Source organism: Pseudochaenichthys georgianus, unplaced genomic scaffold (genome assembly GCF_902827115.2).
Source record: "Pseudochaenichthys georgianus unplaced genomic scaffold, fPseGeo1.2 scaffold_424_arrow_ctg1, whole genome shotgun sequence".
Taxonomy (NCBI): domain Eukaryota; kingdom Metazoa; phylum Chordata; class Actinopteri; order Perciformes; family Channichthyidae; genus Pseudochaenichthys; species Pseudochaenichthys georgianus.
The window spans coordinates 120,026-192,114 of record NW_027262989.1 but is presented as its reverse complement, the minus strand read 5'-3'; the positions used below and the strand labels follow the sequence as shown (position 1 = coordinate 192,114).

The 72,089-nt window shown below is 44.1% G+C and overlaps 1 protein-coding gene across 1 annotated transcript; it reads right to left on the bottom strand.

Annotated features, from left to right (window-relative positions):
- Positions 1 to 44,375: 44,375 nt before the first annotated feature.
- On the bottom strand, positions 44,376 to 46,761 carry LOC117442395 (uncharacterized). Its single transcript, XM_034078398.2, has 4 exons — positions 46,077 to 46,761; positions 45,583 to 45,750; positions 45,241 to 45,336; positions 44,376 to 44,702 (listed from the first exon to the last, which is right to left on the bottom strand). The coding sequence occupies exons 1-4, from the start codon at positions 46,578 to 46,580 to the stop codon at positions 44,376 to 44,378; spliced, it is 1,095 nt and encodes a 364-aa protein (XP_033934289.1). The 5' UTR covers positions 46,581 to 46,761.
- Between the last annotated feature and the right edge of the window lie 25,328 nt (positions 46,762 to 72,089).

Here is a 72,089-nt window from a genome sequence, read left to right as displayed (position 1 = left end):
GGAAACTATGGAAACTACAGTTTTCTATACAGCGGACTACAACATGGATGTTTAATAAGAACGACGGACTCATCTAGAGACTCTGCACCGTGCTCTGATGCTGTTGCTTTGCTTTATGAACCTGGAGAACAGAGAAACATATTCTTCATGACCAAAGTTGGAATTGAAATAAAAAAGGAAAGTGAAACTTATCCTCGTTGTCACCCTCTCCCTCCGGTCCACATTAATACAAATGATCCCAATACGTATGATTGTATGAACTATGACAAGATCTTAAAATCAATACAAATGTATTTATTAAACGTTAGTCCTTAACACCTATCACTGTGTACATCACCATTCAAACATCTTTTAAAAGTTGAACAAACCCCACACAGCTCAGTGAAATGTTGACTTTATTTAATCATTTCAATAAAAACTAACGTTCATATTTCTCTTTTTGATTATAATACTGATGAACGTTCAAAACAAAGCACTTTGGCAACTTACCACATACATTTTAAAATGCTTAATAAGCACCGTAACTTTCATGATATAATATCTCCGTCATAATCGTTTGTTGCCGTGAACGGCCGACTGTTGTGTGACGCAAATGCTGCGGCTGCAAGGCATTGTGGGGCAGCATTTTCTCCTCTCCTTTCGGTTAGGGAGGTTATAAAGGAAGTTTGAAACCTCCTTTCCTATCATTCTAGAGAATTCGAACGGCAGTTATCATGGCTGCCACTGAGGGACTTCCGGGTAATTTCACTCCGTTAGGAAGGTTCCTAAGATAAATGGACTATTCGACTTCAGCCCAGGTACTTCCGTGGGAGAAAAAGGTTCCTATGTCTGATTGGCTGGGCGGAATGCAAACCACGCCGATGAGGAGGTGTCAGCGATTTACTCGGAAGGCTTCAGTTGAAGCTGCTTGGACTCCCAGCAGGTTCTACTGAAGCCAGTCCCCAACTCCGGGGACTTCTGGCCGGGTACTTCGGGTGGCAGTTGTTATGGAAATCTAGGACCCAACACTGCGTGAATTTTTGTGTGGCCTGCCAGTAAACCCAAAGCAGAAGAAGAAGGAGTGACGTCAGCGGCTTCATAATCATTTGCCTAATCCTTCCCCAGGGATTTATTCCGATGTTCATGAGAACTAAAGAGTTCTCATTAACTAAGTTCTCATGAACCTTTGTGGGAAAAGTACTGCCGTGTGAACGCGCCTTATGACTTTTAGTACAGAAATAAAGAATGTAAAACTATAATTCAGGGTTGATTCAACATTCCAAAAATCAATTAATTAGTGAAGATTAACCTTTACTAAGTCAGTGAAAATGTACCTTAAATTAAAACTCTGCATAAGTATGCTCACAGAGCTCCTAGTTTGGCTTCAATACTTTAGGCTGGACCAGTTTTTGTGTGAAGAGTTTTGTCATCAAATATACACAGTAGTGCTTTTATGTGTCAACTGGTTGATTCTCAAGCCCACAAAAAGTCCCCTGTCAGTTCCCGTTGTGCCTGTGAGGGCAGAACACCACACCCCCTACTGTAGGAATGGGTAGATTGGTAGAACACTTCCTCTAACCTGAGCAAAAGGTGTGGCGGTTGGTTTAGCAGGTTTTGCAGATGTCTACGTTGCCTTTTGAGCTGCCTATATTTATAGTGAGATGGGTCCCCTCTATTTGTATTGGCACAGTTTGGAGTATACAGAGGCTTTTATTATTTGTGTGTTACATAATACAAAAAAAACAAAAACACATTTATAGTAGACATACAAACTACTTTTTTGTTTATCCACCCAAGAGCATCAATATCACAATAGCTTATTCAACGTGTAAGACTAATTTCTAATTGTGTGACCGATTGGATGCATTTTGATGTGCATATTTTTATTAGCTTACAAGAAAAAAGGGAATTATTGACTACTCCTCTGGGTGAGTCATATACCTGGAATGCTCATCTGATAGACTTGTCTCCAGAATGTTGGAAAACCTGATTCATTGTCTGAGTGGTTTAAATTCCTGTACTTTTTTAAGCTAACTTACTACGGTCGTAAGTTTGTGTGGTGTGTCACAGCCATTCAGACTTAAAGGAGTCACATGGGGGTCTTTCATTCGATTATTTCCTATACTTCTTGTTAAACATTAAGCTGCCTTTGGCTCTTTTCTGCTGGAACAAATGTAAATTTCCCCTCTGCGGGACGAATAAAGGTATTCTGATTCTGATTCTGATAATATAACTTTGCACAATGTTTTCAGAACTGTCTTCAACATAGAAATGACCAAATTGATTGTTTCTTATTTTTGTTAAATGTGTGTGTTTAATTGTTTTGTTTGTTTTCTCTCTGAATACCCCTTGTTTTGTGTACTTATTTTTCTTTTTGTTTGTTCCAGATATAAACTTTGTGATCTAAGAAAATAGAGGTATGAGTTATTTTTTAACACTTCTAAAATATGTGAAATTAAACATGATTTAAAATCAAGAGGACCAACCTTTTCTGAGTTCCCATCAACGTGATGAGCTTATATATGTGTATAATACATTTACCACAATGCATGTCTTTACAGTAACACATGAAATAAAGTTGTACATATGTCAATTAGGTTCCTATATTGATCAAAATGATCTGTTAGTAAATATTTGATTCAAACAGATGTAATAAGACTTTGTTTACTTTTCTTTTTCATCTTTTTGCATTGAAACTATTTGCTTGGGTGTGTTTTGCTGTGATCATTTTTCTTTTTTTCAGCCTACCCAGTATATGAAACCTGTGATGGAAACTTATGTGCAGTAATGCAGAGCCAAGGCTCATGAAAGGATGGAAGCTGGAGCGGCTTTAGTCAAACACTGATATTTATTGAGAGTATGATACTTCCGGAGACATCACAAAGTATATCACACTTTCATGTGAGGCAACCAAGCAAACTCTGAAGACAAAGAGTGAAAACATGGATCTGTATATCTAAAAAGGAGGGACCTAACAACCCGCCTTTCATACCTTAATCATTACCAGACATTGGAACAAAGACCCGTTTGTGTTACAAACTCACATGATGCCAAACTTCTCCCCCACAGGAAGGCAGAGGACCTCTTGACCTATGTCCTCCTCAAGTTACAGGCAGGAGCATATGCGACTTAACGAAAATCATATCTTTGTATTTTAACAGTTTCTCAGAAAAGCTGAGAACCTCCAGACACAAAGAGATCGGATTCAAATATTCTCTGACAGTTCCATTCTTTTTATCAATTTATGATAACCAATTAACATTAGTCTAAGAATATTTCAGTCAATACTTAAATCATTAAGCATCTTCAGAGTTGTGTGAGCTCACATACATCAATTACATCAAAAGTAAAACAAGATTGAAAATATTTCAATCACCATGATTTGAACACAGTCAATCATAATAGAAAAAATCATCTCTCTTCAGTGTTTGGCATCATTTGTCAAAAGCTCAATAATAAACACCCATGAAATACAAAAATATAATAGCAAAATATATGTTTAAAAAAATAAGATATTTTATCATTCATCAAACACAAATTCAAAATCAGTTTACATCTCAAAGATTTACTTCAAGGCAATTACTTATTAAAACACAATTAGAATTTAGGATTATAAGAAATCCAATTGAGGTATAAAATCAGAATCATGAGAGATCCAGCTAAAATTCCCAGTTAAGGTATACATTCACAGTGATGAATCGATCAATCTGTAATCTGTAAAGATGCAGTGTCCTCAATCTTTAACATTACTTTACGTTTACTTCATTACGCTTTATTCAAGTGTAAGGCACTTAGTAGTACATATATTTCATTCAAATACATTTGTTCAAAATCTGAAAAGGAAGAATCAGACATTTATTGTATAACCTGAAAAGGAAAAATCAAAACATCTGTTCTTTATTCTGAGTGTCAACTGTAATCAATTTGTCAATCGCTGAATGGGGGTACCCATGGTGAAGAAACCGCAATGGAGACCCATGGATCTGGAAACACAATAATACAGTTGGATGAGTCACATATTGAAGTTGGGCAGTTAAAATAAATAGTCTCTGATTCATGATCAGGGAGGGAGACAATCCTCCTTATTTTCCCTCCTTTTCTCTCTCTTTGTGTCTCTCGTACCATACTGAATGTCTGTGTGGTGATCGGATACAACCTGTCCTTGTCGCTAGGCACTGATGTGCCCGTTGGTGTTGTTTTGCCCTCAGGGTCTGGGCCCTGAGTGGTCAAGTCGTCTGTGCTCTTAGATAAGAGCACCTTATTTTCTCCCTCAGAGGGGCGAGAGCCCTCGCCACCTGTCGTTGGGATTTTTACAGCTTCATCTAGCAGGGCGTCCTTGGCCAGGTATAGTAAACCCAGAATGATGATGATGATGACTGCCTTCACACGCCAGCATCCGGTAGAGGAGAGAGACGACATCTGGAGGCGTGAATCCACTCCGGTCTCCCTTGTACTCTTAGGGCTGTTCTGGTCACTATTAACACCTGGAAAGGACCTTTCCACCTGGGAGACAAAGCATCTTTTTCAAGAGATTTGATTAGTACATCATTACCAATCTGATAATGGTGGGTGGGCTCCTCTCTAGGCTGAGGGAGCCTGTCAGCCAACTGCCTGTGAAACTTTCTCAACATGTCAGTTAGATATTTGACATAGTTAGTCATGTAATCATCTGTCCACAAAAGAGTGAGTTTGTGGGGTGTTACTGGGGGGCTAGACCCTGTGAACATTACCCTCCCCATCAATACTTCGTGTGCGCTAAGCCCTGTCGTTGCATTTGGTGAGCTTCGGATGGAGCACAGAACTAGCGGCAGCGCGTCTACCCATTTTAGTCCTGTGGTCAACATTGTTTTAATGAGTTTCTCCTTTATAGTCAAGTTCATTCTCTCAACCTGGCCTGAGCTCTGTGGGTGATAGGGAACATGCAATTGCCATTTGAACCCTAACACTGTAGCTAGACTCTGGGTTATCTTAGAAATGAATGCTGGACCTCTGTCACTGTTAATCCCTGCTGGAACACCAAATCTAGGGATAACATCTTTGAGAAGACACTTTACAACTGTTCTAGCATCTTCTTTTCTGGTAGGGTAGGCCTCTACCCATTTGGAGAACTGGCACACTATTACCAAAAGATATTTGAATCCTTGGCATGGTGGCATATGCGAAAAGTCGATTTGCATATTTACAAAGGGCCCCGAGGGGGGCGGTAAGTGTTCATGCTGAACTGGACCACTTCTTCTTCTTGTATGCTGGCATATCATGCATCTATCTACAAGGGTCTGTGTAGCTAGTGTGATGCCTGGAGCAAACCATTGTGACTTTATAATCCCATTCATCCCTCCTTTTCCTACATTTTATTTTCCATGTGCAACATGGAACGAACGGAGACAAACCATCCGTCCATCTGGGTGGAGCCACAAGCTGGACTCAGCGTCAAGTGTACAACCTCGTCTTTGCCATACATCTTTCTCCCTAACATCAGCGCGGGCTTGCATGTCCGCGACATCATTAAAGGAAGGCAAACAAATGGCTTCTGCACATTTCCACGCGAAATAGGATCATCAGAATTTGTGTGAGCAGCACATTTTACTACAGATAGCTGTGCAGGGAGCAGGATAGCGTCTAATAGCTCAGCTACTAACGCATGATGTTGAATAGGCTTACCAGCCGATGTTAAGAAACCGTGCATTTTCCACAAGACACCAAAATCATGGCACACACCAAATGCATACCTGGAGTCTGTGAAAATGGTTGCAACTTTACCTTTAGCCAAAATACACGCCCTAAGCAGAGCATACAACTCTGCAGCCTGAGCCGACGTGCCATTTGGCAAGGCCCGGCTTTTTAAGACTTCCCAGTCGTTCACAACAGCATAGCCTGCTAAGTGTACTGTGTCAGACGGCCTGCTCGCAGACCCGTCTGTGTATAGAATCATATCTGAATTAGGGATAGGAGTTTGCAACATATCAGTTCTGGGGGAAGAAGACATGTCAATCGTTGTGACGCAGTCATGTGTTATTTCAACATCTGGAATTGGCACCAGCGTAGCTGGGTTTAGGGGGGGGGGGGAGCGTTTAAGAGTGATGTGTGGGCTTGAAAGAATTACCGCTTCATAACCAGATCGCCTTGCTGCCGTCATATTCTGAGTAGCAGAGGTGTTCAGAATATGCAAAACTGCATGTGGGACATGTACTACACAGTCACTGGCCAGTACAATAGGAGAGGATTGTTTGATAACAATTGCAACTGCGGCTACTGCACGCAGGCATGAAGGCATACCAAGTACCACAGGGGAGAGTCGAGATGAGTAGTATGCAACATGCCGGAAATTAGAGCCATGCTTCTGTACCAAGATGCCCGTTGCAAAGCCCCCCTTCTCATGCAGGTGCAGGTGAAACGGCTGATGATAGTCAGGTAGACCCAGGGCAGGAGCCGATGTGAGGGCTCAGTTTAAGTCCTGAAAAGCAGTATGCATGTCCTCAGACCATTGAACAATGTTAGGGATAGCCTGCAGAGTGGCAGCACGCAGGACAGAGTCCATCGCAGCATACTCAAAAATCCGGTGTCTGCAATAATTTGCCATACCCAGGAAAGAAAGCATTTCCTTCTTTGTGTGAGGTGGTGCCACTTTGTTCAAAAGGCAAATCCTTGCTGGCGAGAGGAGGCGGTGTCCATCCCTCAGAATGTGACCCAGATACGTGACCTCAGTCTGGCAGTACTGCAACTTAGCCAGGGATGCTCTGTGCCCGCATTCAGAAAGTCTTTTCATGAGCAGAATAGAGTCGATGCGACAGGCGTCCATGTTGGGAGAAGCAACACAACAGGTCATCTGCGTACTGAAGCAAGGTACTACCTCCTGTAAGGACCAAAGTGTCCAGATCTCTCTTAACAGCTGCTGCGTACACAGTAGGCGATTCAACAAACCCCTGTGGGAGGCGCCTGTATGTGATTTGTTTACCTTTAAAAGTAAATGCAAACAGATATTGGCTGTCTGGGTGCAGAGGAACAGAGAAAAATGCTGAACATAAGTTAATCACTGTGTAGTACTTAGAGTCTGGGGGCAAAGAAGCAAGGATCGAATTAGTGTCAGGCACTATAGGAGCTGTCGGAATGACAATAGCGTTAATAGCTTGCAAATCTTGGACAAAACGCCACTCATCAGGGCGATTGTGCTTAGGTATGGGTAGAATTGGAGTATTACACGGACTGGTCGTGTAGATTAATACGCCCTGATCGAGCAGAGATTGGATGACTCCTTCAATTCCCAAAATGGCTCTATGGGGTAAATTGTACTGTCTGATAGCTGGCAATCTGGCATTTGCTTTAAGTGTCACTCTGTGTGGAGGGGCTGAACTAACAAACCCTACATGATTCTTGTGCTTGGCCCATAATGTGGCTGGAACCTCTGACAAATCTGAAGGGGGGCCATACTCTGTGGGGGGTGGTTGTAATGTGAGGAATGTGCTTTGGGGGAGAGAAATGGGCTCAGAGAGACGCAGCATGTAATGCTCCTCTCCAAGGAGCATTACATGCTGCGTTAGGTGTGTGTGTGTGAGGGAGATAAGCTGTTGCAGCTCCCAGCCGAGCATGACAGTGGGCTGCCATAGCCCCCACCTCCTTGGGACTACTGCCTGGAGTGACAGCTAGTGTGACGTGAGGGATAGTTCTCATTCATAACACTCCGTTCGATGTCTCACGATGGGATGCGCCTCATTGCGGAGAAAACAGAAGCATCAATCTCATTACGCCAATCCTGATTGGCTGGTGATCTTGACGTCAGCGTCAGGGGAAATCACCCCCTATAAGTAGCTTGCGCCACAACGCATGCGTCATTCAAACACCTCTTTTCGCTTCAGAGCACATCCCACAGTAGCCGGGCAAGCTTCACTGTCCACAGACTGAACCCAAAATAGCTTTTCGGTCGACGGGCGCTAGCCGTCTACTCCTTCTGCTCCGCAGGAAGACGGTAGTACTAACGCCGTTAGTACTTAAAAATCGACCTCGCCCTTCTCTACGAGAAAGTAAGGTAGGTCCGATTTTTTCAAGCAAGCAGCACACCTGTTGCTAGCTCGCTCCCTCTCTACCGACACCACGGTAGCGAGGAAGTTTTTATTTTCTCTTCCCAACGGAGGGGAAAAGGATTAAAAAAGGAGCATACTGCCACACCAGTCAGTATTCTCCGGGAATAAAAGACCCACACCGTCCTTTTTCTCCGGATTAAGGACTCGGTGGTAATACCTTTTTTCCCATCCCACCTGTCGAGAGCGGGCCCTCTCCTCTCCTTGACTCTGCGGCTGCGGGTTGAAGATCTCGGGCACAGACACACACCAGGTCTGTTCGTCCTGCCTCGGGCTGGAACACGCCCGAGGCGCTATCGACAACCCCGGCTCATGTGGACATTGTGTCCGCTTCACAGTCAAGAGCCTCCGCCGACGGATAGCGAGACAAGCTAGCCTGTCGGAACAGGACCCCCCCCATGTCCATGGCCGGCCGGCAGTCAAGACACGGGGGCGTCCGCCACAGAGAGCAAACCCCTCTCCGTGTCGGTCTGGGGCTCATCATCAGCGATGGCCTCAGAACCGGAATCTCGCGCCCTGGCAGGCCGGGACCCGGTGACAACAAGACACGCGGGAACGAATTCCCGCGCTTTACAAAGCTGGGGCTCCCGGTTAGACCTCACCATGGTCTCACCCGCGGAGGATGTCCTCGAGTTTGATTATGAGGAGGACGATGAGGAGGACGCCCTAGCGTTCCTCCTGTCCGAGTCAGATGAACAAGAAGAGGACACCTTCATGTCATCGGCCCAGGCTGCAAAGCCTGGAGCGAGGGCTGCTCTCCCAGGCGACAGCACACCAGTTTCGCCCGGTCTGAGCATGGACCTGCAGGCCGTGTGCAAACGCGCTGCGGTCAGACTCAATGTTACGTGGCCTGAGATGGCCAAGGAGACCTCCAGGTCCCGCTACGAGGGACTCCTCCCGGTTTTTCCAGAAAGGTTGGATGAAGTGTCGCTCTCGTGGAGAGAGACCGGCCCTTCAGCAACAAGGTCCCAATCCAGGGTGCCTCCTCCCTGGACTGCGACGGAATGGAGAGGCTCGGCCTGCTCCGCATACCGCCCATGGAACCGCTGGTGGCGGCCCACCTTCTACCAAAGCTGGGCCCCTCACCGAGCAGGAACCCCACGCTGCCAGCAAAGGCGGACCGCTTTCAGTCCACAATGACAAGTCCTATAAAGCTGCAGCGCTGTCCGCCAGGGCCCTGAACGTGTCCTCGCTGCTATCCGCCTACCAAGCGGAGCTCTGCGAGGACCTGTCGGGTAGCCCGGGAGCAGCCACTCTGGACGAGATGGCAGCGGTCACGGACATTTGCCTCCGTGTCCAGCGCTGCGCCGTCCAGGCCACGGGCAAAGTAATGCGGATCATGGTGGTGCAGGAAAGAGCGAGATGGCTCAATCTCACCAACCTCTCTGACCGAGAAAGGGAAGATGTGCTGGATATGCCCATCGTTCCCGAGGGAATTTTCGGCTCCGCTCTCGCCTCCATGCAAAGGAGGTGTGAGATGAAGAAGAAGGAGGACGAGGCACTCCACCTCTGCCTCCCTCGAAGGGTCCAGCCGCTGCCTTCGCAGCAGCAGTCCTTCACCCAAGCGAACTCTGCCCGGTTTAAAGCACGGGACAAGCAGAGGTCGCAGCCCACCCCTAGTCCCCAGTCCAGGGCAAGTTGGCCGAGAAAATCTCCGGTTCCGGCTGCAGCTCAGGCTCAGCCAACCCAGAATTTCGGCCAGCAGTTGAGGAAGAAGAAGCAAGCGGCGTGACAGCCCCTCCTTCTCCCCTCCGTGAATGTGTTCCCGCCGCCTCGAGAGATGCCTAAACACCATCCTCAAGTCCGCACAAACACACGTCACACGTTGATTGATTCCTCTGTCATAAAACATTTGCCGCTGACGCATCCAGGCTTCAGGCCGAGGGCGCAGCTCAACAAAATTAAAAGAAAATCAATAAAACCAATAAACAGCCCGCCAATTCTTCCCCTTTTGAGAGCAGTTACGGCATCTCTCAAAAGGCGGATTATTGACGTGTCTGTGAAGGCACCACCGCCATGCGCATGCGCAGTGCCGGCTGGGGCTTTAAGGGCACCACCGTCACGCGCATGCGCAGTGCCGGCTGGGGCCGTAAGGGCTCCACCGTCACACGCATGCGCAATGCCGGCTGGAGCTGTGAAGGCACCACCGTCACGCGCATGCGCAGTGCCGGCTGGAGCCGTAAGCGTGGCATCTCAGCTGGCTCTAAGGAGCATACAGTAGGACAGTGGTTCCCAAACGGTGTGCCGTGAGGCAAGTCCGGGTGTGCCGTGGGATTTTGTGACAACCATACGTTATTATTGCAATATACAACTACACAAAAATAATAATTTTTTTATTTACTATATCAGTATTTTGTAGGTTTATATGTACGTAATCTGCGCGACTTGCGCGTCCACATCTCCACGTGCAGTGCTGCATAAACATGGCTGAGTCAGCGATAACTCTCGAGGGGTGGAGGTATGCCCATTATTTTGAGTTCATCCGAAGAATAGACAGGAATGTGACGGTGAGGTGCAAACTGTGTCCAGGCCAGAAGCTGTTATCCACTGCTGTAAACACCACGTCAAACCTCAACATGCACCTGCAAAGAACACATGCTAAGGTGGAGCTACCGCACAGCTATTTGTTGTTTGTTTATATCACAGTCTGTTCTTCTTCTCTGTCTTCCGGTTGTTGCCTGTTTTGAATGACGAATACACACTACCGCCGCCTGCTGGTAAGGAGAGTTATTGCCACTCACGCATGCGCAGTTCGTACGTGCTCGGCTGAAGTCTTTGCGGTGTCTGGTTCCAGTGCAACACATGGCCAACACGCAGGAGAACACGCCGACGCAACAGAGTGAGCAGAGATAGACTGCGCAAAATATACAGATAGCAGGAGACAGAGAACAGCCATGGTCAGATAGGAAAACATTCAGGATCTGGATCAGTCTTATGCGACAATGGAAACTGAACTAAAGAGAACATTTGAAACTTTAGCAGTTGCGTGATCTGCCTGCAGGGAGGGGCGGGCCGGCCCTGCGAGTAAAGTAACGAGTAAAGTAACGAGTTACTTTATGTAGTTGTAGAGAGTAACGAAGTAGTGTAATATATTACTTTTTTTTTGTTTAAAGTAATATGTAATATGTAATATATTACTTTTTTTTAGTAACGACCCCATCTCTGCTGAAATGTTACATTTATAATTTGTAGTTCAGGACCATGGACAATACAGCTTCCTTGCATTGACAGTTCTCTGTGCTGAATTTCCTTTGTCTCATTTTTAATGTTGTGACCTGTCTGGTTTAAATGAGTGTGTTGCTGCTTTGATGAAGCCTAATTTGATAACGTTTCAAATTAATTTCTGAAATATTTCGTTAATAAATATTGAGTAATATAGTTGTCTTTGTCACATTTTATTTGGCATTAGTAAATAATTATGCACATTTACAGATATTTTACATGATATGAGTGATAACACGTGTTATAAGGGCTATTTTGCACAATAGGTGTGCCTTGAGATTTTTACTTGTCCTTTGGAGTGCCTTGGGCACAAAAAGTTTGGGAACCACTGCAGTAGGAGATACTCACGACATCTGCCTGGGCTTCTCAAAATAGTTACACTTTTTCTGTTTTCACAAGCCCAGAGAGAGTCAACCCACATTCTGGAGAGAGAGGTTCTCTCTCTCCTAGAAAGAAGGGTTTTATCTATAATGCCCGCCGAGCAGAGTCAGATTACGCAGATAAATGTCCTCGTAAAGCACCTGCTCAACATGGGTCTCATCATAAAACTATACCCCGCGCGCCACGAAGTGCGGAGAGTATTGGTTATTATGTAATGCGCAGTGGCACTACACCCGACTTTTCTAGTGCGGGACGCGCCTACGGGTGCTGTCCTTTCACGGAAGGTGGTCACCACGGACGCACGTCAGACAGGCTGATAGGGTATTTACGAAGGTCACCCGGTGAGAGGTCTCTAGAGCAGAGACCTCCAGCCGGCGCACGTAAATCACCCGGAGCTCTTAGCGGTGTTCCCCACCCTAAAATGCTTCCTGCCTTCTCTCAGAGGACACCATGCCCTCGTGAGGACAGACAACACGATATCGTGTATGAACCGCTAAGGGAGGTTGCGTTGTCTCCAGTCACACACACTGGCACACAAACTGATCCCTTGGAGCGGCAGACGTCTCCTCTCTCTGAGAGCGACACAGGTACCGGGAGTGATGCACCTCGGGACAGAACTACTGTCCAGGGGTGCACCACTCTATGCAGACTGGACTCCACATCCAAGGATTGTGATTCCGCTGTGGGTGCGTTACGGCGGAGCCGCGTTAAATCTGTTCGCATAAAGAAAAAATGCTCAATGACAGCTGTTCTCTTTAATGCACGATTTAAACGCACTGTTAGGCGGGGACGCACTCGTACACAATTGACCTCCGGGTCCTCTGTACGCGTTCCCACCCCTGGCTCTGTTACCCCCAACTCTGGCCAGAGTGAAGGAGCAACGCCACACACTTACTCTGATGTTTCCGCCCTAGCCCGCAACGTACGGGCTGGCGGAGAAATATCAGCTGTTGTGTGGGCAGCCATGGCAGCCCCCACCACGCAGGGACAGATTGTCTCAGGCGGGGGGGGGGGGGGGGGGGGGGGGGGGGTGATCCTGGACACTATGGGCCTGACCTGTGAGTGGTACAATCTGAATACAGTGGGACTCCCTCAGAAGGTGATAAACACTATTCAGAGTGCGAGAGCTTCCTCCACCAGGTCTCTTTACGACTGTAAGTGGAGGGTGTTTGAGGAGTGGTGCCTTCAAGAAGGACACATCTCTTTTCAATGTCCTGTCGGGGTGATTTTATCATTTCTACAGGACTTGATCGATAAACACAGAGCTTTCTCCACGATCAAGGTGTACTTGGCTGCTATTGCTGCATGCCATGTGGGCTTTGAGGGTAAGACGGCTAGCCAACACCCTTTGGTTTGCCGTTTTATGAAGGGAGCTCGTAGGCTCCTCCCTGTCTCCAGGTCGCTGGTGCCCTTATGGGACCTGGCAGTGGTTTTAAATGGGCTCAGAATTACCCCATTTGAACCCCTGGAAGGAGCTGACATGAAACATCTGTCACACAGTGCTGTTAATGGCCCTGGCATCAGCCAAGTGGGTCAGCGATATTCATGCACTGTCTGTACATTCCTCATGAACTCAGTTTGCCCCAGGGCAAACTGAGAGTGTTGTTGAAGCCCAACCCTGCCTTTACACCAAAGGTGGTTGGTTCGTGTACCCCAATTGACATTGAGGCATTTCCTCCGCCGCTGGTTTCCTCCGGGAAGCAGCAGCAGTATCTGTTGTGTCCAGTCCGGGCTTTACACACATATATGGACAGATCAAAGGAGATTCGTCTTAATGACCAACTCTTCGTGTCCTGGGCTAACCCTCACAAGGGCAAGCCTGTTACTAAGCAACGGCTCTCCCACTGGATTGTGGAGGCAATTGCTTTGGCCTATACGAGTCAGAATTTGCAAGCACCTTCGGGTCTGCGGGCTCATTCGAGCTGGTCCTCGCCGCTCACTTTTGTCCGCTTTTACAGGCTTGACGTCTCCGCTCCAAGCGTGGCCCGAGCAGTGCTGGGCACCTTGTTGAGTCGGGACTCTACCTGTTAAATTCTGGTTGATCGGTGATTTTCGAGATAAGCTCGTCTGGCAATACGGGAGCTACAATATCCCATAGTGAGACATCGAACGGAGTGTTATGAATGAGAACTATAGGTTACTTACGTAACCCGAGGACTCAGAGTAACATGAAGTGAGATGTCTCACCAGACGGCCCTCCTTGCTATGGTGAAGCGAGAAGAGGTGCTTATTTTGAATGACGCATGCGTCGTGGCACAAGCTACTTATAGGGGGTGATTTCCCCTGACGCTGACGTCAAGATCACCAGCCAATCAGGATTGGCGTAATGAGATTGATGCTTCTGTTGGCTCCGCGATGAGGCGCATCCCATAGTGAGACATCTCACTTCATGTTACTCTTAGACTGGGGTTACGTAAGTAACCTACAGCTTCTACAGCTAGAAGAGCCTGCTGTGGGGGTGTGAGCCTAAGAGGCTACGCACATCCTTGTGGTCCTAAAAACAAAAACTGCTCGCATTCCAACTGATCTGAGCTGTTGCAAAAACCTCGTACTGATAGCGCATAGTCATCTGACGGGTTAAAAGCAGCTGTGCAGTGACAATTCAACACAGGCCGCATAAGAGACATTAAGGAAGCACACACAGGGGAAATGCTAGCAATTTTCTGAATCCCTGTTGTGGAAAAAACAGAAATCATGTTGAAATCTGGAAATGACCAACAATAAAGGTTCAGTCAGACAACTCACGTGTTCCTTTAACATGTTTATTAGAAGCAGCATATAGTTGAGTTTGGCGACTAGGCTCGGGCATCATCACTCCATAGATATACATAGCACGATGAGTGATGATTAAATAACTAACCCCCGAGCCTACAGGTGGAAGCTGGGGTCGTGGTGGTGGGGCAGGCAAGCAGCAGCGACGTAGCTGCAGCAATAGCAGCAGCAAGCAATGCATGGAGAGAGATCTGGCAGGTTAAATAGAGCGGCATATTAAGGAGACTCTGTTTGGTTGGTTGTAGAGCGGCAAGGGGGCGTTATGTATGAATGCAGCATAAGTGCTCGAGTTGACTGCCTGAACTAGCTCGCAGGCTTCGCCCCATTTCAGTCAGACAACTCACGTGTTCCTTTAACATGTTTATTAGAAGCAGCATATAGTTGAGTTTGGCGACTAGGCTCGGGCATCATCACTCCATAGATATACATAGCACGATGAGTGATGATTAAATAACTAACCCCCAAATCTGCGTGGAGATTTGATACTATCCCCCAAAACTGCGTAGCCCGAGCCTGACGCTGGTGATGTGAGACTGATAAGTAGAGGGCCTGGCGAGCTGCCATGTGGCCATTCCCCCTAAGCACAGCGGCTTTAAGGGGAATATACTACCTATATATGCTACCTAATGAAACTGCTATGTGAAGGCCCGGGAACAGCCCGAAAAGCCATCCCCCTTAAGCACCACGGCTTTGAGGGGAATATACTACCTAGTGACTGCTATGTTAAGGCCCGGGCATAGCCCGAAAAGCCATCCCCATTAAGCACCGCGGCTTTAAGGGGAATATACTAGTGACTGCTATGTGAAGGCCCGGGAACCGCCCGAAAAGCAATCCCCCTTAAGCACCGCGGCTTTAAGGGGAATATACTACCTAATGAAACTGCTATGTGAAGGCCCGGGAACAGCCCGAAAAGCCATCCCCCTTAAGCACCGCGGCTTTGAGGGGAATATACTACCTAGCGAGACTGCTATGTGTAGGCCTGGAAGTGACCAGTGCCAACCCCCCCCCCCCCCAGCACCGCGGCTTTGAGGGGAATATACTACCTATCAAGACTGCCGTGTCTAGGTCTTTGAGGCAGCGACAATGAGCTTTCCCCCCCAGGCATGCAGCTATGAGGGGAATATACTATAATGAAATAAATATAATCTAACCCAGCAACCACCTGGTATGCAATAACAGGATTCTACAGATATACATCTTTGAACGTTACTCATCATCGAGTAGTGCAAGAGCTCATGGTTGTTTGTGCTGCAAGGATCTCATTCATGTGAGGCATGATATAGCGCTGGTGGGCAGAAGATGACCGACGGCCCAGGATAGTCAGGGTTGAGGTGGGCGGATATAGAGCCGCGGTTGTGGCTGTGCAGATTCTTAAACAGTGGGAATAGCGATCTGGGGGCAGGTCGCAGCTTAGGCAGAGATCACGCAGCTTGGAGGAGAACCCTCGTCGTTGGGTTTGCAGCCATCGAATACACATGGGTGCCGACGCATGTGTCAGAGGGCAATGATGCGAGAAGTTCAGCATGGAAGATAAAGGACAAAGAAAACAGTGTTAGTTTTAGCAATGATTATTCGGGGTTCCTTGACTCCCCAATCAGAAATGTCAGACATTGAATTTTTCAAAAAAGTGTGCATATTTGATCTCCAAAGTTAATTCAGTATGGGAGCGATTATGCTGAGGATTAAAAGGTGAGAGGTCTGTGTATATTCGCCACCTGAGAAACCAATAGAAAGCTGTAACAACTTCATCTGACGTTTATCAATATATAGTGAAACCCCTTTGCCTGAATTTATACATTAACCTTTGCACGGGTGCAAAGTTAATAGGCAGTCTTTATTATTGCGTGGCCTTCTAAAGGCCCTTGAGGAGCAAATTAATGAACTCTAGCGTGGCTTAATACTTAGCACTTGAAGATTGCAGGATTCGAAAGAAAATACAATTAATGCATGAACAACTATTATATCTATTGCATAAGTACACAGAGGAGGTTGGGACAGAAGAAGATAAAGTACCAAGCTGAATTGTATGCTTTGAATCATGCTCTTGGTTGGAGGCATAATATGGGAAATCCTTGAGGGCTTGACGTGTAGATCCAGAGTCGTTTGGTTGAACGAGGGCATGGCAAGCTGGTGGGGCAAACCACTCATTGTGAAATCCCCCGAACCAGCAGAAGGCGCAGCATCTGTAAGTAACTAGAGAGGATCTGAGGACACCGCAAGGTCATTATAAAAGAATGAACATAACCTTCTACTCATCGCAGAGGGGCTAATACCAAAGATCTGAGCAATAGCCATCTCTAAGATTGCATTCATGCTGAATAGTCCGCGTCTTTACACCAGACGCAAGTGTATTACATCGTATCATTTGCAGAAGGTTGGGTTTGCGTTCACCCAGGCAACCTCAAACAGACTATGAACTGTACACTAAAGTCATTGTACGGAGATGCTTTTTCAACAATTGGCGGGACATTAAGCGGATAAAATGCAGATCCCAGCAATTCCTACAGTAGCCTGCATCATGGAGCATTGGCAGGTTATTTTCATACTGCTGTTAATCTGGAGAGTGCATCAACAGACTCTGCGGCCGGCGCATAGGATTATAAATCAGACAACGTGCATTAAAAACATTATAACCCATAATGAGACGTTATGCAGTGAGGAGGTTTCACCGATGACAGGTGGCTCCGATGAGATTGTACCACTGCCTTTTCTCTGTACACAGGGGACCAGTGAGGTAAGCAGTCACCAGAAAGAATGCATGACCCTATAGGTTACTGTATGTTCACAGCATAGATAGCAAAACAAGCGATGACGTGCAAATAGTTGTTTCCCATGTTTTGATGCGGACTACGTCACACCAGCAATGAACCTCTCCAGTGTTTACTAGCGAGCGACCCGAGACCACCTCTTTTAGGCGGAGCAGAGGTATCGGACTGCTTCCACACCAATCCAACGAACCGCATCAAGGGGTTAACGCTACAGGGACCGATTCAATAGTACTAACCAAGCAGGTGTGAACGTGACCCAAGACTATGGTGCCTTAAGGTCATCACGTCATTGGAGGCAGTCGCAATTTCTACAGGCTCGCACTACCCGTTAGCATCTGGCATCTGTTAGCATCTAGCTCTCCTGCTTACAAACTTTTAGCCATCCCTGCTTATACAAGTAGTAGTTTTAGTTGTCTGCGATCTGCCGAGGCCGGCTGTACTGAGGTGTTTTACCTCCGGAGACGGAGCGAAGAGACGGAGCGGCTCCACCTGTTGCTGCATGCGATCTGCGATTTACGGAGGCCTGCTCGTCGCGAAGAGACGGAACGGCTCCACCTGTTGCTGCCTGCGATCTGCGATCTACGGAGGCCTGCTCCCACCTGTAGAATACGGCTGTACTGGAGAGGTTTTTACCCCAGAGTCGTCGCGGAGAGACGGAGTGGATCCACGCTTCGGGCTTGGCCTGCTTCCACCCGGCGTGTGCTGCTGTACGGAGGAGGATTTTACCACCGCTGGGGCCTGCTTTCCACCTGTCCTGGTTCTGCTGTTGCAGAGCCTGCTTTCACCCCGGGGATACCACGGAGGGACCGGAGTGCTTCCACGCTGCTGTTTTCGCCTGTCCTTTGCTGCTGTGCTGATTTTGCTCCAGGAACATCGCGGATACTGTGTGCTGGTCTGGGAAAATGGCCCATATCGGGATTCTGCTGTGCCTGTTAACTGTTTTGGACTATGAGAAGATCTCTAGTCATTCTGAGAAGTCTACTGGATTCAGGTTTGTTCTGCCACCCGCAGTGGGCATCCCCTGCAAAGGTTCGGATGTGTTGCTCAAACAATTACCGGTTGCCTTGTCACAGACAATCTGCTCGACAAAATATGTTTGTCTTTTTTTTTTTTCCTGCGATGATGGTTCTTCAGGACTGCTTCTTAAGCTCAAATCACACTCTCGCGGACTTTTCCGGTGTTTCTAAATGAGATGACAATGTATATGTGTCGTAGAGAAACCAGCATAATGCTTCTGGTGTCAAAGAAACATGGGCTACTATGGCAACCAAATGCACATTTGATTGTAAAACCTTAAAATATATATGCTGCAGAAGGCATATGGGATGTCTGCTTTCCCTGCCATGTCATCTACAGAGCAAAGAAACGGGAACAATTTTAGTAGTTAATAGTCTTAACAGAATAATTGTGAGGAACTAACGGCTCAATAAAGAAACGTTGCTTGAATAATTCCTCCTAGCACTAGGCTAGGGGCCTGTTGTGTTTTTAAACGTTTAAATAGCAGCACGTGTAATACTCCTGGCTCCTTCAGTGCAAACTTCAGTCTTGAGTGCAGGTTTCAACAGACATGGGTCCCTGGGAGCCAGCATAACTTGCTAAGAAACCTTGATTTAAGCCTGTGATAAGGTCATTTGACGAACATCTGTGATTAGGAAGAGCTTGGAAACGATTTGCAGCATGAAGCCTCCTGAGGCACACCCAACGAGGGGCAGATATTGCAGGTAGAGCTTAATTCCTGTGAGGAAAAACTCTTCTTTGGTAGGTGATTAAATGTACATGGCCGTTTGGCAGGGAATGATTCATGGTATTCATAGAAAATACACTGTAGGAGATTGAAGTCTAAAATGATGGTCAAAAATGTATCGAGCTTCCCTTCATATTCACGTGATGGAAATTATTAATTTATTTCCGTTTTTAATTTCATTGATTTATAGTAGGCCTAGTATAAATACTTATATACAATCAACTTCTGTATAATTGCCTCAAATATGACTTACTGCAGGCCAAATATTTCCATAATAAAACATTGCTTATGCAGAATAGTATTATATACCTGTCAGGAAGCAAGAACTCGTGGCTGGATCTGGGACTCCAATTCCCAGACTCCCCTGGAGTGTGACGTCAGCGGCACAACGTGGTTGAACGCGGAAGTAGAAACATTTGTTTACATTGCAGGTAGAGGAAATCGAGTTTGTTCACGGGAATATATCGTGCAATTAAAGGCTTCAAGCGCTGATTTTACTTCCAGAAGGTAGGACAGGATGGCAGGTACTTTGGGAATGCAGGAGTCAGCTTGCTCCTGCCTTTTTTGGTGTTTAAATACCCACCGACCGAGAGACAGTGCGACTCTTAGCTGACACACAAGAGAAGGGTTGTTACCAGAGCTGGCGTAGAACTCGGGACTTCCTCTGGCCCAAAGGATATTAAAAGTTACTCCAGATGAGGACGGAAGGGACACCTGAATGTGTGTCGTGCGGGAGCTGTGGCTCGTTCCAGCGGCGTCTGAACCATGCTCTGAGCTAGCCTGTGTTTCGGGAATGAGGCATTTCTTAGGGCTTCTTGCGTATGATGATTCGGTTCCGGAGTCGGAGATTGCAATAGACATTTGCAAGGACAGCACCGGCAGGCAAGCAGCAGCAACATGAAACACAGCAGCACAAACATGAACGCAGCAATAGCAAATGAACGCAGGCAAGCAGCAGCGGCGTAGCTGCAGCAATAGCAGCAGCAAGCAATGCATGGAGAGAGATCTGGCAGGTTAAATAGAGCAGCATATTAAGGAGACTCTGTTTGGTTGGTTGTAGAGCGGCAAGGGGGCGTTATGTATGAATGCAGCATAAGTGCTCGAGTTGACTGCCTGAACTAGCTCGCAGGCTTCGCCCCATTTGTCTTGAGATGATTGAATGAATTGGACAGCTTGATAGACTTTGCTGTCAGGAATAGTCAAAAACAATCCATCTGGAGTGCAATGTATTGTTGCCTGTAACTTACAAAGTAAGTCTCTGCCCATTAAATTAATAGGACTTCCATCTGAAATAATGAAAGAGTGTTGCACATTTGACCCATCGATTGAAACATTAATACTCTCTGAAATGGGCTCGGACATAGGAATGCCAGAAACGCCCATTGTTGTAAAAAACGATTAGTTGCTTCACACACTTTCTCCTTAGTACGTACTGCAGACAATGTGGCTCCACTGTCAATCAAAATATCTACAGCTGTACCACTAAAATCAACGGGCATAATCGGATCTTCACGCGGGTTATTGGAAAGGCGAATTGTTGCTGCTTGAATGGGGAAATGCTGTGAATCTGATCCTATTTCTCCATGGTACCCCTATCTTCTATTAAATCCATTTTGCTTTTGCTGACCGTTTTGCCCATGTTGAGCCTGTCTGTCATAGTGTGGGGGTGGCAATAATGCGGGATGCCGGGGGGGCTGGGGGAGAGCAGGCAAGGATTGTGTGTTCTGCTGAGCTCCCCATCTCTTTTCGCACTGCCCCGCCCAGTGGTCCGTTGCACTGCAAACATGACATGGCATCAACTTTTTGGAATTTTTGTTCTGCTGCTGTCTGCTCTTGTTTTGATAACCCTGTGATGTTCCCTGATTTTGATACTGCTGTGTGCGGTTTTGTCCCTGAAATCGCTGGGAGTTATCCGCACCCTGATAAGCCTGTGTATTTTGAGGCAATTCTTGCAGCAGCTGGGCAATTCTGGGGGTCAGAAATATCTGGCTCCTATGCAGGGCACGCATTGTGGCTATCTTGAGTTTCCAGGTTTTCCTTGTTTCCTTGTAGCCTTTATTTAACCAGGTGAAAGCCCCTTTTTAACTTGCCAGTCAGGAGTCGCCATCATGTAGGCTTGAGCTGTCTCTTTAAGTTATGTAACACGCTCTGTATGGAGAACAAATCATTGCCCTCCCTTTTAATGCCCGCATTATTATCCCACACTGTCATGAAACGCTGGATAAATTCTGGGACAGTTTCTGTTGGGCTCTGTTTGCAAGCCATCACTTGGGAAAAATCTGTGTGAGTCTTAGCGCATGCTCTAATAGCCAAAGCAGCGACGTTCTGAATCCACATGTCGCACGTCTGTGTCAGAGGCCAATCACCTGCAGGCGTACACTTAGGAAATGTAAACTCGTCTCTGCACGTGGGCCAATCTGCCTTGTATGTTAGGATTATCAGCTGTTTAACATCATGAACCAAACAGTTATAAACTGAGCAGACATTAGTCAACCACGACAGATACTCATCTGGGCTTTTAGTGGGACTGGGAGCGTGATTAGTGACATCAATGACCTCAGCGGGTGTCCAAGGCTTAAAAACTGGAACCTCTCCTATCAGAATTTTCGAGGCGGTCACAGTCTCAGCAGAATTATTATTCTGAGATGTTTGCGTTCTCATGATCATTTTATGCTGGACAGTCTTTGGAAAACTGCTGCCGTACGGCGTCCCTGGGTAATCGTGTAAACGGAGTGGTGGAGGACGAGGAGAGGGGGTTCGTAACGGGCTGCTGTCTGAAGAATCCCCTTCACCCTCCGCTGCACTCTGCTCCTGCTGCCCCAAATCTAGTTTTCCATAATGTCCTGGCTGATATCTCAACCCATTGTCATTCATGATAGCTGCAGCTGTCATTAACAGATCATCATCAGAGTTTCTCGCAACAGGATTTGAGAGTTCTGTCGCGGGGATCATTTGTGTACAGAGAGACACAGCCTGCTTTTCAGCAGCCAAATGCAAATGAGCTGAGAGGGGCTGAGAGACTGTCCTTGTCTTTTCAACCAATCGTACATCACTGACTTAGCAATGGCTGCAACATCCTTTCTGTGTCTTTCCTTAATTCTGGACATGTTCTCTGATTTAACATCAAAAGCAGCCTCTAGGCTAAGTAAATGACAACTCGCCGCACATTTAGAAACCCTATCAATCAACGCTTTGAGCTCAATGGAGCCTCGCTCGGCGCCAACTGATTTTTCATTCTTTCGCTCATTATATCCTCTTTTTTCTGCAATAGACATCCAAGCTTTAACACATTCTTTCATGTATCCTATGTCCCAGGAAGAATTCGGATCATTTTCAACAAGTTGAAATGCCTGCCAAAACACGCCCATGTCAAAAGTACCGGTTAAAGGCCAATCAAATTCAATCTTCCCTTTCTGATTATTCTGTTGTGAGTGTTCACAAAGTAACGAGGTAAACGGCATAACTTTATAGCAATCCAAGCTTCTTCCGACAATTCCAGACGGCATATTAGGGGGAAACATATGAGTGAAGTGGCTGTCTGTAATTGGATTTTTAGAAGGTGTCTTGGTGCGTGAATTCGTTTTCCTCTTACCAACTGAATCGTTTGTGGAGACAGTATTACCCATGTTTAACGGTTAGTACATTAAAATAAACACTGCAATTAGACAAACAAACATGAACTCGTCACAAACATCAGCGTGACAGCAAAGCTCATCCAACTTAATTTAATCCGAATAGAGAGGTTTCAGAGGGGGTAGGGAAATATCTGTTTTATATGAGTGCCTTCTTACTCATATATACTTGTACAAGTGCTAAGAACAGAATCTGTTGAAGAGCAATAACTAATTTATTCTCAATCAACAACCACTATGCCAATTTAGTGGTGCTTTTGCCCCCCCCCGATCCGGAGAGCATAGACTTTTTATTTATCCAGTACCCTTTCTTCTCCAACAACAGCGAAATGTAACAACCCATCAGTTCATTACAACGATGAAACACAGCGCTATGTCACATTCTCGCGTACCACCCTTCCCATTAATGACCAATTAACCTATATTCGTATTGTGTGCACACCGGGCAGGCGCCCAGTTTGTCCAGCAAGTAGGAAACTGCAGCGTGCCAGGCGACGCACGCACTTAGTTGTCTGCCCCAGACGGTCGCTGACAAAAAGAAATGCTTTTAGACCGTTCTGTTTTTTGAAAAAAACAAACAATCGGCAATGGTGTGAGGAAAAGATATGTGACACTCTGTGCTTTTCTTCCTCTTCGCCTGCTGAAATCACACACACACCCTGCAGCAGCTACAGGCAGATTCGAGGCGATGCCTGCTGTTGATTTAACCGGTTGACCGCTGAGACCTCCAGAATTCGGCGATTTGTTTCAATACAAATCTATCACATTGCTCCTAATGCAGAAGTCCACTTTACTGATGCTCTCTTTAAGGTCTCTCCGAATATTTTCTGTGTGTAATTGTCTGGTAATTTAATTCCAAGAAACACACACAGAGGAAATCAGTCAAAATCGATATTCCTAGGTTATTATTACCCCCAAATATTCTTATTGTTTTTTACATGAGCTGTGTTTGCTCTGAAAGCACATGCCCCAGCAGCAATCACAGGGAAAATCGGCCAGGACGAAATCCCCTTAGACACCGATTCCCCAGGTTATCATTAAAACCCCCAGATGTAAAGAGTAGAGAAACCAAAAAAATGCAGCCGCTCAGTTTCACAGGTAATTTTTTATGATACCGTCAATCACAGATTCTGGTCAGGCAATGTCCAAATATAGATTTGAAATTACACTTACCAGTTCTGAAGATCTTTTGGTATCCTGCCGACAACGCTGGGGGTACCCATGGTGCAGAAACCGCGATGGAGACCCATGGATCTGGAAACACAATAATACAGTTGGATGAGTCACATATTGAAGTTGGGCAGTTAAAAGAAATAGTCTCTGATTCATGATCAGGGAGGGAGCCCCGCCGGTCATTATCGGTCGATATTCACTCTTAATAGTTTGATCGGTGCTCTCTATAAAGGCCGATCAGGAGAGCTGGATCTGATCGATATGGACATAAAAGCGAGTGACGTATAACCAGACGCGAGAGAGAGATCAGATCAACTGCTGAGTCTGACGGAGACACGCAGCTTTGCATGATCACCTGAAGCTCCGCCCTCTGTTTAGCGAGCTGACCGGATGGCGCAAAATGCGTGAAATGTCATGAACGCAAGAAATCATACGCTCGTGGGGGCGCGCTCATGTGATGTGATTGGCTTAGAATGAAGGAGACATCTGATTGGCTATAGAAAAAAAAAATTACAAGTACGAATCGGGTGAGCGTCAGGGGAGTCTCAAAAAACCCACATACGAATGCACAGCGATCCGTGCACAGAAAGCGGTTTGTGTTTGTAGGTGCAGAGGTTTTAAACGGAAAACTAATATGTGAGGATCGAAAATACATATGTAAAACTTTTTTCTGTATTTGGATTTTATTTACATGTATATGAAACGGAACACATTTGTGTGTGCTTTGAAAAACACAAGTGTGGATCCGGAAATACAAGTATGAATCCTTATGTGTGCCAGGGTTTCCGTTAGCCGTAATTACCGGTTTTTAGCTGGTAAAATTTATTAAAAACCGGTAAATTCAAAACCTGACGGTCAACATGTCTGGTAATAATTAGGGAGGCTCCGATCGATCGGCCGCCGGTCATTATCGGCCGATATTCACTCTTAATAGTTTGATCGGTGCTCTCTATAAAGGCCGATCAGGAGAGCTGGATCTGATCGGTATGGACATAAACGCGAGTGAAGTGTAACCGGACGCGAGAGAGAGATCAGATCAGCTGCTGAGTCAGACGGAGACACGCAGCTCTGCATGAGCACCTGAAGCCCCGCCCTCTGTTTAGCGGGCTGCAGGAGCGGCATGAGAAACTGACGGGCTGTCAGGAGAGAGAGAGAGGGAAAAGAGAGGATCCGTTTCTCCCGTGTTATTATTCAAATGTAATGTAAACTTTTGAATAATGTACGTTATCTACTACAAGTAGTTTGTTTTAATGTAATAATTATGTTGTTTGTTGTTTGTGGAATCATTTATTGAAAAATGAATCTGAATATTTCGATCTGTTACGATTATAAACTGAAGCAATATAAAAATGAGCCCGTGAACTGAGTTTTAAACTGAAGCATATCTGCTCATAGTCCGGTAATTACATGCTAACGGAAACTCTGCTACACAACTCTTATTATTATTGAAATATGACCAGTAAGTTTCAGATTAGTCCGGTAAAATAAATTCTGCCCGGACATTTGACCGGCGAGAAAAAATCCTAGCGGAAACCCTGATGTGTGCATGTGTGTATTATGAGACTGTTCTGAGCCCATACTCCCCCCCGACACCAGTGAACATCAAAGGAGCGGTGTGACGAAGATGGCTTCATCACTGTGGACTGACGGCTTCGGGCCTTGTACTATTGCACATGTGCTTTTATTTTGAAAAGTGTTTCTCTTTCCCCATGTCTGTTACTCCTGATTGTGTTCACCTGGTGCCCTGTGTTGTCTCCTCCCCCTCCCTCACCTGTGTCTTGTTGTGCTGATTAGTGTGTAGGTATTTAGGCTCTGTTTTCCCTGTCTGTGTTGGCTAGGAGTGGGGTGTGAGATCCTTGTGGCTGGTGATTGCTCACGTGAACAGCGAGATTGAGGCTGTGTCATGTGCCCGTGAATAATAAATGCCCACACCGGGTTGTATTTTGGACGTTCTGCCTTTGCCTCCTTGCTTGTGGGGCGGTGGTGGCGAAGTCGATAGGGACTTGGCTTGGCAACTGGAAGGTCACCAGTTCAAGTCCTGGCAAGACCAAGTGCCACCGAGGTGTCTCTGAGCAAGGCACCGTTCCCCACACTGCTCCCCGGGCGCCGTTCAAAATGGCAGCCCACTGCTCCTAACACTAGGATGGGTCAAATGCAGAGAAACAATTTCCCCACGAAGGGATTAATAAAAGTCCATCATCCATCCATCTTGGTTGGGCCGCTTCACGGTCAGCTTCACATTTGGTGTCAGAAGTGGGATTGACCAAGTGAGGAGGTGAAAACGATGGAGGAACTGAGGGAGATGATGAAGTCATTCCTGCAGTATGAGACAGCCAGATTCAAGCGGGAGGAGTGCCGTTTGAGGAACACGGAGCAGCCATTTTCATGGATACAGGAACAGGTTTTCCTGATGGAAGAGAAAGAGGAGCAGCTCAGGTTGCAGAGGAGAAGCTGAGAAAGGAAGAGAAGATGCGCTTAGTGGAGGAGGCTTGTCTGATACACCTGCAGGAGAAGAAACTTGCAGAGGAGAAGAAAATTAAAGACGAGGAAGATGCTTTTCTAGCGGAGGAGGAGGGGGTAAAAATAGCCGAGGGGATCCGTCGGGAGAGAGAGCGTGTCATACAGCGACAGCTGGAGGAGATAAGGGCTCAGGCTCATGCAGAGGCCCTGTCAGCCGCTCAGACTCAGGTGGAGAAGCAGGTGATGAAGACGCTGAAGGCGGCGTACGTGGAGAACCTGACGGAGGCCATCGTGAAGGAGCGGGAGAAAAAGTTGAGGATGAAAGGGACGCTTCCTTCCGACTTCACGCTCCCCTCTGAGGAAACCATGCGGCACAAGGGAAAGCAGAAACACCGGGCGGAGTGGAGACACATGGAGGAGAGCAACATGGCCAAGATCAACAAGTGTCACAGGAAGATGACTTCGTCACTGTGGACTGACAGCTTCGGGCCTTGTACTATTGCACATGTGCTTTTATTTTGAAAAGTGTTTCCCTTTCCCCATGTCTGTTACTCCTGATTGTGTTCACCTGGTGCCCTGTGTTGTCTCCTCCCCCCCTCACCTGTGTCTTGTTGTGCTGATTAGTGTGTAGTTATTGGCTCTGTTTTCCCTGTCTGTGTTGGCTGGGAGTGGGGTGTGAGATCCTTGTGGCTGGTGACTGTGCTCACGTAAACAGCGAGATTGAGGCTGTGTCATGTGCCCATGAGTAATAAATGCCCACACCGGGTTGTATTTTGGACGTTCTGCCTTTGCCTCCTTGCTTGGTCGGGCCTGTTATGGAAATCTAGGACCCAACACAGCTGGAGAGTACAAGTCAAAGTGATCAAAACAAATAAATGGTGAATCAGACAGAGCTTGTCTTTCTAGTTATTTATTTGAAGCTTCCAATAACATGATACAATAATAAATATAGACACAGGTCTGTCAGAGCATAAAATAGTCTGCCAGAGTGTGCGCAGTACAATGTAAAAGCAGAGGTTATATAGAAAAAGAGTGGGAAGTTATAAATCTTGTGTTCACACGGTCACATTGTTATTAGACATCTTCTGGCCTTGAGCTGTAGATAGCATAACGGTTCTCAGAGTAGGGAAGTTCGTGTGTGACTGTGTGAGTCTCCCAGTAGCCAAAGCAGCTGTGGCCTTGAAGCACGTAGAAGAAAAAGAAAACAGCACATGACATTTATGAGAAGCATTTGGTTTAAGCATATAAGGATATCATAAAAATGTCCACTACATTCTCCCCTTTTGATCATACTTGATCAATAAAAAAAACAATTGACAGGATAGACTGATATAACACATCAATGAATACACTCCATCGCTGGTTTAAGTAAACACATCACAAATATATCATAGAAAACTGGCTGTTTTTGTGGAGGACAGACTCCAATATAATGTAAGCATAAGAGAGGAGATACACACATGATTATATTGTAGTGTCGGAATCAGACTCTTCTGATTCTAGCTGGTCTATCTCACTGTGGCGCAAAGGATTGTCGTGTAATAGAATAGCAGTATACTGAACGAAAGCTGAGGATACCATGCTGGAAACGCACTTCTTCAGTATTGGGATAATCAAACAGGTACAACTTATTAATAGGCCAAAAATGATCGCCAGGGGTGTAACTATCCTAGCCAGCCATGCTTCCCACCCGCCTGATGTAAGCCAGGACCACCAGTCCCAGCCACCTGCGTTGGATATGTCATCCGCTTTCATGTCGGCTAACAGGTCGTTGAGATGCAGCACGGTGTCAGTGATGTTCTTGGTGGCGTCGGGAATGTAAGTGCAACAGGAGTCACCGATCACATGACACAGGCCACGCTTTGAGGCGAACAAAAGGTCAAGAGCAAATTGGTGCTGCATGAGCATGTTCCTAGAGGCTATTATGAATGGGGTCAATGCCTGGAAGCCTTGCGTCGTCTCGTAAGTGAGGTTCTCTAGCCGGACGTGTAAGGTATCTATTTTATGGGCATTGTTTACTGTACCCCACCATGGGAACAGGCCACCCATGAATTTAGCTCCAGCGGACGTCAGATCTCTTTTTACCTTGTGGTGGTCGGGGTGTTGGAACTCTGGGTAATGATGTGTCGTGTACATTAAGGATGTGAGTACAGTGACTGCTGGATTCAAATCCACTAGAGTGCATGTACCTATCCAGAGGGGAGCCAGAACTTGATAGAGCTTGTCACCGCACAACCAAACGTAATCTTGTGGCGTGCTAAACCCAGCATCACTGGGCCAGGCCAGTTGGAGGGACATATGTTTAACATCTGGGAATGCTACGTTAGAAAGGATTATTTCAGGGGCACCGGATATGTGACAATATGAGATTTTGTAAGCACCGTAACTGCATGTGTTCCGTAGGATACGAGTACAACCAGTAGTAGTTCCTAGGGAAAAATAAGGTGGTGTAAGAGACGTTTTGTGGTACACTCTCTGGATGCAGAGGCTGTGTTTCATCCCTCTCAAATGACTAGGATGCACATGGCTGATGGGTTGGTACTTTGCGTATGTGGTATCAAACGTGGATGCACGCAAAGAGGAGTTAGACCGATTACTGCATGGTGGGGGAAGCTGCCTAGCATAACGCCACTCGGTTACGCTGTCTTCACCCTTGATGGGCCTTGTCAGAGCCATAAACGCACAGAGGTGTTCAACCTGGGTCAGAGAGCGCGGAAGAACTGGCACGGACATTGATGAGTCCTGGGGGAAAAGGGTGCATGCATAACATGACCCATTTTGTCCTGCGGCCTGCAAGAATGATCTCAGAGTGTGCCACCAGACGTTACCGGTGATCCCATTACTGGTCTGACCCACATCAATGTTGCTATGGTCGTTATCGCCTATGTATAGATTAAATGTAGATGTACCTATTAGGGATGGGAATTTGAAAGCAAATGTATATTCGAATATTCGACCCCCCAAAAAACGGTTAACCGGTTAACCGAAATGTACACATCCTATAAAAAAAAAATTCAGAATTTTTTTTTACATTTTTTTTTTACCCAATTTTTTTTCAATCATTTTTTTTCAATACAGACATGTTCAAATAAGTGTAGAAACCAAGTTCAATTTGTCAAATGTATTGAACTGGTTTGACACAGTTTGACAGCTATAAACCTACAGCTTTCATTTGTGGAGGCGATTCACAATCAGGCCAGCTGTAGAGAAGACCCTCTCAGGAACGGAGGTTGCGGGTATAGCAAGGTATAGCATGTTATAAGTTTAATTTGGCATAGTTTGACCTCTACATCGCACTCACTAACCTGGTCGAAATATTTCCACACATTACTCCTTTTTGACGCCATGTCTGTGTAGGACTCTTCTTAGAGTGTAAATAATTACCGGACTATGACTGGTAAAATATGTTGAATACCGGCAAAACTAAATCTCTCCTGTCAAAATGTCTATGTACTTTGCCGCCACACACGGTTGCCAAGCAGCGCTTATTGTTGTTTAGGCTGGCCACTCATGTGTCGCGAGTGTTGACAGGGGGCGGGGGAGCACGCTCATGAACTGTTAGCACTGGAACCTCACAATGGCTGCGGAGCACATTTGCGCCACATTTGGGCCTAAGATGAGGTTTGAGTCTGCGTGATCTGCGTGTAAGGAGGGGCAGCAGCCATATCATTAGCTAGAACCAGTGCCAGAACTAGCTAGATCTGATGGATTTGGACATAAACGCGAGTATAGTATAACGGTACCGGACACGAGAGAGAGAGAGATCAGCACCTGCAGCTCTGCCCGCTGTGAGGGACCGGTGAGCTGAGCAAAACACACCTTTAGACGTCACCTAACTATGGCATTGTCGTATACATTGAATTATTCAATTTGATAATATGTAAATCAACTTAGGCATCCCTCCCAAAAAAAAAAATTAATAATAAAAAAAATTAATAAAAATATTCATAACTCATATTCGAATACATGAATAATTATTCGAATACCTGAATCATTTCGAATATTCGAATATTCAATTAATCGTTCCCATCCCTAGTACCTATGGATCAACAGTGGCGTCAAAGGTTGCTTACGTTTTTCTGGGGTCTGAGTGTTGGCCGCGATGTCTATGTAAAATGTGCCACACGGGTCGGCGCCGGATACATACATACAGACAACAAAATAAAATAAATGTGGTTCGCCCTGCTTTCCCCATGTACCTCTTAGATACCTCGATTTTGGCTGACATGCTGTATGCTGACCATGGATACATAAAATATAGGACTAGTCCTAACACAACTATCATGGCAAGTATGCAGAGGAACCATTCTATGATTGTCCAGGCTCTCCAGTAGTATTCACATTGCTCACGGTTGCGTTGTCGTCTCTCCAGGCGAGCCCTCATCACGAGGGGGAAATGTTCCATGGTGTGTGTGAGTGTATTCTCTCGGTCGATTTCGTGACACGGACAGTCAGACTCCGCACACCGATAACACAAACGAGGAACCAGAGAGCATATGAAACCGCTCAGCTGGCACTCGCTCGTGACACTCGCTCGTGACACCTTGTGTGTAGTGTGTTTTGGTGTATGTAGTGCAAGTGTGGTGCTGGTGGTGACTAGGACACGTCACTTGTTGTCATCTCTGTTGGTGACTTGGACACGTCACTTGTTGTCATCTGTTGGTGACTTGGACACGTCACTTGTTGTCATCTGTTTCTATTGGTGACTTGGACACGTCACTTGTTGTCATCTCTGTTGGTGACTTGGACACGTCACTTGTTGTCGTCTGCTTCTATCGTTTCTCCTTTCCTGTGACTACGACCTTGCAGTGGCTGGCGTGGACCCACATAGCTCTCTCGGCGACCTTGACCGCTGTCTGGGTGACGAGAAGCACCTGGTAGGGACCTTGCCAACGATTGGATTTCCAGCTCTTTCTCCGGAAATCCTTGATCAGCACGAAATCGCCGGGTTGAAGGCGGTGAAGCGGACCAGTGGCAGGGGTAGGCAAGGCTGCGGCTACCTGACGTCGGATGTCTGCTAAAGTGGATGATAGGTTAACACAATATGACAACATAGCATCCTCACACAAAGTTGTGGAGGGAAGAGGACATCCTGGAGCCTTGAGTCCAATCTGTGGAGGAGCCCCAAAAAGGATTTCAAATGGGCTGAGTTGACTCCGTGTTCTTTTCCGCATCCGCATGTACATCAGCACAATGGGCAGAGCTTGTGTCCATGACAGACCTGTGTCTGCACAGCATTTTGCTAGTTTGTTTTTATTGTGCCGTTCTCTCTTTCCACCCCACCCCCACTCTGTGGATGATAAGCACAATGCTTTCTGATGTCCATGCCCATGTATTCTCCTATCTGCGTAATGGCCTCATTAGCAAAATGTGAACCGTTGTCACTAGAAATGTTGTCTGGTAGTCCCCATCTAGGAATTATTTCCCTCAGTAGTGCCTTTGCCACAGCATTTGCTGTCTGTGCTTTTACTGGGAAAGCTTCAACCCATTTGGACCACATGTCGACCACCACCAGACAGTGCTTCTTACCCTCTGATGGGCTAAACTCAATGAAATCCAGCATTAGGTGCTCAAATGGCCTGGTGGGAGGTGGATGTGCTCCGGGTCCTGTAACCTTTACTGGTCTACCAGAATTTTGCATAATGCAGATTAGGCATGCTTCACAGTGCTTTTGAGCTGTTACTGTGAACCCCCTTGTGAACCACTCCTGATTAATAGACTCTAACATCCCTCCTTTTGACCCATGATCCCACCCATGTGTCAACTTAGCGAAATGAGGGAAAAAATGTCTTGGAAGACATGGATTGGAATTTGGACCAACCCAGATGCTGGAGATTGCGTCAAAAACAGCCCCAGCAGCCTTCCATTGAGCCTTCTCAACTGGCGTAGCTAGCTGCTGCATGGAAGTCAGTGATGAAATGTTGTCAGTGAAGGAGGAGACAGGGATTTTAATAAATGAGTGTGCGTGAGGTGCGAGAGGAATCAGAGCAGCTGCCTTTGCGGCTGAGTCAGCAGACGCATTTCCTAGGGAAACTGGGTCTGTACTGCTTGCGTGTGCGGCACATTTACAGACTGCAACCTCAGATGGGAGCAGAATGGCGTCTAGTAAGCCTGCAACCAGTACATGGTTAAGTACTGGTTTGCCATCAGATTTTAGAAATTGTCTACACTTCCAAATAGCCCCAAAATCGTGTACTACCCCGAAAGCATATCGTGAGTCAGTGTAAATAGTCACGGTTTTGCCTTCTGCAAACGTGCAGGCTTCAGTTAGTGCGATGAGCTCTGCTGCCTGTGCTGATAGGTGACATGGAAGCGGTCCAGAACGGAGTACAGCAGAATCTGAAACAACAGAAAAACCCACCCGATTAGTGCCCCCTTGGTCGCGAGAGGCAGACTCATCAACATACAAAATGAGGTCAGCGTTGGTCAGAGGAACTTCTTTTAAGTCCGGTCTAGGTGTGCACACCATGGAAAGTACGTCAACCGTCTTCAGGCAATGTTCAAACTAAATGAAGTCTCTCCTTTTGAAACATCATGTGTTGAAATAAACACCTGAAGTTCAAAAAGTAAAAATTGAATTGCCTAATATTTTTGTTGTGGAATCAATGTATTTCTTTAAAGGCAAAAACATGAAAAAGCTAAGAGAAAAACCCCATTGAATACAATATTATTTGGAGCAACTTAATTTATAAATGGTTGTCAACTTAAAAACATGTCTTCATGTTCAACATGTGGTAATTAAGTACATACAATTTAAAATTACATTTAAATTATACGGTAAAACAAGTTGGAACTTTTGGAGTAATCAACTTAAAAACTTGTGTTTATGCTACCAATTATTAAGTAAGTGGTAATTAAAAACACCTCTGATTGTAGAGGAAAAGCCTTCTCCCCTAACTCAAATAACTTTGTTGCTTTAAGACAATTTCATTAGAAGTTGTCTTAACTCAATAAACATTGATGCAAACTGTTGCGTTGATTTTCTTTGTTGAGCCAAGGCATTTGCTTTTAGAGTGTAGATAGAATAAGAAATGTGCAGAATATGACAGTTTAATGGTGGAGGTACACACATATATAGATGTCTTGTAATGCACTGTTGAGGAACCTGTGACCCAAGTTTTTCATTCATTGCATAACTACACCGTAGTTGTGTATATTATAAATTATGTCAATAAACCTTTGCAAATCTTGAAATCTTGAAAGGGATGTGCAAAATAGCCATAATATACAGTCTTTAATTAACTATTAGTAGAGAATAACGAGTAATGAATATACTTTATTACTCGTTTCCATTCATGTCAATTGCAGATACATGTTTTCTTCTCAAGCACCAACTATCAAATATCACTCCTGATTGTTGGCACTTGACAATCACCTTACCTGCATTTTACTCAGGTGTAACTTAAGTCTGATTTAAGGGTTGTTTATATTTCACATCATTAATCAGAATCTGCAAAGTAACTCAAATAAGTGTAGTGGAGTAAAAATACCAGGTGAACCTCTGAATTGTAGTGGAGTAGAATTACAAAGTAACAATGAGCTGTCATGTGGGTATATATTAATGCTGCGCATTATGGACACAAGCAATTTTCACCCATTTATTAATTACATGTTTTACATTTGATAACACCAATGTGTTTAATAATGGCAACTTCTAATTGTGGGAAAAACAAAAACCTTCAGTAAAGACGTCCCATAGAACATTTTGCGAAACACAATAGCCAGCATGTGTAGTTCTGGGGGGGGGGGGGCGTTCGATTCCAGTTTTGGATAGTCTGGCGTGGTTTCGTTCCATTTCAGCAGCTGTTTGACGCTCGGCGTAACCTTGGCGCACTGCCACTCCAACATCCAATCCCAGAGTTTGAAGATTAATTACGGGGACTGTAGTCCTAATCGATAGCTGGGTATTATGCGTAGTGTAGTGTCTTCGGCCATCCTAAACTCAGAAATGTTGACAATCGCAATGATGCTCGAAATTTCCCTTATAGGCTTACGTCTGTTTCCGGTTATTTTTATTTTGAAATTCAGTTCCTGACGGATGCCAAAAGAGCCAGAGATTATGGAATTAAACCAATAAATAAAAGCAAGGATAATTGTGTGTTATTGGTGAGTAAATAACAGTGTGTTATTTTGAAAAGAATAACAAATTAGAAGGAAAAAAAGATTTAAAAAATACAGATTTCAGTATCCTGAGGCTCTGAGCCCCATTTATTTTCCTCACAGACGTCAACAAAAGTCAAAAAATTATACGATTTAAAATAAAAGCAATAATTTAGTGGGAATGCTGTTAACAGCATTCCAACTAACTGTTACTCTACGCACGAAAAATTTATTATTATTATTATTCCGCTGGTATTTTGGCCCTCTTCTCCTCCCGCATTGAACATTGCAGAAACTCCGTTCAAACATCAAAACGTTCAGCTCAGTCGGGAATCAATGGCTATTACTTTTCTCATTCATAACTTTCATAATTCCAGAGATACATCCCATAATACATCACATTTTTAACATTGAAGTAAATGGGGGAAATCTTCAGACTTCAACAAATCTTCATGTGATTCAACTGCTAACTGTTCATTCATACTTTCACTCAGAAACCTCATTCCAACTTTAAAATGTTACAAATATTTCTGACATTATTCTTGTAAAACAACTTTTAAATCTGATTCTCACTTTTAGAGATATTAACATTTGTTCAGACCTTGTTCAAGAGGTTGTATTCACATTTTAACATTAAATGGGGCGAAGCCTGCGAGCTAGTTCAGGCAGTCAACTCGAGCACTTATGCTGCATTCATACATAACGCCCCCTTGCCGCTCTACAACCAACCAAACAGAGTCTCCTTAATTAACCTGCCAGATCTCTCTCCATGCATTGCTTGCTGCTGCTATTGCTGCAGCTACCTCTACGTCGCTGCTGCTTGCCTGCCCCACCACTACCCCAGCTTCCACCTGTAGGCTCGGGGGTTAGTTATGTAATCATCACTCATCGTGCTATGTATATCTATGGAGTGATGATGCCCGAGCCTAGTCGCCAAATTCAACTATATGCTGCTTCTAATAAACATGTTAAAGGAACACGTGAGTTGTCTGACTGAACTAGAGTGTGTGATGTCACAGAGTGGAGGGCATCTTGAAATGTGCCTTCATATATTTTTTAAAACTGCCATAATTCCCAAACCCTACATTCCTGAGACATAATTTATCATGACAAATGTAGGAAAACATCTCGTAGCTTAAAAAATGACAAATAATTACACAACAATAATTCAACAAAATGCCTCTTGAGGGCATGAAGTGACAAAAACGTTCAACATTCCTCCATTGAAGCCCATTGTAATATCAGGCAGATATTTCCTCACGGTAGCAGCTGCACACCTTTAGTTAAACTGCCAAAAAGGCCACATTATTAACCCGAAACTACACAACAATTACACTTCATATACTCAACTTCCTTGCCATGCTTCACGTTTTGAAATGTAACAGATATCTGTTACGGTTCTTCCACAAAACGTTCACATGTAAGAGGTTCATCTCTCATTCAGAACAATGGAAACCTGTGTTTCTCATTCACAACACTCCGTTCGATGTCTCACTATGGGATGCGCCTCATCGCGGAGCAAACAGAAGCATCTCATTACGCCAATCCTGATTGGCTGGTGATCTTGACGTCAGCATCAGGGAAATCACCCCCTATAAGTAGCTTGCGCCACAACGCATGCGTCATTCAAACACCTCTTCTCGCTTCAGAGCACATCTCTACAGTAGCCGGGCAAGCTTCACTGTCCACAGACTGAACCCAAATACCCATTTCGGTCGACGGGCGCTTGCCGGCTACTCCTTCTGCTTCGCAGGAAGACGGTAGTACTAACGCTGTTAGTATTTAAAATCGACCTCGCCCTTCTCTTACCCGAGAAAGTAAGGTAGGTCCGATTGTTCAAGCTAGCAGCACACCTGTTGCTAGCTCACTCCCTCTCTACCGACACCACGGTAGCGAGGACGTTTTTTCTTTTCTCTTCTCCACGGAGAAGGAAATGATTAAAGGAGCATACTGCCACACCAGTCAGTATTCTCCGGGAATAAAAGACCCACCGTCCTTTTCTCCGGATTAACCCTCTGGAGTCGGTGGACGCGCCGGCGCGTCCAAGTGCGCATCATTTTACGTAATTAATCATATATTTTTGATTATAAGGAGTAGAAACATGATTCAGATATCCGCGGAATCGCTGGAAGGGTAGCTTTCCAGCAGTATCTCCTGTGAGACTGTAACCAGTGCACAACAGCCAATATGGCCGCTCAAAGCAGCTTGACTTTACACTGTGTGGGATTGGTGGATTCGTGTGTCCGTCAAGGAAATCTCAGCCGGCAGACATCATGGTCTGAAATGACCAATGGACATCGAGAAATCACTAAGGACCTACCCACCAAGTAAAAAAAACATAAACCACGTTTCTCCCATCAGTTTACGTCAGTGTGGAGAGAGAGAGAGAGACAGAGAAAATGGCTAAAAAAAGTTGCCGACTTCACTCGAGATTTTTTTTGCTAGCAGCAGTAGAGCCTCAGATGTTCAGAACCTGAAGTCTTCGACTCTTCTGAAGAAGAAGAACACAACGACAACAACAAGGATCCATTTGGACATGGGTAAGTGTAAATATTACAGTAATAGTGTACTAGCAATGTGTGGGGAATACCGCGAAAATGAACAATAGGTTTATTGATATATATTTGTTATCGATAGTCATGAACTTTTTCTTGGGACAAAATAGACTCCATTAGCAAACGTTTACTCTGTGTTAACGTTATTTTGGTGTGTAAAAGTGAGATTACATGTGTCGATGATTAAATTAATCATTTATTCGTCCAACAACGGAGACATTTACAGTGACATGATTTTGCCATCGATTATTTTATCATACTGTTCTGTACAGATGAGACTTTATCATAGATTTATTTATGTGTGCCTGTTATTATTTTACCGTCCTGTACAGATGAGACTTTGTAATCAGATGTAGCCTATGTATATGTGTGTCTGTGATTTTATACTGAATGTAAAGTAACTGGAAATACCTGTGTGTGTGTGTGTGTGTGTGTGTGTGTGTGTGTGTGTGTGTGTGTGTGTGTGTGTGTGTGTGTGTGTGTGTGTGTGTGTGTGTGTGTGAGAGAGAGAGAGAGACACACACTCCTTCTGCAACCTCCCAAACTTTCTTTTTATGTGTGCATTGTTATTTGTGCTTGAGCAACATTTTACTTAAACTTTATTTCAATGAAATTAGTTGTAATTATTGTCCTACATTTTTATTTGTTTTACATAGATGTTTCACAGCTGTCTGGGCCTAGTGGCCCACAGGCGGCGTTTATCCAGCAGCCACAACATCCATCTGTGCCGGCCCCCAGGTCAAGATCTACTGTGGCCCAAGGGCCTTCAACAGAGCCATCACCACCAAGGACCAGCAGACCATCATCACTACAGCTGCCTCCACCTCCATCTGCTGCTGCCACCAGGTCAAGATACACCTCAGCACAAAGGCTCCACCACAGCCATCACCTTCAACCCAGCCAGCAAGGAGGTCTCGTGGAGGTCTCGTATAGCACTTGTACACCCCACCTACACAGCAGCCCATGCACCATCACCCCCACCTACACAGCAGCCAGACCCACTGTCTTGGAAGACAGACAAAGACCTTGACACTGTCTTGACATTTATAATGAATAGTTGGTTGAAAGTTCTGATGTTCAATATTGTAAATAGTTAGATTTTCCAGTTTCTTATATTTATATAAATAGTTGGTTGAAAAAAACATATTTATAATAAATTGTTGGTTGAAAAAAAAAGGTTGAATGCTCAATTTGTATTTTTACACATCACATGAACCTTGGTATGTAATATGAAGTCATTATTCAGTCCTGATGTATCTCAGTCCCTGCTGTGGTGAAAGTAGAGTGATAAACACTTGTTTTACTCAAAATTCGAATATATATTTTTTTATTTTAGACATGAATTACACATTTATATACAGTGTAATTCAAATATTTCACTGCTTTTGTGATCCTAAGACTTTGGTAACCAAATCTAAAACACCAAAACATTTCGATCACATAAGTACATTTGTGTTTTCAGAGTTTTGAAGATTTTCCGAAAATCGGATGTAACATTTTAAGCTTTTGAGCTACTTATCTCATCAAACAGTGCTCTAAGGTGAGTAATTTGCATATATAGCAATACCAGAGATTGTCCTGAACATTTTGATATTTAACACATGGGGTGCCATGTTAGAAGAAATACATTTAAAAGGGGATTTAAAAAAACATCAACAATTCGACAAAATACCCTTAGACTCCAGAGGGTTAAGGACAAGGTGGTAACATCTTTTTCTCCCGTCCCACCTGTCGAGAGCGGGCCCTCTCCACGCCACGAGGCAAACAAAATGGACGCCTCTCTCCCTCACACCAGAGGAGTCAGGGACTCGGTGGCTCGACTCTGCGGCTTGAAGATCTCGGGCACAGACACACACCAGGTCTGTTCGTCCTGCCTCGGGCTGGAACACGCCAGAGGCTATCGACAACCCCGGCTCATGCGGACATTGTGTCCGCTTCACCGTTAAGAGCCTCCGCCGACGGTTAGCACGACAAGCTAGCCTGTCGGAACAGGACCCCCCCATGTCCATGGACCCGCCGGCCGGCAGTCAAGACACGGGGGCGTCCGCCACAGAGTGAACCCCTCTCCGTGTCGGTCTGGGGCTCATTATCTGCGATGGCCACAGAACCGGAATCCCGCGCCCTGGCAGGCCGGGACCCGGAGATGACAAGACACGCGAGAACGGATTCCCGCGCTTTACGAAGCTGGGGCTCCCGGTTAGACCTCACCATGGTCTCACCCGCGGAGGATGTCCTCGAGCTGGACTACGAGGAGGACACCCTGGCGTTCCTCCTGTCCGAGTCGGATGAACAAGAAGAGGACATCTTCATGTCATCGGCCCAGGCTGGAAAGCCTGGAGCGAGGTCTGCTCTCCCGGGCGATAGCGCACCAGCTTCGCCCGGTCTGAGCATGGACCTGCAGGCCGTGTGCGAACGCGCTGCGGCCAGACTCAACGTCCCGTGGCCTGAAATGGCCAAGGAGACCTCCAGGTCCCGCTACGAGGGAAAACATCTTCCCCAAGCAGCGGGCAAAAAGAGGCAACTCCTTCCAGTCTTCCCGGAAATGTTGGATGAAGTGTCGGTCTCGTGGAGAGACCGGCCCTTCAGCAACAAGATCCCAATACAGGGTGCCTCCTCCCTAGACTGTGACGGAATGGAGAAGCTCGGCCTGCTCCGCATACCGCCCATGGTCACCGAGCAGGAACCCCACGCTGCCAGCAAAGTCGGACCACTTTCAGTCTACAATGACTGAAAAGTCTTACAAAGCTGCAGTGTTGTCCGCCAGGGCCCTGAACGTGTCCTCGCTGCTAACCGCCTACCAAGCGGAGCTCTGCGAGGACCTGTCGGGTAGCCCGGGAGCAGCCACTCTGGACGAGATGGCAGCGGTCACGGACATTTGCCTCCGTGTCCAGCGCTGCGCCGTCCAGGCCACGGGCAAGGTAATGGGGATCATGGTGGTGCAGGAAAGAGCAAGATGGCTCAACCTCACCAACCTCCCTGACCGGGAAAAGGAGGATGTGCTGGATATGCCCATCGTTCCCGAGGGAATTTTCGGCTCCGCTCTCGCCTCCATGCAAAGGAGGTGTGAGACGAAGAAGAAGGAGGACGAGGCACTCCACCTCTGCCTCCCTCGAAGGGTCCAGCCGCTGCCTTCGCAGCAGCAGTCCTTCACCCAAGCTGTCTCGAACTCTGCTCGGTTTAAAGCACCGGACAAGCAGAGGTTGCAGCCCACCCCGAGTCCCCAGCCCAGGCTGGAGACAAGGGCAAGTTGGGCGAGAAAATCTCCGGTTCCGGCTGCAGCTCAGGCTCAGCGAACCCAGAATTTCGGCCAGCAGTCGAGGAAGAAGAAGCGAGCGGCGTGACAGCCCCTCCTTCTCCCCTCCGTGACAGAGCTGGAAGTTCATTCCCCAGCTCTGAATGTGTTCCCGCCGCCTCGAGAGATGCCTAAACACCATCCTCAAATCCACACAAACACATGTCACACATTGATTGATTCCTCTGTCATAAAACATTTGCCGCTGACGCATCCAGGCTTCAGGCCGAGGGCGCAGCTCCAAAAAATGAGAAAGAAAATCAATAAAGCCAATAAACAGCCCGTCAATTGTTCCCCTTCTGAGAGCAGCTACGGCATCTCTCAAAAGGCGGATTACTGACGGGTCTGTGAAGGCACCACCGTCACGCGCATGCGCAGTGCCGGCTGGGGTCGTGAAGGCACCACCGTCACGCGCATGCGCTGTGCCGGCTGGAGCTGTAAAGGCACCACCGTCACGCGCATGCGCAGTACCGGCTGGAGCCGTAAGCCTGACATCTCAGCTGGCTCTAAGGAGCATACAGCAGGAGATACTCACGACATCTGCCTGGGCTTCTCAAAACAGTTACACATGATCTGTTTTCACAAGCCCAGAGAGAGTCAACCCACATTCTGGAGAGAGAAGTTCTCTCTCTCCTAGAAAGAAGGGTTTTATCTATAATGCCCGCCGAGCAGAGTCAGATTACGCAGATAAATGTCCTCGTAAAGCACCCACTCAACATGGGTCTCATCATAAAACTAAACCCTGCGCGCCACGGCGTGCGGAGAGTATTGGTTATTATGTAATGCGTAGTGGCACGACACCCGATTTATCTAGTACGGGACGCGCCTACAGGTGCTGTCCTTTCACGGAAGGTGGTCACCACGGACAAATGTCAGACAGGCTGATAGGGTATTTACGAAGGCCGCTCGGGGAGAGGTCTCTAGAGCAGAGACCTCGCGCACGTAAATCACCCGGAGTTTTTAGCGGTGGTCCCCACCCTAAAACGCTTCCTGCCTTCTCTCAGAGGACACCATGTCCTCGTGAGGACAGACAACACGATATCGTGTATGAACCGCCAAGGGAGGTTGCGTTGTTTCCAGCCACACACACTGGCACACAAACTGATCCCTTGGAGCGGCAGACGTCTCCTCTCTCTGAGAGCGACACAGGTACCGGGAGTGATGCACCTAGGGACAGAATTACTGTCCAGAGGTGCACCACTCTATGCAGACTGGACTCCTCATCCAAGGATCGTGAGTCCGCTGTGGGTGCGTTACGGCAGAGCCGCGTTAAATCTGTTCGCATAAAGAAAAAATGCTCAATGACAGCTGTTCTCTTTAATGCACGATTTAAACGCACTGTTAGGCGGGGACGCACTCGTACACAATTGACCTCCGGGTCCTCTGTACGCGTTCCCACCCCTGGCTCTGTTACCCCCAACTCTGGCCAGAGTGAAGTAGCAACGCCACACACTTATCCTGATGGTTCCGCCCTAGCCCGTAATGTACGGGCTGGCGGAGATATATCAGCTGTTGTGCGGGCAGCCATGGCAGCCCCCACCACGCAGGGACAGATTGTCTCAGGCGGGGGGGGGCGATCTTTCACCCACGCCCAGAGCGCGGGGCACTATGGGCCTGACCCGTGAGTGGTACAATCTGAATACAGTGGGACTCCCTCAGAAGGTGATAAACACTATTCAGAGTGCGAGAGCTTCCTCCACCAGTTCTCTTTACGACTGTAAGTGGAGGGTGTTTGAGGAGTGGTGCCTTCAAGAAGGACACATCTCTTTTCAATGTCCTGTCGGGGTGATTTTATCATTTCTACAGGACTTGATCGATAAACACAGAGCTTTCTTCACGATCAAGGTGTACCTGGCTGCTATTGCTGCATGCCATGTGGGCTTTGAGGGTAAGACGGCTAGCCAACATCCTTTGGTCTGCCGTTTTATGAAGGGAGCTCGCAGGCTCCTCCCTGTCTCCAGGTCGCTGGTGCCCTTATGGGACCTGGCAGTGGTTTTAAATGGGCTCAGAATGACCCCATTTGAATCCCTGGAAGGAGCTGACATGAAACATCTGTCACTCAAGATAGTGCTGTTACTGGCCCTGGCATCCGCCAAGCGGGTCAGTGATATTCATGCACTGTCTGTACATCCTTCATGCACTCAGTTCGCCCCAGGGCAAACGAGAGTGTTGTTGAAGCCCAACCCTGCCTTTACACCAAAGGTGGTTGGTTCGTGTACCCCAATTGACATTGAGGCATTTCCTCCGCCGCTGGTTTCCTCCGGGGAGCAGCAGCAGTATCTGTTGTGTCCAGTCCGGGCTTTACACACATATATGGACAGATCAAAGGAGCTTCGTCTTAATGACCAACTCTTCGTGTCCTGGGCTAACCCTCACAAGGGCAAGCCTGTTACTAAGCAACGGCTCTCCCACTGGATTGTGGAGGCAATTGCTTTGGCCTATACGAGTCAGAATTTGCAAGCACCTTCGGGTCTGCGGGCTCATTCGACTGGCTACATCCTGGGCTTTGTTCCAGGGTGTTTCCATCCAAGACATCTGTGCAGCGGCGAGCTGGTACTCGCCGCTCACTTTTGTCCGCTTTTACAGGCTAGACGTCTCCGCTCCAATCGTGGCCCGAGCAGTGCTGGGCACCTTGTTGAGTCGGGACTCTACACTGTAAAACCCGATTAGTTCGGAGTACTCAAAACTTTTGTGGAAACTGATTACCACCAAAGTTTTAAGTAAACTAACTTAAGACTCTTGAGTAAATGATTGATCAAAAATGATAAGTTACTTTAATTATTATTTGTGTATTATTTAAGTATACTGTACTTATAAACATTGTTTAACACATTTAACGTTTTTTATTTCTCCATAATGAATTAGTTTGATGCAAAAGTACTTAAATGCATGAATATTGAAATCAACAAATATATTTCTAGATAACTCATTGGCCAATATTTTCTTATTTATTTTTTTAAGTACAAAATATTCAAAGAACTTCAACAACTTCTGTAGACTTTAGTTTTTTTTAATTTATTGAGTCTTAAATTGTTCATCCAATCAAAACATGAATTCTAAAACATGCAATTTCTTACTGCAACATGTTTTTTAAAAAAAAAGACCATCAAACTGTAAGTTACATTTCAAAATAAAATTAAAATGTACTTTTCAAAAGGTACTTATTGTTCACAAAACAGTAAAATTAATACAAATTAGTTATATTTTCTATTTGTAAAAAGAAACATTTCAAGGAGTTTTGCAAGCGTTTGAGTATGTATTCCATATCCTTGATATCAGACGGCAGCTACCTACACTAGTTGGCTCTTTGATTTCACTTGTTAGATATATGGTCACACTAGTTTGGCACTCTGCTTTACTAGTTGAATACACAATTATACTAGTCACTCTTTTTCAGCAACGAGTGGCACTTTTGTCCGACTAGTTACCACATAAGCTTTACTAGTGACGCCACGAGCAGCACTAAAGTCCCAACTTGAGTTTTTGCAGTGCTGTTAACTTTTAGTGTCACTAGTACGGTCAGAGGGTCACTAGTTCATCAAAAAATCTTACAAGTTGGGACTTTGATGCTGCTCCTGGCGTCACTAGTAAGGCTTATGTAGTAACTAGTCAGACAAAAGTGCCACTAGTGGCTGAAAAAGAGTGACTAGTATAATGTGTTATTCAACTAGTAAAGCAGAATGTCAAACTAGTGTGACCATATATCTAACAAGTGCAATCAAAGAGCCAGTTAGTGTAGGTAATTGCTGTCTGATATCAAGGATATGAAATAAATTCTCAAATGGCGTGCCATTGGAGTTAAAGTGCAAAGATGAATAACTGTAGGCACAGGGTTTCAGTGGTTTACCACCATCAAGGACCATCAGCACTTTCAGTGCAAACATGAACATCTGAGGTAGATTTAGACATATTCTACCAAATGTAAACATCATTCAACTGCTTTAAGCAACAAATTAACTGTGCAACACAAACATTGGCATGTGCAAAGTTTCAACCTTTAACACAGCCTACTCTCTCAGTAACAGGTAATTGTTTTAGATTGAGTAGGCAGCCCAAGGCCCATCAGCACTTTCTGTGCAAGCATGAACAACTGAGGTAGATTTAGGGGAAAGACATATTCTACCAAATATAAACATTAAACTGCTTTAAGCAACAAACTATCAAATAATTAATTGTGCAACACAAACATTGGCATGTGCAAAGTTTCAACCTGTAACACGGCCTACTCTCTCAGTAACAGGTCATTTTTTAGATTGAGTAGGCAGGGTTTCAGTGGTTTACCATCATCAAGGCCCATGAGCACTTTCTGTATGAAAGTGAAAGTGTTGATGAGTTTCTTGGGGTAGTCCAAATGTAACACGTACATCAAGCCGAACAACAATGCAAAGGAATCCGCCATCCTGGGGATATTGCTGATGACGAAATCACCTTCCACCAGAATAGCAGTACTTGCCGGACTGAGATCAACTTCACTTGGAGTGCCCTCAGTGACCATGCTGACAATAGCAACCGGTGTGTTGGTGATGTCTGGCCGGTCCACCTCCTCTGCCTGGAAATGCATAGAGTCCAACTGTAAGGTTGACTTGAAGTAACTAAACAATCTCATTCACATATTCCTCAACAGGTAAGTATATAGGAAGGTATTTCAAAAATGTGTTTCGGTGGCCCTGAAGTGCAAGACACCACAGCATTTCAGAAAACACCACAGCATTTCAGAAAACACCACAGCATTTTACAAAACACCACAGCATTTTACAAATTGTTTTGTGAAATGCTGTGGTGTTTTCTGAAATGCTGTGGTGTTTTCTGAAATGCTGTAGTGTTTTGTGAAATGCTGTAGTATTTTCTGAAATGCTGTGGTGTTTTCTGAAATGTTGTGGTGTTTTGTGAAATGCTGTGGTGTTTTGTGAAATGCTGTCGTGTCTTGCACTTCAGGGCCACCGTATTTCTTTTATATATCTGAAAATATTTTTGATTGCTCCCGTCTGTTTGTTTTTTTTAACTGGAAGGGTGAAATAGCTAAACAGTTTCTTACAAGCACACATTCTGACCTCACTAGCAGTACTTTGAGTGCACTAAATACTTACGCTCCAAGACTTGAAGAACTCTGGGTCCTCCTCACGCAGGTATAATGGGAGGGCTCGAAGGGCTGCATTGCGTTTCATGTGGACATCCTGTACTTCCTGGAAAGACAAGTAAAAACTAGCATAATTAAAAAGCAATGGCTTTTTTTTTAATTAATATATACATGTTTATTTTTGATTGTTGTCTAATTCAAAAAAAAAATCGTTATATTTGTGACACTCTTCTGAAAAATACAATCCAGTATATTTTACATTATCTGTTTATGATGTGAATTTGAATAAATGTGGTTTTTGTGTAAAAGTAAATAAACATTGATATTTGGACCAAACTTCTAGTAAACTCACCTGGAGATCACAAATCCTTAGGATTTCACGCAGGGCCTCAGATACCTTGCCAGTGCGTGCCGCCTTCTGCCTGTACAAGGCAATCAGTCGCAGGGTGTGTCTGTCTAGTTCAGAAAAGAACTGGTTCCGTAGGTTGACGTTTGTGATTCGTTGAAACTCAGCAGAAACCTACAGGAACACACAAATGTATAAAGATCATTAATGGATATGCAATTGTAAAATTATTAGTGATGCAACCGGTTTTGTTGTTTCCGTAAATATATATTACAACATGATCATATCAAAGTATTCATTTAATTTGTATTATTATTTATATTATAAAAATAAATATCGTTTTATAATATATTAACATTGAACAACAACACTGTTCCATTGTGTGCAAAGTAGGCAGTTTCTGCAAGCACAATTGGGAAACGGTGTGCAGACTATGAGAAAGATGTGACAAGGGGCAGAAAAGAGAAAGATTAAAAGGTCTGAGAGCATCTGTGTTTTACCTGTGATTCCATCCGGAGGGCCGGCCATTTCTCTAAAAAGTCCCTGACCAAGGGATTTTCTTGAACGATCTCCTGGCGACGAAGGGCAAAAGTCATCTGCATGAGCTTTTCTATTAAGATGAGGTTCTTCTCACTTTTCTCAACTTCCTGCAAAATCTGGATTCTCATTTCTTCAAGACTGGTCTGGTTTTCTCCTCTGGGAAAGTTTGGAAGGTAATTCACTTCAGCTCGTCTGGCTCTTTTTATTTTCGAGTGGGGGTGATCTTTGTCAGGGTTGTTGATGCTCCTTTTGCCTGAGTTGACAGCCACCTCCACACATCCAGATCTGGCCAACTTGGTACGATAATTCCCCATCTTAAACTTCAGGAAAATCTTCCATCCGTACCATCCACTAACACTTCCAAGCTCTTTAAGACATGGATGAGCCGTTACAAGAGCCTCCGCTGCCATACCCACGTCCCTGTCACTTGGGTAAGGTTTGAAGTTGTGCATCACTGCAGCCATACTCTCCAAGATGTTGTGCTTTTGGCCTCTGTTTAACTTCAATGTCTTTCCATATGTCTCAAAGGCACTGTTTCCCTCTCCAAGCACATGTTCTACTTCATAGGAAAAAGTGGGTACAGGGAAAATGTCAGGCCAGGTCTTCTGACGCTCTCTTACTGACACATGAGGAAGGATGTCTGTATCGGAACTTGCACACTCCGATGTGACTACTTTCAAAGTGCCCTTCTCTGGTAATTCTTGGATATCAAGGAGACAAGTTGTCCACCAAAGTCAGGATCCTCATACTGCAGGGTAAACTCGAAGTCCAGTTTTGGCTTGACTTTCTCACGCAGTATGTTGATTAGCTCTTCAACTGACTCTGGCCGCTCAGTCAGAGTTACCTTTATGGCAACATCTGTAGCAATATAAACTCGCAGCAGGAATTTCTGGGATGCTGCCATCATCTGAGAGACACAATGAGGTATTGAAATAGAAAAAGAGGGACATTTATTTACATAGATGTAATGTATACAAAAAATATCAACGTAGGTACTCATCATCTTTTACCAAAAGTATAGTCTCTATATGACATTATAGATTTCTGTTTATGTGGGCAAAAACTGTATACCTGCCATGTTAAAATGGGGTTTCAATACAGTTGCACTGTTTTCCTTAAAGTGTACTTTCAGTGAAGCAGGATGAATCGTTTTGGTGTCAACAGCAGTTTTCCTTCTATATTGTATGCAGAAAGTGGTGAGCTATCATTGAGCTCTGATATGCTGTGGACAGTCATATTCCCTGGGTAAAGTTGAAATGATCTCAAATGTTCAATGTAGCATGATTTGTGTTTTCGGCAGAGAAATGTGACATTGTGGTTAACAAGGAGGATCTGTTCGATTTTGCTAAACTGAGGCAGACCCCCCTCCTGCCCTACAGATACAAACATCCCAACATCATAATTAGTGCCATCAAAAATGATCCTGGATGTGTTGTAAATCATGTGGCTGTCTGTTTGTTGTCCAATGTGCTCTTTTGCAACCTCAGGAAGCTCTGAAACCAAGACAGAAGAGACATTTGATGTCTGCTGATGTGGTTTAAAGAATGATGGTGCACTGAGATAGTATGCCACCATGTGCTGATGCCTAGTTGCTAGTGTTTTTAACACATTCTTGAAGTTTTGTGTGTCATGTACAACACGCTTGAAAAAGCGATGTTTGCCCTCAAATCTCATAGTCCACAAATGGACAAGAGGCCCAAAACAACGTATAAGATCTGGGTAGTGTTCGACATAATGATGCTTAGGGCGTAGTCTCAATGCAGGGAAAACATCCTGAAGAATTTGTCTGTGATCCTGTATCTTAGTTTGCAAATACTGGATAGTTTCATCATCAAACGTTGGTGACAGCACCAGCTCCACAATGTCTTTCAAATCCATCAATACAGTCCAAGCACCATCTTTCTCAGGAACCTTGTTACCGATCATCAATGGGAGTAGTCTCAACAATGCGCTATTTTCGTGGCCATTGCCACCAATGGTCCCTTTTCCAGCAAAGGTTTTTGAGAGAGGCTTTGGTTTGTCACTCTTGTCTGTGTATTGGTAGGGGAATGACACAATCTTCCTGTTCAAATACTCAAGGGTAAAATATTTGAGTCTAATCATCTCCTTAATACACAAGGCCAACTCCACAGGCACAATGCCCTCAAAAAGATCATGCAGGACATCCGGTGGGAAGCCAGTAGTTGTATGAAAATACTGCAAACTCTCGCGCAAGATACAGTCCCCTTTTACACCCAACTGACTTTTACCATCCCCGGCTTGCATAACATCCTGCACGTTTCGGTCATGACTGGCTTTTGTCCTTAGACTAAATTCACCATCTACAACATCATGAGACTGCATTTTTTTCTCTTGTAGCGTTGCAGAATCGACAAATATATCCTTCCCTGAAAGACTGCACAAAGCCTGCTAATGCATGAGCTGCAAGATTATCAGACGAGACGCATAAAACAGTACCCCGAACTGACTGACCAAGGCCTTCAATGTATACACCATCTTGTTCAAGAGTGTGAATGTCTTGTAACAATGGACCAAGTGCTCTTTTATAGCCACACCTCTGAATATCAGATACCTTACATAATGCTGCTAGTTGAATGACATGCAGCGCTGATTGGTATTTACCTGGCAAATCAGCCATCACCCAGTAGACAGAGCACAGTTTGTGTATTTTCCTTGAAGTGCCAAGTGGATTTGCAATTTCAAGGTCATCAATATACAAAAGCAATGGCAGGGATAGCTCTGAAGACGACAACAAGTCATTCTCTTGGCAATATGAGCCATCTCGATGGCTCATGTAAAGCCCCTTTTGTGAGATCTTGGTTTCCTTGATTCTGTCAAGGATGTCTGTGTGTTTGAACATTTTCTGGATCATTTGTAGTATAGGGACATAAACTACTGTTCAGCCGGGCTCCAACACATACTGCACTGGTTTTACCACAGGGCAATTTTTCTCAATGAATGTTTTTCTTCGCTTGGTGGAAGACAACTCCTCACCTTTAGCTGTGGCACTGACAACAATATTTGAGTCCATAACAGCACTCACCAAATCATTCATGATAGCTTCAGTAGGAGAAATCTGATGCCTCTTAAAAACCTCTTTTAAAGTGTCTTTTATAACAGGTTGAGACAAGGAAAATATCTGAGTCAGATGATCAATTATCTCTTTGGATGCCATATCGGAAACATGAAGAATAGTTTGCATCTTCAGGAAGAGCGAGGACAAATGATGGTGTAACTGGGCTCTCAACTGGCTGGCGTCAGCCTCAGGAGAATCAAACGTGTCTGCATGCTGACACTGAGCAGGATTCTCGTCCTCAGGGTCAACTCAGTAGCTGTCAAGACTGGGGCACTATCATTTTGTGTCGACACAATGTCTTCACAAATGTCCAAACTACCTGCATGGTTCCTGCTTTTGTGAGCATTAAATGATGAATAGACATTTGTGCTGTAGCTACAGTTCTTAAATGGGCATGTTACAGTTTCAAGGTTCTTTAAGTGTCCCCTTAAATGAATGAACACTGTTGCTTCAGAGAACGAATGTTTAAAGTTACACAAGGGGCAGCTAAAAATTGCACATCCTCCTTGTGCTCCCTCACTTGCACCAGTACTACACACATTTTTGTGAAGCCGTGATAAATGAATTTTCAATGCATTAAATGATTGAAATGTACAAATGCAAGAGTCATAGACACATGGCAAAGGGCTAACTCTTGAGTACTGGCTATGCTTCAACCGATAGTGCCTAAATAACTGAGCCTGGGTGTCTGACGAGACAGCACATAAGTTGCACTTCCACGCCATTGAACCATTTGAACTTCAACAAAGCATGATGATCGGATCTGTAGATAGGCCAGTTCTGTTCAAGTTACCTTGAATCTTGAGTCTCACTGCTATGAACCAGCTTCACCCTACGACAAAAAGAAATGTGCAGAGTTTTAATACAAGTTTGCAGTTTTCATTAGCTTACTGTCACTAGCAAACATGCCTGTGTGTAGGCCTCAACGTAATTGTGGAAAACAGCCCTAGCTAGCTACTAGCTTAATTCAGGAATAACATCACATTTACCAGATAATATCGGATAACATTAAGCACCAGTAACACACTTATAAACAGTAGGGCTGCCGTTGACTGATAGGAGTTACTAGCTAAAGTTAACATGCTGCTGCTCTGACGTTAACGTCCTTACACTCCATTTAACCATTTCAACAATGCAACTTCAACAAAGCATGATGATCGGATTACTGTAGAAAGGCCAGTTCTGTTCAATGTTCTGAATACCTAATTAAATAAATAAACCTACTGGAAAAAAGTTCTAAATTAATTAATTGAAAAAACAGAACACAGTATGGGTTAGCAATAACTTACCTTGAATATTGATGCAACAGCTTCACCCTACGGCAAAAATAAATGTGCAGAGTTTTAATACAAGCTTGCCGTTTGCATTAGCTTACATCTAGCTAGCATCAACGTAATTGTGGAAAACAGCTCTTGCTAGCTACTAGCTTAATTCAGGAGTATTCAGGAATGACATCACATTTACCAGATAATAGCGTTAATAAGCACCAGTAAGTAACACACTTTTAAACAGTAGGGCTGCCGTTGACTAATAGGAGTTTCTAGCTAAAGTTAGCATACTGCTGCTCTAACGTTGAGGTCCTTACAGTACTTAACCGGCAGTCCGAAATTCAAAAAATAGCGCGAAGCTGCCGGTAACTGCGGCGCTCTGCACGTAACTCTGAATTAAACAACAGTTTAAACAGTCTAACGATCACATATAATCTTCGGGTGGTATATCCTTACAATATTATAACAAGAAAGCAGTTTTAACGACTTATTTTGGTACTTACAAGTTAAACCATGTGTGGAATCCCTTCGCTTGCAAGAGCCGCCATGTTGGATGGATTTTTCTCGATTCGTCGCAACGTCATGACGTAATGACGTCAGACGCTGCGTGACTGTTCACTCACAAGTTTTCATTCAAATTTGAATATTCACTCATAAATTATTATTCACATAAAATTAAACAGCACTTTTCGTTAAGAGAACGTATAAATGTAATGTTCGGTTGACTTGATATTTGGTTTTGATTGCAGTACCCATAATACTTATGAGTTAGTAGTACTGTTGGGGTTTACAGTGTACCTGTTAAATTCTGGTTGATCGGTGATTTTCGAGATAAGCTCGTCTGGCAATACGGGAGCTACAATATCCCATAGTGAGACATCGAACGGAGTGTTATGAATGAGAACTATAGGTTACTTACGTAACCCGAGTTTCAGAGTAACATGAAGTGAGATGTCTCACCAGACGGCCCTCCTTGCTATGGTGAAGCGAGAAGAGGTGCTTATTTTGAATGACGCATGCGTTGTGGCGCAAGCTACTTATAGGGGGTGATTTCCCCTGACGCTGACGTCAAGATCACCAGCCAATCAGGATTGGCGTAATGAGATTGATGCTTCTGTTTCAAGGTGTACCTGGCTGCTATTGCTGCATGCCATGTGGGCTTTGAGGGTAAGACGGCTATCCAACATCCTTTGGTCTGCCGTTTTATGAAGGGAGCTCGCAGGCTCCTCCCTGTCTCCAGGTCACTGGTGCCCTTATGGGACTTGGCAGTGGTTTTAAATGGGCTCAGAATGACCCCATTTGTACCCCTGGAAGGAGCTGACATGAAACATCTGTCACTCAAGACAGTGCTGTTACTGGCCCTGGCATCCGCCAAGCGGGTCAGTGATATTCATGCACTGTCTGTATATCCTTCATGCACTCCCCAGGGCAAACGAGAGTGTTGTTGAAGCCCAACCCTGCCTTTACACCAAAGGTGGTTGGTTCGTGTACCCCAATTGACATTGAGGCATTTCCTCCGCCGCTGGTTTCCTCCGGGGAGCAGCAGCAGGATCTGTTGTGTCCAGTCCGGGCTTTACACACATATATGGACAGATCAAAGGAGCTTCGTCTTAATGACCAACTCTTCCTGTCCTGGGCTAACCCTCACAAGGGCAAGCCTGTTACTAAGCAACAGCTCTCCCACTGGATTGTGGAGGCAATTGCTTTGGCCTATACGAGTCAGAATTTGCAAGCACCTTTGGGTCTGCGGGCTCACTCGACTCGGGGCCTGGCTACATCCTGGGCTTTGTTCAAGGGTGTTTCCATCCAAGACATCTGTGCAGCGGCGAGCTGGTCCTCGCCGCTCACTTTTGTCCGCTTTTACAGGCTAGACGTCTCCGCTCCAAGCGTGGCCCGAGCAGTGCTGGGCACCTTGTTGAGTCGGGACTCTACCTGTTAAATTCTGGTTGATCGGTGATTTTCGAGATAAGCTCGTCTGGCAATACGGGAGCTACAATTTCCCATAGTGAGACATCGAACGGAGTGTTATGAATGAGAACTATAGGTTACTTACGTAACCCCAGTTCTAAGAGTAACATGAAGTGAGATGTCTCACCAGACGGCCCTCCTTGCTATGGTGAAGCGAGAAGAGAGAAGAGTGAGAAGAGTGAGAAGAAGAGAAGCGTCAAGATCACCAGCCAATCAGGATTGGCGTAATGAGATTGATGCTTCTGTTTGCTCCGCGATGAGACGCATCCCATAGTGATACACCTCATTTCATGTTACTCTGAGGTCTGGGGTTACGTAAGTAACCTATAGATCTCTACAGAGCTCGTTAGCTCAACTATAAACACCCCATAATACCCTTAGATGCGTTGATGGCTGCATCGTTATCAAACCTGTGAAGTTCTGGGCTGTTTGGAGTATTTTCACTGAAACTATGAGAAAACCGTGTTTCAAGGCGAGCATTGTGTTGCCATGGCAACGACATTTGAAGAAATCTCAAAACTGTCCCGAAGATGTCTTCACAGCTGGACTGTTGAAGTCTGCTGCATGTCAGTTGGAGTGATGACATCATCGTGTTCCATTACAGGGTGTCATCAAATGCCGTTGCCATGGCGACAGATCATTCACCATGAAACACGATGTGGCTGTAAGTCCAATCGACACAGTCCAATCGTCCCCCAATCTTCACTTGTATATCACTGGTCCATGCCTCAACAGCTCTACGCCAAATCTGAGATCTCACCATATGCCGTTTCCATGGAAACGCATCCCTCGCCATAAAACATGATGTCGCTATAACTCCTATGCAAATGTTCAAAAAGTGCTCATACTTCACAAGTGTGCTAACAGTCCAGCCGTGAAGACATCTACGGGACGGTTTTGAGATTTCTTCAAATGCCGTTGCCATGGCAACACAATGCTCGCCTTGAAACACGGTTTTCTCATAACTTCAGTGAAATTACTCCAAACAGCCCAAGACTTCACAGGTTTGGTAACGATGCAACCATCAACGCATCTAAGCGTATTATGGGGTGTCATCAAATGCCGTTGTCATGGCGACAGATCATTCGCCATCAACTTAGTTCAGAAGTTTGCGGTTCAAATATTCTGCTGCTTTTCCAAGCCTTTTTACTTTCTTTTCTTCTCTCATCACACATTCAAGCCCCCTGTGTTCATGTATCTGTTACGGTTATCTGAGAGTACCCAAACGCAGGACACGGCAGAGTGTTACAAAGGTTTTATTTTGAGAAAAAGGAGTGTGGAGAGTAATCCGGTTGCTGGCGGCTGTTGAGGTGGAGGAGCGTGGAGAGTAATCCGGTTGCTAGCGGCTGTTGAGGTGGAGGAGCGTGGAGAGTAATCCGGCTGGAGAGTAATCCTGGAGCACAAGAAGAACAGGTAATAAGAACATTCAAGTGTAGCGGAAATAGCTAACTTATTCTAAGAAGGCTGAGAAGGCTGAGAGTTTTACCACTGGGGTTTAAACAGGTCTCCCTTGGAAAAGAGATCAATGATCTCAATGGGATTTTATTTGTATAAATAAAGGTTTGAAATGAAAAGAAATGAAATGAAACAACGATCTGGCGCTGACAGGTTGTGGAGCCTCCGCTGATATGCCATTAGTAATGGCTGATGGAAATCAGGTGTGTAGCAGAGGAGGGTGCCCAACTGATTGCAGCAGGTGGAGGTTGAGCCGGGAGCCAGGAGTGACAGCCACCACGCCCACACAGACAGGGGAAGGGAAAACACACACAAGGGAGGTGGCTGGAGAATACAACCACCACAGTATCATTTCAATCTAAATTCTTCACTTTCTTCTTACACATTTCATTTTAATCTAAATTCTTCACTTTCTTCTTACACATTTCATTTTAATCTACATTCTTCACTTTCTTCTTACACATTACATTTCAGCATAGCAGTTTAGCATCAGCTTTTCAGCATAAAGCATTCCCACTAGCAATTTCTTCAGGAATTGCATTCTCTAGTTGTGGCTTGATATTGAGTAAGAACATGTTTTTATGATCCACACAGCTTCCGGTCTTCCACGACCCGACCGGAGAAAAAGACGTGCTGCAGGCACGAAACACATTACCAGTAGAAATACATTGCTTTTAAAATCTTTCTGTGCAACACGAAAAAAAGGGGAAAATCGTGTTGGTGAACACGAATCAATAGATTAAATGTCGTGTTGGTGAACACGAAATGCCATGAGACTGGGTTGCTGGGTAAGCTGTCTGTGGCTCATTCCTGCTGTAACACTGCAAATGTCCCCTCTGTGCGACTAATAAAGGTATTCTGATTCTGATTCTGATAAGTGTCTGCTTCGAAAAATGTGAGATTGTTTAAACAGATTATCTCAGACTGTCTCTAGCATGAAGTTAGTTGAGCGGATCTCTTTTGTCACGTGATGAAAGAATACATCTATTCAAATAACATTGACAAGGAAGTGATGAAGGGTTATAAAGAGTTTGTTTTGTTGTATACAATGATGTTGTTGTAATTCCCGAGAAATAAAAAAAGAAGAATGTCTGGTCTCAGAAAGCCCTCACTCACTGACAAGTGTTCACTTCCATCTTCACATCTTCAAGGTGTGTTGTGCCTTCTTTGTGTCAGTTTCTAACATTGATTGAACTGCTGCAAATTTAACAATATTGCTGCACAATCGGACTTGGAACTCCAATGAGGTAAGAATATTCACCTTCATGTTTTATACATTTCAACCTTTAAAGAAATTAACCATGACCAATATCTGTTAACACTTTATTTTAAAATAGGCTGTCGCTAAACCACATAGTATGCAATTTGGTATAATGATGAGTTAATAATAAATGCCTAGGTAAAACCTTTTAATTGGTGGTTTTTCAGTACAAGTTTTTTTGAATTAGAATTAAACTGTTTTGAATGAATTACTTCCATTTGGGCTCGGAAATGCATCAAATGATTTCTAACTTTAATTCACAATCTACACTTTTCCTTTAATATGTGTACTGCTTTTAAGTTGCATATTTGTATGGACTCTTACTATTCAGGTATTTGCTGAATAGTAAGACACCTTTCATTTTCATTATTTTTAATAACAAAACAAATCCTGACAAACAAAGCATTAATACGTGTAATGCAGGGTTAAATAATAATTGAACAATATAATTAACATAATGGATTGCAATGCTTGGCTTATCAGGGTTGGCCCGTGCTATAAACCCGTTTGTTGAGTAGGAATTTCAATTAATTTAACCGTTGTTGCTTTTATTTAACAAATATAAATCACTATTTATGATGGAAAATAATCAAATGGTTCCTAATTGGACAACATAATAAAGTATGTATTCTGATATTCGAATAAATCAGGTTTATCACAGACACTAATGAATCCTGGGCTGAAAGGTTGATACAATTGTTTTTCTGTTAAATATGAATGTTCAATATAAGATTTTAATAAAATGTTTAAATCCCTTTGGTGTAAGAATCAGAGTCCAGATCACAATCAAATTTGGATAAGATCATTTAACTAGGCCATTATATGTTTGATAAAATACATATTTTTTTAAGAATTATTCAGTAGTCTTGTTGGCAGAGCATACACTGTCACTGAGGAACTGCACACTGCTAAAGCAGCCTCCCTCTCCTCTGTCATCATCCTGTTGGACCCGTCTGCTGCATTCGACACGGTGAACCATCAGATCCTCCTTCGCACTCTCCAAGAACTTGGAGTATCAGGCTCTGCACTTTCCCTTCTCACCTCATACCTCAAAGACCGCACCTACAGGGTTACTTGGAGAGGGTCCGAGTCCGACCCTTGTCAATTAACTACAGGGGTCCCTCAGGGCTCTGTTCTTGGTCCTCTCCTCTTCTCCCTGTACACAAACTCGCTCGGATCTGTCATTAGCCCGCATGGTTTTTCATACCACTGCTACGCTGACGACACCCAATTAATTCTGTCCTTTCCCCGCTCAGAGACCCAGGTCGTCGCACGCATCTCTGCTTGTTTAGCTGACATCTCTCAGTGGATGTCCGCTCATCATCTCAAGCTCAACCTTGACAAAACTGAAGTGCTTTTCCTTCCGGGAAAAGATTGTCCCTCTCTTGACCTAACTATCAACATCGGCCCCTCTGTTGTTTCCCCGACTCAGACTGCAAGGAATCTGGGTGTGATCCTAGATAACAACCTGTCGTTTACTGCAAACATCGCTGCTACAACCCGCTGCTGCAGATACACGCTTTTCAACATCAGGAAGATACGCCCCCAGCTGACCCAGAAATCGACGCAGGTTCTGGTCCAGGCTCTCGTCACCTCACGCCCAGACTACTGCAACTCCCTCCTGGCTGGTCTACCTGCATGTGCCATCCGACCTCTGCAGCTCATTCAGAATGCAGTGGCTCGTCTGGTCTTCAACCTTCCTAAATTTTCCCACACCACTCCGCTCCTCCGCTCCCTTCACTGGCTTCCGGTAACTGCTAGAATTCACTTCAAGACACTGGTACTTGCGTACCATGCTGCGAATCGATCTGGCCCTTCCTACATCCAGGACATGGTTAAACCGTACACCCCAGCACGTGCACTTCGCTCTGCATCAGCCAAACGACTCACTGCACCCTCGCTGCGAGGGGGACCCAAGTTCCCATCAGCAAAAACACGTGGGTTTGCTATCCTGGCTCCAAAATGGTGGAATGAGCTCCCCATTGAAATCAGGACCGCAGAAAGCTTACACACCTTCCGGCGCAGACTGAAAACTCATCTCTTTCGACTCCACTTCGAGCAATAGAATGACTAACAAAGAACTGCTAACAGAGCACTTATATACTAATAAAGGACTGGCTTATCTAAAGCCAGTTGAGTAGCACTTGAAACGATTGGCTCTTTGAAACCTGATGTTCTTATATGATTCTGTTTTCTTCAAGGTTGTGTCTTCCTGGTCGAATGTACTTATTGTAAGTCGCTTTGGATAAAAGCGTCAGCTAAATGCAATGTAATGTAATGTAATGTAATAATACACATACACCATTACAGAAACTTGAATAGCCTGGCAGGTGCTAGGACAAGGGTAGAAAAGCAAAAGCACTTTTATTGTTACTTTTAAGTTGCTATGCATCATGTGATTCAATGGTAGTTTATAAGGGATACGACCTTGTCATAACTATCATTAATACATAAATAATTTATATATCATTCAACATAACGTATTTAACGAAGATAGCTAATAGTGAATCATATTTACATAACAATTAAATGATAATGAATAATGTTTATTATGAATACTATAATTAGCTTTTTAAAGAGGGAATTTATGTACTAATTACTTATGTACAAGATTAAATATCTGTGAATTACTATTCCCAAAGGATTTGTAATACCTTGAGAACAACATTTGTATTAAACATCTAAAATAATAACATAGATAGATGGATAACATTTGTAACAATTTGTAACATAATTGCCCCGAAAATGGCTAATAAATTACTTGTAAAGAACCATTATCAAGATAGATAGCTAGAAATGTATAAATTGTTAATAATTGGTGTATTTTCCATCTATTTTTATAGATCTTTTACAACCATTTTCATACAAATCATTAATTAGCTCTTAATGAAAGTGATTTTTAAGGATATACTTTTACGTTTCTGTTGAATTGCATTTAGTTAAATATAGTGGTGTTTCTTAAATGTTGCATCCTAATAGATATAAATGGGAGCAACAACATATTACAAATACCTTAAACTATAACCTCAAACTGGTCATTCAGTTGAATAACCCGTCTTTAAGCATCAAACATGTGATGGTAGGATTAATTGTGGAGCTGTTTTGACAATTAACAGTGTAAATTAGAAGGACACATTTTGCATATTAAAATATATATATATTTTCTTTTATTTCACAGGAACGGGAAAAAGAGAAGATGATTCTTCTTATATTCCTTCTCTTATGTGCAGGTATTTATTTGAATGCATGTGTGTTTGTGTGTGTGAGAAAGAGAGAAAGAGGGGAGGGAAGTGGGGGGAGATTAAGGGACAATTTAATTTAAATGTAATATTATTTTGAATCGGACTGAATTAAGTTGGATCATTGTGACATTTTCTTTACAGGAGAGGTGAGAACAACGTCGGCCTCAACCACTAGTGCAACAACAGGTAACATTATGATACTTCTGTACATTCTTTTAAGACAACAGCAATGAATGAGCACACAATGTGCTAGTATGGCAGGTATCCTTATTGACCAATCATCAAGTGTAAAATATTGAGCTAATAACTTAGCCATAGGCTTTAATTATTAAACATGTTATATGACTTCTAATAAAAGATTTAGGTTGATCTGCCGTATAAAGGTTTTTTATTCCTTGTACATTTGATTGTATCAGTTATTTATAAGGATCAACCAGGGATCAACCCTAAAGCAACCTTTGGAGGAATACAAAAGCAGGACTGGACTTCTACAACAATTGAACAATTGATTATCATGTGTTACTTGAATTTTTCTCATGAACATTTTCTTTTTTGTAGTTGACTCAACCACATTACCGGTCAACCTAACATCCACACCAGGCAATGGAACCTCAAATCCACCAATCACCACAATGTCTCCAGGTAAAGCAATGTGTCCCTCAAACACAAATAACAGTGCCATTTAATTGTATTTCATACAACCTTACCTTCACCTTACCTTACAGTGAATGCCACTTCGCCAATCAACATTACTTCACCACCAATCAATGTGACGTCACTACCAGTCAACATGACTTGCCCAACAGTCAATCCAACCTCTTCAACTGTCAACATGACGTCACCACCACTGAATATGACTTCCCCACACTTCAACATGACCTCAACAGTCAACCCAACCTCAAAACCAGTCAACATGACTTCATCACCACCAGTCAACATTACTTCAACACCAGGTAATATGACCTCATCAGCAAACCCCACCTCATCACAAGTAAATATTACTTCAACACCAGTAAACATACAATCAACATCAGTCATCATGACTTCACAACAAATCAATCCCACCTCATCACCAGTCAACATGACATCATCACCTCTCAACATGACATCGCCACCAGTCAACCCCACCTCATCAACAGTCAACATGACATAACCACTTCCCAACATGACATCACAACCAGTCAACATGACATCACCAGCCAACCCCACCTCACCACCAGTAATAATTACTTCAGCTCCAGGTAATATGACCTCGCCAGTAAACCCCACCTCAATAGAAGTCAACTTGACATCACCACTTCCCAACATTACTTCACCACCAGTAAATATGGCATCAACAGTCAACATTACTTCAACACCAGTCAATCCCACCTCATCAGAAATCAAATTGACAGATCCAGTCAACATTACTTCACCATCAGGCAACTTCACCATCAGTAAACATGACATCACCAGTCAACCCGACCTCATCACCAGTCAACATGACATCACCACTTCTCAACATTACTTCACCACCAGTAAACTTTACTTCACCACCAGAAAATATGACATCACCGTTCAACCCCACCTCATCACAAGTAAATATTACTTCAACACCAGTAAACATGACATCAACATCAGTCATCATGACTTCACCACAAATCAATCCCACCTCATCACCAGTCAACATGACATCATCACCTCTCAACATGTCATCGCCACCAGTCAACCTTACTTCACCACCAGTCAACATGACATCACCAGTCAACCCCACCTCATCACCAGTAGGGGTTTCACAACTACCAATATTTACTAGTCGACTATTTTTCAAAATAGCAGTCGACTAGTCGACTAGTCATTGCGTCATAATAAAGACATACAAAGAGAGGTGTTCAACTGTATTTTATTTTAAATTTGTGTGACATGGCTGAGTAAATAACAAACAGTGCCTTAGTACATAACAAACAGTGACTTCGTAAATAAGAAACGGTAACTGGACTCACCAAAATGTACAGCAAAAAACTCGCAAACTTAAATGCCATGTAAATCCATTGCGCAACAGGACATTGCGCATCACATTATTCGCTGTCCTCCTCGAACTTCGCAGCACTCTGGATTTTATCTCCCAGGTGTCTGTGATGTAGTGGGCAGTTATGGTGATGTATGGATCCATGGTGCAAGATGTCCACAGATCAGTGGTTAGATAGTGAGACACTTTTATCTTTCATCTCATTGGCAATCCTCGCTTTCACAGTGTTGTACTGTATAGGGGTGCAACAACTAATCGACTTAATCGATTAAAATCGATTACCAAATTAGTTGCCAACTAATTCAGTCGTCGATTCGTTGGTGACGTCATCACGTGTGTTTTACGCCACGTTAAGCTCTAACTTTATTGGTCTTTGTATCGGTACTGGAGACATTAAAAAAATATATGTCATGTATTATTGCTACAAAGACATTATATCGCAGTCTTAGTGTCGCCAACTCGTTTCTAATATGCAAAAAGACAAACAAATGCGTCTATGATGTATTTTCGATCTTTCTCTCCCCCGCCTGCTTGCGAGGGGGCGGGGCCGTTTACACACGGGCAGCTGCAACATGCAGCAACACACACACGTGGGAGATGGCGGAGAGAACGCGCTCCGAGGTGGTTAAACTTTACCCGTCTCGATGTGGAGCATGCTCGTTACCAAAAGTGGAATAAGAGTTTAGCATGTAAGGGCGGTAACACGAGCAATTTGTCTAAACATTTAGCAAAAGTGCTCCACATCAAGACGGAGGAATGCACCGGGTTCGACTGTCTTTCTAGTAGCTCTGTAGCCCCGTCCACGAGTAACGTTTTCACGTCAGGTGTTATGTATGCTAGCAGCAACACACGGAGCTAACTACATTATACAAACATAATGATTAGAGGTAACAGAGTTATTTGCGGACTTTTGGTGACAGAGCCTTCAGTGTGGCATCCCCCACCCTCTGGAACTCTCTCCCCCCCGAAATCCGCAGCGCCCTAACCCTGGACATTTTCAAAAAAGCCCTCAAAACGCACCTTTTTACCAAGGCTTTCCCCACTGTATAGTTAGTTTAATAGGTTTATTTGTCCGCTACTTCCCCCCCCACCCCCTTAACCTGTCTGCCTTTTTTCCCCTACTCCCCCCCCTACCCGACTTGTAAAGCGACCTTGGGTTTCCTGAAAGGCGCTATAAAAATATTATATACTATTATTATTATTTAGTTTGTTAAAGTTTCAGCTATTCTGTTTACAGTTCTGTCATCAGATTATTTAATACGATTTGTTAAAACACTGTTGTTTCTTTTGATGTGAAATATTATTTATTTAATTTGAATAAAAAACAATGTTAGTTTTGTTCACAATTTAAGTTATTTCAATAATATATGTATTTTGGAATCAAGTATTCATCTTTATTGTCTTCATTGTTAGTTTCCACATGCCAAAAACAACCTCAAGCTAAATCTAAAAGTTGATGGCTAAATAAGAGCGTTTGAGAAATTGTGCAAGGCATACAGTAATAGTCCGAATAGTCGATTAATCGTTTCATTAATCGATAGATTAATCGATTATCAAATTAGTTGTTTGTTGCAGCCCTAGTACTGTAGCATGATGTTGCTCCAAAGTGCAGCATGTGACGGGATCTTATAGCCTGGCTCGAAAAACTTCATAATGTCCCTGAAGCCTTCTCCGGAAAGGGCAGAAAGTGGTCGAACATCCTTGACGACAAAGTTGATAAGCAAGTCTGTTATCTGCTGTCTTCTTTTGTCCGTAACGGGGTGCTTGGAAAAATCAATAATGCTCGTCTGTCTCTGTCCTGTGCTGACGGCGGTCCGTTGCTCACTGGTGCTGCTAGCATTACTGCTAGTGCTAGCTGTCGGCAGCGGGTGTTTCATTTTTAGGTGGTTGTGCATAGCAGAAGTATTTTTGTTGTACTTTAGTACAGATGTACACAACTGACACTTAACTGTGGAGTTGGTTACGTCTTCTTTGAAGTACTGCCATACATATGAATGTCGGACGTTTTTTGGAGCATTTTGCGGCACCTCGTTCACCTCCATTTTGTTCACGACTAGTTGACTAGGGCCTACAGCGCCGACTAGTGGTAAAGGTAGTCGACTAGTCGATTAGTTGGTGAAACCCCTAATCACCAGTCAACATGACATCACCACTTCCCAACATGACATCACAACCAGTCAACATGACATCACCAGCCAACCCCACCTCATCACCAGTAATAATTACTTCAGCTCCAGGTAATATGACCTCACCAGTAAACCCCACCTCAATAGAAGACAATTTGACATCACCACTTCCCAACATTACTTCACCACCAGTCAATATGGCATCAACAGTCAACATTACTTCAACACCAGTCAATCCCACCTCATCAGAAATCAACATGACAGCACCAGTCAACATTACTTCACCATCAGGCAACTTTACTTTACCACCATTCAACATGACATCACCAGTCATCCCGACCTCATCACCAGTCAACATGACATCACCACTTCTCAACATTACTTCACCACCAGTAAACTTTACTTCACCATTCAATCCGACCTCATCATTAGTCATCATGACATCAACACTTCCAAACATTACTTCACCACCAGTCCATATGGCATCAACAGTCAACATTACTTCAACACCAGTCAATCCCACCTCATCAGAAATCAACATGACATCACCATTCAACACAACTTCACAATCAGTAAACATGACATCACCAGTCAACCCAACTTCACCATCAGTCACCCCAACTTCACCATCAGTTAACATGACATCAACACCAGCCAACATTACTTCAACATCAGTAAACATTACATCACCAGTCAACCCAACAACACCATCAGTTAACCCAACTTCACAATCAGTAAACATGACATCACCAGTCAACCCAACCTCACCATCAGTCAACATTACTTCACCATCAGTCAACCCAACTTCACCATCAGTCGACCCAACTTCACCATCAGTAAACATGACATCACCACCAGTCAATATTACATCACCATTCAACATTACATCACCAGTCAACCCGACTTCACCATCAGTAAACATGACATCACCACCATTCAACATGACATCACCAGTCAACCCGACCTCATCACAAGTACATATTACTTAAACACCAGTACACATGACATCAACATCAGTCATCATGACTTCACCACAAATCAATCCCACCTCATCACCAGTCAACATGACATCATCACCTCTCAACATGACATCGCCACCATTCAACCTTACTTCACCACCAGTCAACATGACATCACCACTTCCCAACATGACATCACAACCAGTCAACATGACATCACCAGCCAACCCCATCTCATCACCAGTAATAATTACTTCAGCTCCAGGTTATATGACCTCACCAGTAAACCCCACCTCAATAGAAGTTAATTTGACATCACCACTTCCCAACATTACTTCACCACCAGTCAATATGGCATCAACAGTCAACATTACTTCAACACCAGTCAATCCCACCTCATCACAAATCAACATGACAGCACCAGTCAACATTACTTCACCATCAGGCAACTTTACTTTACCACCATTCAACATGACATCACCAGTCAACCCGACCTCATCACCAGTCAACATGACATAACCATTTCTCAACATTACTTCACCACCAGTAAACTTTACTTCACCACCAGTAAACTTTACTTCACCACCAGAAAATATGGCATCACCGTTCAACCGCACCAGCACCAGTCAACATGACGTCACCACCACACAACATCACCTCACTTCCAGTAAACTTCACCTCATCACCATTCAATCCCACCTCATCACCAGTCAACATGACATCAACACTTCCAAACATTACTTCATCACCAGTCAACATGACATCACCAGTCAACATGACATCAGCACTTCCAAACATTACTTCATCACCAGTCAACATGACATCACCAGTCAACATGACTTCATCACCAGCAGTTGACATTACTTCAGCCCCAGGTAATATGACCTCGCCAGTAAACCCCACCTCAATAGAAGTCAACTTGACATCACCACTTCCCAATATTACTTCACCACCAATCAATATAGCATCAACAGTCAACATTACTTCAACACCAGTCAACATTACTTCACCATCAGTCATCCCAACTTCACAATCAGTAAACATGACATCACCACCAGTCAATATTACATCACCAGTCAACCCAACCTCATCACAAGTCAACATTACATCCCCATTTAACCCAGCTTCACCATCTGTCAGCATGACATCACCACCAGTCAATATTACATCACCAGTCAACCCAACATCATCACCAGTCAACATTACATCACCATTCAACCCAACTTCACAATCAGTAAATTTATATGACATCACCAGTCAACCCAACCTCATCATCAGCCAACATTACTTCACCATCAGTCAACCCAACTTCACCATCAGTAAACATGACATCACCATAGGGGTGGGCGATATGACGATATATATCGTCGTGACGATATTAGGTCTCCACGATATGCTTTTTCAGAGATATCGTCCTATCGTGATAAAAAAAAAAAAAAAAAAAATTGGAAATAAAAAATTGAAAAAAAAAAAAATAGCGGGAGGGGAAGAGGCTCTCCGTGCGCGGCGCAGGGGGCTATGACAGCGGACGGAGAGCCTCTTTTCCTCCCGCTCCCCCAGCCTCACCTACTGATTTTAATTTCACCATATATCAAGCCCGATCAGCGCACCTCTGCTTTCGTTCAGTCCGAGTTGTTGGACACGCTCCCAAAGTCCCCGCCCCCTTTCTTTGCAGCGAGGGAAAATACACTGTTGGCAGTCTGCACACACAGCAATAATGGACGGAGAGTCAGATTCTGATGTAGAATAATTAGATTTAGTCCCCAAAAAGAACTCTACGTCTGTGGTATGGAAATATTTTGGATATAACACAACAGACACGGAGCAAACAAATGTAATTTGCAAAATGTGCAAAAAAGGAAATTTCAAAGCGACAGATGGCAACACGTCGGGCTTACGAGACCACCTCAAACGCAAGCACCAGAAAGAGCATGCGGAGACTGTAGTGAAAGGTCCCCCGCGTGTGAATGCACAATCTACCGCAGCGACTGCACCAAAACAAACTACCATAGGGCAGGCATTTCATCAAGGGGCTCCTTATGAAAAGACTAGCAAACGGTGGAAAGACATACATGTAACTGACGCGGTGGCGTTTTATGTTTTTCCCTTCAGTTATGCTAAAGTCTTTTATTACACTTCAAGTCTACTCTAAAGTTTACATTTTAATTGTTTGGCACTGACTTTTCCTCATTGATGTTTTATGTTTTACTTAGTTATGTTTTACCCTCCTTTTCATGTTTATTGATGTTCACTGCTCACTTGTTCATTCAGGGATTCATTTCTGAAATAAACCCAGCTTGAAATGCTATTTTGATCTGTTACTCCTTTTTGTTTTAGTTTCTGTTACCTTGTAGGTGCTTGTACTGTTAAGTAACTTGAAAAATAACCATAATAACCGACATGAAAAAATATCGTGATATATATCGTCTATCGTGATACTGCTTGAAAATATCGTGATAACATATTTTTCAATATCGCCCACCCCTACATCACCAGTCAACCTTACATCACCAGTCAACCCAACATCACCAGTCAACATTACTTCACCACCAGTCAACTCAACTTCACCATCAGTAAACATGACATCACCACGAGTCAACATTACATCCTCATTTAACCCAGCTTCACCATCTGTCAGCATGACATCACCACCAGTCAATATTACATCACCAGTCAACCCAACATCATCACCAGTCAACATTACATCACCATTCAACCCAACTTCACAATCAGTAAATATGACATCACCAGTCAACCCAACCTCGTCATCAGTCACCATTACTTCAACACCATCACCACACAACATCACCTCACTTCCAGCAAACTTCACCTCATCACCATTCAATCCCACCTCATCATTAGTCAACATGACATCAAGACTTCCAAACATTACTTCACCACCAGTCAACATGACATCAGCACCTGTCAACATGACTTCATCACCAGCAGTTGACATTACTTCGTCCCCAGGTAATATGACCTCGCCAGTAAACCCCACCTCAATAGAAGTCAACTTGACATCACCACTTCCCAACATTACTTCACCACCAGTCAATATGGCATCAACAGTCAACATTACTTCAACATTAGTCAATCCCACCTCATCACAAATCAACATGACAGCACCAGTCAACATTACTTCACCATCAGGCAACTTTACTTTACCACCATTCAACATGACATCACCAGTCAACCCGACCTCATCGCCAGTCAACATGACATCACCATCAGTCAACCCAACTTCACAATCAGTAAACATGACATCACCACCAATCAATATTAAATCACCAGTCAACCCAACCTCATCACCAGTCAACATTACATCCCCAGTTAACCCAACTTCACCATCAGTCAACATTACATCACCAGTCAACCCAACTTCACCATCAGTAAACATTACATCACCAGTCAACCCAACTTCACCATCAGTAAACATGACATCACCAGTCAACCTGACATCACCAGTCAACCCAACCTCACCATCAGTCAACATTACATCACCAGTCAACCCAACTTCACCATCTGTCAGCATGACATCACCACCAGTCAACCTTACACAGGGTTCTTACACCTTTTCCAAAGTCAAATTCAAGCACTTTTCAAGCATTTTCAAGGTGCATTTTCCAGCTTTTCAAGCATCTTACAGCTGTTGTAAATTACATATTTATATACACATACTCAAATGATTATTTCCTACCTCACATTAAATCAGATGTTCTTTATGCGATAAACAACCAAATGTGTGTTTCGTGATAGCCTTCTACACGAGGATGAACAATTAAAGAAAAGAAAACTAAGTTTAATATTTCAAAATGAGTGACCTGTACGTAGACTGGGCCTCCCATATAACCTGTCTGAGCCAATATAAAACAATCAGCCAAATAACTTTTCAATACATTATTGATTACTATTTTTGAGGTACTTTTAGGTTGGCAGTAAACATAATTCAGAGGTAAATGGTGTACTTCTACTCCACTACAATTTTAATACCTTTAGTTACTTTACAGATCTGGATGAATGATGTGAAATATAATCAAGTGTTAAATCAGACTTTAGTTCCACCTGGAGTAAATCCACAAGCTACCCTGCAGTATACAAAGTCCTTCAAACTAGCTGCACCTTCACCAGCTTTGAGAACACTCATGATCAATCATTATAAAACATATCATATATATTATTCTGAAAGGGACCAATCTGCACAACGACTACTTTTACTGTCTTTAACTATATTTTGATGAGAATACTTTTCTACTTTTACTTGAGGAACATTTTGAATGCAGGACTTTTACTGTGACAGAGTGTTCCTACACTCTGGTACTTCTACTTTTACTAAGTACAATATCTGAGTACTTATAATTTCACTACAAGATCTGAGTACTTGTACTTTTACTAAAGTACAATATCTGAGTACTTATTCCACCTCTGGTAGCGTATTAGTCTGAATTGTAGCCACAAAATCACGCAGAGCTGCATACAAATAGACTCACAATGGTAACAAGTGGAAAATAATATTTACAAATGTGTACAATGATTTGTAGGTAATGCTGACTACTCAAGACACCTGACTTATACATCTTCAAAGGAAGACTGTGTTCATTCTACAATTACATGGGATTAAAGCAAAATGTAGTTTTACTTGTATAATACTTCAACTTTATATAAAAGACAGTTTGTTTTCATCTGTTTTCAAATAAACAAAGTCTTGGCTTTCAGAATATTAAACTTGTTTCGGCAAATTCAGATGATAAATACAATTTGAAGCTTGTAACGGCATAATTACAAGCGGAGAACGGACTAATGTAATGTCACAGCAGGCATAACAACAGCCGGTGTTTCTTGTGAGTGTTTCCCCGGTACACAAACACAAAAATACACACACACTCGCGAGCTTCCCCCAGACCAGTAATTACAAACGAAAATGTGTCTTCGGGTCAATGTGACTGATTTCGATAGAGCAAGTCGCATTTGGTTTAGGCACGAAACATACTACCAGTAGAAATGCATTGCTTTCAAAATCGCTCTGTGTCGAATCAATAGATTATATTTAGTTTCTATAACACGAAATACCGTGAGTGCTCCATCCTCTGAACACCACGGGATGGCGACTGTAACGCACATAACATAGACGCTCCTCTGAAATGATTGTCCCCTGCAATTATTATTATCCCTCAATAGCGTTCGCTATTCAGCTAGCTAACGTTAGCTTAAACAAACGTAACATGCAACGTTAGCCTAATCTAAAATGCTCTACTACGGCGTACCTTTATGTGGCTCGTCAGCGCAGACTCTCGCATCGTTATTTTTGCACACTTTGCAGGAGGCTACTCGTGGGCTTGACCCTCGTCTTAGCCATGGCTTGTATTTGTCTTCTGCTAGCCAACGCTCGTTGAAACGGCAACCTCCTGGCACACAGTCATCTATCACTCTCATCAGAATGCCCAGGTCACACATAACACAAACACTTGCAGGTCGCGCGCATAGCGCGGGAAGGCCGCGGCGGAGCTGTTTTATGTAGAAGCGAAGCAATTCTTTTCTTTTAATCTAAAAAGCGAACTATTCAGTCAGACAGCAATTTATTGTAAAAGTAAAGCATTTACATTTTCAAGCACTTTATCTCAATTTCAAGCACCATTCCCAAAATTCAAGCACTTTCCCAACCTTGAAAACACCATGTCAAATTTCAAGCATTTTCAAGGATTTCAAGCACCCGTACGAACCCTGCTTACATCACCAGTCAACCCAACCTCACCAGCAGTCAACATTACTTTACCATCAGTCAACCCAACTTCACCATCAGTAAACATGACATCACAACTAGTTAATATTACATCACCTGTCAACATTACATCCTCAGTTAACCCAACTTCACCATCTGTCAGCATGACATCACCACCAGTCAATCTTACATCACCAGTCAACCCACCCTCACCATCAGTCAACATTACTTCACCATCAGTCAACTCAACTTCACAATCAGTAAACATGACATCACCACCAGTCAATATTACATCACCAGTCAACCCAACTTCACAATCAGTAAACATGACATCACCACCAGTCAATATTACATCACCAGTCAACCCAACCTCATCACCAGTCAACATTACATCCCCAGTTAACCCAACTTCACCATCTGTCAGCATGACATCACCACCAGTCAATATTACATCACCAGTCAACCCAACATCATCAGCAGTCAACATTACATCACCATTCAACCCAACTTCAAAATCAGTAAACATGACATCACCAGTCAACCCAACCTCATCATCAGTCAACATTACTTCACCATCAGTCAACCCAACTTCACCATCAGTAAACATGACATCACCACGAGTCAACATTACATCCCCAGTCAACCCAACTTCACCATCAGTAAACATGACATCACCAACAGATAACATGACATCAACACCAGCCAACATTACTTCACCATCAGTAAACATGACATCACCAACAGATAACATGACATCAACACCAGCCAACATTACTTCACCATCAGTCAACATTACATCACCAGTCAACCCAACATCACCACCAGTCAACATTACATCCCCAGTTAACCCAACTTCACCATCAGTCAACATTACTTCACCATCAGTCAGCATGACATCACCACCAGTCAACATGACATCACCAGCCAACCTCACCTCACCATCAGTAAACATGACATCACCAACAGATAACATGACATCAACACCAGCCAACATTACTTCACCATCAGTCAACATTACATCACCAGTCAACCCAACATCACCACCAGTCAACATTACATCCCCAGTTAACCCAACTTCACCATCAGTCAACATTACTTCACCATCAGTCAGCATGACATCACCACCAGTCAACATGACATCACCAGCCAACCTCACCTCACCATCAGTCAACATTACTTCACCATCAGTAAACATGACATCACCAACAGATAACATGACATCAACACCAGCCAACATTACTTCACCATCAGTCAACATTACATCCCCAGTTAACCCAACTTCACCATCAGTCAACATTACTTCCCCATCAGTAAACATGACATCACCACGAGTCAACATTACATCACCAGTCAACCCAACCTCACCATCAGTCAACATTACTTCACCACCAGTCAACCCAACTTCCCCATCAGTAGACATGACATCACCACCAGTCAATATTACATCACCAGTTAACCCAACTTCACCACCAGTAAACTTTACTTCACCACCAAAAAATATGACATCACCGTTCAACCCCACCTCATCACAAGTAAATATTACTTCAACACCAGTAAACATGACATCAACATCAGTCATCATGACTTCACCACAAATCAATCCCACCTCATCACCAGTCAACATGACATCATCACCTCTCAACATGTCATCGCCACCAGTCAACCTTACTTCACCACCAGTCAACATGACATCACCAGTCAACCCCACCTCATCACCAGTAGGGGTACAACAACTAATCGACTTAATCGATTAAAATCGATTACCAAATTAGTTGCCAACTAATTCAGTCGTCGATTCGTTGGTGACGTCATCACGTGTGTTTTACGCCACGTTAAGCTCTAACTTTATTGGTCTTTTTATCGGTACTAGAGACATTAAAAAAATATATGTCCGAGGTGGTTAAACTTTACCCGTCTCGATGTGGAGAACGCTCGTTACCAAAAGTGGAATAAGAGTTTAGCATGTAAGGGCGGTAACACGAGCTATTTTTCTAAACATTTAGCAAAAGTGCTCCACATCCAGACGGAGGAATGCACCGGGTTCGACTGTCTTTCTAGTAGCTCTGTAGCCCCGTCCACGAGTAACGTTTTCACGTCAGGTGTTATGTATGCTAGCAGCAACACACGGAGCTAACTACATTATACAAACATAATGATTAGAGGTAACAGTTATTTGCGGACTTTTGGTGACAGAGCCTTCAGTGTGGCATCCCCCACCCTCTGGAACTCTCTCCCCCCCGAAATCCGCAGCGCCCCAACCCTGGGCATTTTAAAAAAAGCCCTCAAAACGCACCTTTTTACCAAGGCTTTCCCCACTGTATAGTTAGTTTAATAGGTTTATTTGTCCGCTACTTCCCCCCCCCACCCCCTTAACCTGTCTGCCTTTTTTCCCCTACTCCCCCCCCCCCCCCCTACCCGACTTGTAAAGCGACCTTGGGTTTCCTGAAAGGCGCTATAAAAATATTATATATAATTATTAGTATTATTATTATTTAGTTTGTTAAAGTTTCAGCTATTCTGTTTACAGTTCTGTCATCAGATTATTTAATACGATTTGTTAAAACACTGTTGTTTCTTTTGATGTGAAATATTATTTATTTAATGTGTTTAGTGTTTAATGTTAGTTTTGTTCACAATTTAAGTTATTTCAATAATATATGTATTTTTGAATCAAGTATTAATCTTTATTGTCTTCATTGCTAGTTTCCACATGCCTAAAACAACCTCAAGCTAAATCTAAAAGTTGATGGCTAAATAAGAGCGTTTGAGAAATTGTGCAAGGCATACAGTAATAGTCCGAATAGTCGATTAATCGTTTCATTAATCGATAGATTAATCGATTATCAAATTAGTCGTTTGTTGCAGCCCTAATCATCAGTCACCACTTCCCAACA

Bases quoted from the DNA above. Each gene is read 5' to 3' on its own strand.
- LOC117442395 (XM_034078398.2), bottom strand. From the start codon at position 46,580: ATGGCTGCAGTGATGCACAACTTCAAACCTTACCCAAGTGACAGGGAC. The intron at 45,337-45,582 runs GTGAGTTTACTA...TTGTCTTTCCAG, and splicing joins TAAGGATTTGTGATCTCCAG to GAAGTACAGGATGTCCACAT. The intron at 44,703-45,240 runs GTAAGTATTTAG...ATGCATTTCCAG, and splicing joins AGTTCTTCAAGTCTTGGAGC to GCAGAGGAGGTGGACCGGCC.